The 72,089-nt window shown below is 41.9% G+C and overlaps 1 protein-coding gene across 4 annotated transcripts; it reads left to right on the forward strand.

The window, feature by feature from the left end:
- The first annotated feature begins 24,269 nt into the window (after window positions 1-24,269).
- On the forward strand, window positions 24,270-44,031 carry CUNH21orf91 (chromosome unknown C21orf91 homolog). 4 transcript variants are annotated; one of them, XM_029961448.1, is made up of 5 exons: window positions 24,270-24,293; window positions 24,953-25,082; window positions 38,200-38,715; window positions 41,910-41,972; window positions 43,003-44,031. In XM_029961448.1, exons 2-5 carry the CDS (start codon window positions 24,959-24,961, stop codon window positions 43,161-43,163), a joined length of 864 nt encoding a protein of 287 aa, XP_029817308.1. In that variant the 5' UTR covers window positions 24,270-24,293; window positions 24,953-24,958; the 3' UTR covers window positions 43,164-44,031. The 4 variants fall into 4 exon arrangements, with proteins under 4 accessions (XP_029817308.1, XP_029817307.1, XP_029817306.1 ...); XM_029961447.1 differs by lacking the exon at window positions 24,270-24,293 and adding an exon at window positions 24,507-24,551; XM_029961446.1 differs by lacking the exon at window positions 24,270-24,293 and adding an exon at window positions 24,566-24,586.
- Window positions 44,032-72,089: the final 28,058 nt, after the last annotated feature.

The following is a 72,089-nucleotide window of genomic DNA, read 5'->3' on the forward strand; positions in this document are numbered from 1 at the left end:
CATTTGGTGTACAGTGTAAAGCATCTGACCTAATCATTCTCTCCCTGAAAAAAAGTAATGAAGCGTCTCGATCAAGTTTGCTGTAATTCTCTATATTTTTTACTTTGAATATTTCATTTGCTCTTTTTCTTTGGATTTTGAAAATGCAACTAGAAGTCATAAGACTACTTGGGATGGCTTTAGCAGAAATTATAAAGCCCATGGATCTATACATAGAGCTAACCTGCAGATGGAGATAAATTTTATAATTTAGCTGTTCTGAAAGAAGAAAAGGCCTAGTCTGTCTTCACTGCTGCTCTTATTCTTGTTCCTCAAATTGATTGCCATTCTTTCTTACTCTCTAGTCCTCATTCTTTCTGCTTTAGAGATAAATTCTCAACCCTATTAAAACCAAGGGAATTTTGCAATTCAGCAGAGCCAGTATTTGACACTTCAGCTGAGGATGCTGAAGAAAGTGGAACATCAATTGTGACTCAAGCAGGTATGTTGACACCTAAGAGAAATATTACATACAAATAAAATTTACATTCTCTGCTTAGTAGCCTTTTGAAGCACCAGGGTACTCGATTCCAAAGGTGCCTAAACCATACCAGCTGAGAGCCACAAAGATGATGAGGGGTCTGGAGCATTTCTCTTATGAGCAGACACTGCAGGAGCTGGGCCTGTTTAGTCTCAAGAAGAGAAAACTGAGAGGGAATCTCAGTAATGCACATAAATATCTCAAAGATGGGTACCAAGAGTTGGTGTCAGACTGTTTTCAGTGGTGCCCAGTGACAGGATGAGGAGTAATGTCCATAAACCAGAATACAAGAAGTTCCTCCTCAACATGAGGAAGAACTTCTTTACACTGAGGGTGGCAGAGCCCTGGATCTGCCCAGGGAGGGTGTGGAGTCTCCCTCTTTGGAGACATTCCAAACCCACCTGGACAATTCCTGTGACACCTGCTCCAGGTGACCCTGCCTTGGCAAGGGGGTTGGACTGGATGATCTCCAGAGGTCCCTTCCAACTCTAACAATTCTATGATACTGTGATGTGGTTTTCCACTCCTCCCCTCAGCTACCAAATGCAAAGTGATGATCTCACAGCATACAGATCACATCAGCTTCAGGCACAGTTCATTTACAATTTATATGGTTTATATCAAAGAGGCATCACACAGAATATCGAAGGACAGAAATTCAGGTATTTTCTTCCATGCAGAAAAGTGTTCTGAAACTGTCCCCTTCTATTGGGATAAATACATTTGTTATAATTTCCTACATTTGTTCTATTTTCCTGCAAATTGAAGCCTTTTCAAGGAGAGGCAGGAAGGGTCCTCTATTCTAAACTGATCTGATTGTTAAATGGTTTGCAAGAGGTGAAAGTTACAAATCTACATCCTCTCAGGCAGAGGAAGAAAATTATTCTTTTTTTTTTGTTAACTTGATGAAAACTTTAAATATTGAGCTACTAAATAAAAGAAACTTAACTGTATTGATCTCCTTACATGCACTTTATATAATAGTCTCTTCATAGAGACCTTAGAGAGAGCTTAAAGAGGAAGAATCAGACCCATGAAACACAGAATAAGTGGTTTAAGGCCAAGACAAGAGCAGACCTGCTTATTTTCCAGTGTTTTCTGTGTCCATTTCCTGCTCTGCACACAATGGTACCATCCTGTGTATCTAATTCTTCTCATGCATCACAGAGGAAGCCTAAGATCCCAGCTCTGGATTGTGATTTTTCTGGGAGAGACCAGGTGCTCTCAAGGTTACATGTTGTGCTACATGTTGTACAATCAGATGCCCTTTTATGTTTCTACTTTTTAACTTCTTTGAAGTAATAATAATAATAATAATAATAATAATAATAATAATAATAATGACACAAAGAAGAAGCCATGTTTTATCAGATGTACTGATATGGCTAGGGAAAAAAAAGGCCTAAATCCCACACCTATAAGCTCTCCAAGTCTAATGTATTCCTTTTCCTTATAAATCTTGACCAATATACTCTTGGAATAGTGCATTCTCACCAGGATATTTCAAATGGATCTAAAAAAAGAGATTTATCATTCTTTTTTAAGCAAATTGGGCACAGACAGGTTCTCCCTTAGCATGTAGCTTTATCACAGCTCTTGGCCATTCCTGGATGCTGTAACATATTCCCTCTTATGAGGTATGATACTGGGGAAAGAGCACTTTGCTTTTGCTGTCAGCTATACCACAGTTAATCCTTTTTACAGAGGTCTTGCATTTCTCTCCAGACTAATCACAGCTGCAATATACTGGAAGGTAACTCACAGTGCAGAAATAATGTACCTGAATGGCCAAAATGTAATTTAGTTATGTCAACAGCAAGTGAGCAATGTTCAGCCCCAAGAGCAGTAATGCTCCAAATGTACTGCACAGTCCAAAACAATCCTATGGATAGTTTGGATCAAGCTCTCCTTGCATTTGCATCATTTTTGCTATGGTGACATCCTTGCATGAGAACAAGTCAGAACAGATTCATGTATCTTCTGCTAGATGATTAGTAATAAACTAATGAGGGCCGTGTGTGCATCGCTGTGCCTTCATTCATCGAATGCCTATGAAGGAACATTTGCATTCAAGCCAAGATCTTTGCTTGAATGAAAAATTATCCCCACTGGAATCAAACGAGGCTATTTGACATAGGCACAAAAATCAGTTTAGTATCTCTCTCTGCCAAGGGACTCTGGGCCTAGGCCTGCTGCTGTTGAACTCATCGGATAGATAGGGCTCATTATCCTGTCCTTGTAGGAGATTAAGGACTACTCCTACAGTCCTGCAGAAGGCTTCTCATTGGCACTAAGACCTAAATTCCTGATAAGTGACTTTCATTTCTGCACAGGCATAATATTGCAAACACTTCTAATGGTATTTTCAATGCCAGAGCAAAATCCTGCCCTCAGACTTTTGGGTTATGGGATCATGCTGCGGCTGTGTGAAGAGAGTTTATCCTCAAAATGAAATTTTTTCTCTTCCCACTGTTTTAGTGAGGAGAAATTGCAATTAATCTACTTGAATTTCAAAAGAGGAAAAAAGTAATTACAAAAATTACAGTAATTGAGGCATTCAGCTACACTTCAAAGGATATCCTTTTTTTTAGCATCCTTGCTGAAATGTACTTTCAGGTTTCCTAAGGAAATGCCCTCCTCCCATTATTAGTCTTCTCAAAAAATGAATCCTAAACAATATTATGGCATGAGTATGAAGTCACTGAAATCAAAGGATACAAGTCAATGACTGTTATATTCAGAAGTTCTTCATCTTAAGAAAAAAACAGCAAGGTTACATAAAATAAAATCCATATAGTTGATGTAAATAAAGTATCTTTGAGCTTCCTTCAAATCCAGGGCCTGAACTGAAATTTCACTGAAATTACAGGAAATTTTTCTTAAGTTAAATAACTTAATGTGGTGTAAGGTAATATCCAAAAGTTTCATGAGAATAGTGCTTCCATGACCAAGAGAACTTCCAAGCCAAGTTTTCTACAGAAATATGTCTTTTTTCTTTGGGTAATCCCTCCTTACTATTACAGCCCCGATGTCTCTCCCATTTCTTTCCAGTTCCCTGTGCCAGTCCACGTGTGCTGCAGCAGTGCACCGATTGCTGTCAAAAGAAACAGATAACACCTCTGTTCTCTTATATTTTCCTCAGTGGGAGAATTAAGGTCTCCCTTCTGCTTGAGCACTGGTTTTCACCAAGCATCATGTATTTGAGACTTCAACACTATTCTTCATTTTAGTCTCAGTTAGTAGTTACTTGATGATGATAATAATAATGTAATACAGTTAAAAATGCTATAAACACACTTTTAAAATCTACCTTTTTTTTTCCCCTGCCACTGCTCCTCTGATTCACAAAGTCAGTGGTTTCAGTCTGAGTGGAGGGGTATAGTGAGCCATCAGTATTCTGACTCCTTTCTCAGGAAGTTTGATGTTGATGGTGTCTTTTTCTTCCCCTTAGGATCAGCTGAGGGTCATTTTTATATGTTTGCTAACACTTTCAAACTTGATTTTTCTTCATTGATCTGCAGCTCATGACACATTTCAATTTACTATATATGCTGTGATTTACATAGTTTTTCCTTTGTGCTTATCACTATCTTAAAACCAGTTTAGTTTAGCTGCAGGTCTGCTGGGTGAGATGTGCATAGTCTTGGGGTCTCCACGGCCACCCTGTGCCACAACTCTGACCATCCCACGCTTGTGCAGCTTCAAGCAGTGTCCTCTTCTCCACTTCTCAAGGCCTCTGCTGTTCTATCATTTCTTTCTGTTAGTCTTAAATACCTTGTTTTGTGCAGAATAACTTCTTTTGACTACTATCTAAGTAAAATTACAGTCAAACCATACAAAGATAATCAAGGACAAAAAGCATGGGCATAGCTGCCTGGTCATGAGAAAGATTGCTTCTACGTTTAAAACACATAAAGACAAAGTTCCAGGCAAGCCAAGACAAGTTTAATCAAAATCTGACAAACTTTCATCCTGAGTCTTGCAAAATCAGTACAAATCCTGTTGCTGCAGCCAGTTACTAGTAACAGTGTTTTTACAAAGCTACTGCACTGGGTTACAGTCACTGAAATCTTTTGTCTTTAGAACACAAGGTAACATGGAGAAAGAGAATTTCATTTCCTTTGTGAGTTGCCTGTAAGTGAATTTCTGTGGAGGAAAAAAAAAAAGGCATTTAAAAGGCTGGCACAATTAGGAAGCCAGCCTGAGTTTCAAACAGAAAGCAAAGTCTAACAGAGGTCTCAGAGGCATGGAAATGAGACATAGAACAGCAAGAAAAGTCACTGCAGCCCTTCTCCTCACATTTCCTTACATTTAGTGTTTGCAGGTTCCCAGTCAGCCACACTCTTCTGTTTCACCTGCAGGTGCTGCTCCCTGGTTTCACAGAGGTGCCACACAACATCAGAGATTTCCCCTGGGAACTGCAGAACTTACTGGACCACCTGCACTCACTTCACTCAGACTGACTTCCTAGATACACAGGAGGAGCAGCTGAGGGCACTTGGTCTCTTCAGTCCAGCAGAGACTGAGGGGAGACCTCATCACAGTTACAACTTTCTCATGAAGGGAAGTGGATGGGCAGGTACCAATCTCTTTCTCTGGTGACCAGTGACAGAACCCAAGGGAATGGCCTGAAGCTGTGTCAGGAGAGGTTCAGGTAGGATATCAGAAAGATGTTCTTCACCCAGAGGGTGTTTGGCTGCTGGAACAGGCTCCCCAGGGAAGTGATCACAGCACCAAGTGTGTCAGAGTTCAAGAAGCCTTTGGATGATGCTCTCAGGCACTGGCGACTCTTGAGGATGGTCCCGTGCAGGGCCGGGAGTTGGACTCAGTGACTCTTGTGAGTCCCTTCCAACTCAGGATATTCTGTGATTCCATGGTTCTGTTTTTTCACATGTTTGGTTATATCCCAGACCACACAGGTCAGGTCTGAGCCTGACTAAGGGCCTAAAGTACAAAGGGATGTAAGATGCCCAGGGAAGAAACAGCAGCAAAAGCCTTGAGCTGTCCCCAGACTGCTTTAGGACTGCAGGCAGGCTACTGAAGCCCAGAAAAGGCTCTGGAGGCTCAGGTGTGGCCAGAGGTGTTTTGAAGCACAGGGAAGTATTCCAGTATATAAGAGCTTGTGTATCCAATATGATCACACTCTAAGGAGTTAATGGAAACAAGCAACTGTTCTTCCTCTCCCAGTGCTCCTGTACCAGTAACCTCCTCTGCATCAGCCCAGCCAGCAAGCCTGTCTTTTTTTCACACCCAGACACCTAAGGCTCACCTCCCATAAGCTCAACCTCCCATTGCCTGAGCTGCTTTTAGCAGTTCTATGGCTGACTCACTGCACTCATTGGTTGTTTGCTGCTCCGTATCAGGCAGTGGGATCTTCTCTTTGACACACAGAATCCTAGAATGGCCTGGGTTGGAAGGCACATTAAAGCTCAACTAGTTACAACCCCACTGCCATGTAAAAGGAACACCCTCCACTAGACCAGGTTGCTCAGGACTCCATCCAACCCGGCCTTGAATACTTCCAGGGATGGGACATCCACAACTTCTCTGGATAACCTATTCCAGTGCCTCACAGTAAAGAATTTTTCCCTAGTATCTAATCTAACACTCTCTTCCAGTTTGAAGCCATTCCCCCTTGTCCTGTCTCTACATGACCTTGTAAAAAGTCCTTTTCCATGTCATGGCACAGCACCTCGGGTACTGCCAGGTGGGTATTCCAAAGGGAGGCACCACCAAGCATCAGCCTCCTGGGGAAGAGCCATGAGCAAAAAGCTCACAAAAGGCTCCGCCCTTCAAGAGACTTCTGAATCAGGAGGGCATTGCAACTGCATCCTACTGATCCCATTTCCATAATTGAAAGACAGATCTGTTGTCCCTTAATACGGATTTTTATGCTAATCCTTTGCAGAGACTAAGGCAGCTGTACAAACACTTTAGGAAGACGAGGGCAAAGGAACTGGTCTGGGAGAGATCCCTGGTAGAAAAAAAGCTGAGCGTTTCCTTGGAATTTAATTTTCTACCTGGAATGTACTTAAGGACTAAGAGGAAATAAATGTAATTATGGGAAGGAGCAGTTGACTGTGAAACTGTTTAAAAGTAATAGACATTTCTTTTCATGGCCTTTTGTGAGATGTGAGTAACATGTTGAGTCTTCCCATATCCTCAGAAGGTCCATTTAGACTAAGAGTGAGCTCCCTGCGGTTTTATGGGCTCTAAAACTTCATCTCCAAAACTAGTGAATTACCAATTAAAAGCAGTAATGGCAGCTGCAGCAAAGAAGCCATGACAGGTAGTAATAAGATCTTTCCTGTTTAAAAAAGGAAATTAAAAGCACATTTGATTTCAAGAAATGGTGATCCCTGTAAGACATTAAGAATAGCTCACCTCAAGCTCGGTGTGGAGCAGATGGAAAGAAAAATAATACTTCAGCTTTGGGAATGAGCCCCCTGTGGGGCTGTTCTGATGGCAAGATCTATTTCATTATCTGTGGAAATGTAAATGTTATGTCACCACTACAGGGCAAAAAAATTGAGTGAACCTCTGTTTTAAAAGACAGAGCCTCTCATTTTTTTTAATTTAGCTGCAGTAAAATTAGCTGCAGACTTAATTCCCTCTTACAAAGGGGTGCTCAAAAATCTAAGCTTTTATCTAAAACAGATTAGGTTTCTGCACCTCTGCTGTGAAGAAAGTTGTCAAAATGTCACCTTGGTCTAAACCAATAGAATAACACTCCTCTTAAGCAGCAAATACGATTTGAAAAAGCAGACCCGATTTTCAGTTTTACTGATTTTTTTTCACACTGCTGAGGTGGTGTAAAGGTTCCTCAGAGGGCAAGGACAGTGGCCCGTGCACAGAAGATTTCCTGTTTTGAGCTCTGCTAACTGTTTTCTGCTGCCTTTCCCTCCATCACCTGTGTCTGATGCAGAACTAAAGTACGTTGCACAACAACAAAGCTGCTTCCAAGGGGTCCACAAGAATTTCTTTTGCAAACAGGTATCACCAACCACATCAGTGTTAACGTTTCCTGTACACAAAACGTTAATTGAAAAAAGATTTGCAGGTTCCTGTCTCCTGCTGCAGTTCTTTGCCCCAAAATCATTTACCACTGTCTGCACTTCACCAGCTTCAGAAAAAAATACAGTTGTGTTGGTCTATCTACTCTTGTAACTTACACTACCAATTAACTGGACAGTTAACTGGAAGTTAATGACCAATTTTGAAATGCAACAATCGCTTCTGTATTCTTAATTTCATTCCCTGCACCATGTAGAAAATCTGCCTTGCTGAATTTTTACATCACTTTCTCATGCAATTTGATGTAAATTTATCACTTTAAAATAGAATAATAAATAAATTCATAAATAAAATGTAATGTTATATTAAAATTCGTCTGAAAGTTTCCTGATGCCATAATCATTAACTTTAACTTTCCTTCACAATAAGCTTTTGTTTGTTTGTTTGTTTAATTCCATGTGATGCTGTTTAGGCAATTAATTTTCATTTCACCCAGAAGGCCATACTCATAAAAGGATGTTTATTATGCCCCCATCCTGGTGTCATGCAGAATTGGAGGAAGACAGTGTGAGTGACAATTGCAGTGTTATGCTCACAGGAAAACACTATAAATAGAGCAGCTAAACTTAGGGACACACCTGCTGTGCTCTCAGAATTTAATCCTCATACAAGGTGCTGAGTACCATGAAGCAGAAAGCTTATAGAAATCACTAAGCAGTAAGATGATCCAAACCCCATTGCAGGGTGAGGAATGGGTGAGGGTAATGCCAGTGTTGCTGCAAAACCCCTGTAAATTTTTTTATTTCAAATCATACTGAAACATTGTGTGCCGAACTCCATGCACGGAATACAGTGCTTCCTTCTCCATGCTAAAAAATGGAGAAGATGACTAGTGAACCACACCACCACCTCCAGTGCAATGTGAGAGGTGCATAAATGTGAATTTCTCACATAGTGTTTCCAAAAGCACCAGCCCTTCCCCAGAGTAAGCTCCTTTTGGTAACTGCCAGAGCAGAAATTCCCCCAAAACCAATATTTTAAGCCACTACGTAGATCTTCAGAGAAAAATCCCCATCTAGGTACGGTCAAAAGTTCTTTTTTTTTTTTCTTGCCTGTCAGTTTTCCAACTAGTGAAGTGCACTCATGCCCTTCATTAGGATTTTGTGAGTCTGCCCTTTGGCTGAAAGAAAAAACAATGTCACATACATCCCAGGAACTGAGAATTAAATAAAAATGTCAGGTGGTGTGAGAAAAGTGAGGCTGAAATGTGAAAATGCAAAATTGGTGAAAGGGAAACATGTATTGCCTGCACTGTAGCTTCATCTCCATTTTTGTGTTTTATGTATGTATGACACGATCATAGACTCACAGAATGGCCTGGGTTGGGAAGGGACCTGAGAGATCATCTCATTCCAACCCCCCTGCCATGGGCCAGGACACCTTCCACCAGACCAGGTTGCTCAAAGTCCCATCCAACCTGGCCTTGAATGCTTCCAGGGGTGGGACATCCACAACTTCTCTGGGCAACCTGTGCCAGTGCCTCACCACCCTCATAGGGAAGAATTTTTTCCTAATATCAAATCTAAACCTACTCTCAGTTTGAAGCCATTCCCCCTCGTCCTGTCACCACATGCTCTTGTAAAAAGTCTCTCTCCCTCTTTCCTGTTAGGTTCCTTTCAGGTATGGAAAGGCCACAATTAGGTCACCCCAAAGCGTTCTCTTTTTCAGGCTGAACAATCCCAATTCTCTCAGCCTTTCCTCAAAGGAGAGGTGCTCCCTCCCTCAAATCAACTTGGTGGCCCTCCTTTGAACTCACTGCAATAGATTTATATCCTTCCATGGTGACGTTAAGGACAAACGACATCAGAAATAAGACAAGAATGGAAAACTTCAGTCACTGAATCCAACACTCTGCTCTAACAGGTATTTACATCATGTCTTCCATAAACTTGAGAAACTCTCATCTGAAAGCTGTCTAGGTTTCTCATCACACTGCTTTAAGTAACATTTTTTTCTGATTATTAGAACTTTATACTAGGTTTCAACCTGAAATGTACTGTGCTAGTTTATAGACTTTTGTTTTTACATTGCCACTGTTCTTCAGTGTTTGAGGTTTTTCCCTTGCATTCATCTGTTCAGCGTACTAAAAATGGGCAATCATATCCCCTCAGGCCTTGCTGCTGCAACCTGAACAGAACAAAAACTTGCCTTCATGCTTTCAGAGAAAGGACAGCATAATTAATAGGAAGAGAGACATAAAGGGAAAAATCCTAGTTCTGCCTGGAATAATTGCCAAAATATTGTGTATTTATCCATCACAGCCAGACAGGAGGTCCATAAAACACTTACAGGTCAAATAATCAAAGAGGGACAAACCAGAAGGATTGTTAAATGCAGAGTAACATGTTAACCTTACTGTGAAGTTGTGTTTAGTCATTTCTAGGTGTATGAAATGGGAAGTGGAACCAGGACTTCTCTGCTAAGTTAGAGGCTAAAACTTTTATGAACCATACGAGATGAGGGAGCTGTGAATGCCTTCTGTTAGTTTTTTCCCATGATGGAAGTAAGATTGGGACCTTTCATTCTCAAAAGAAGATGAAGGACGGGTACAGGTGGCACTGTATGGAGAATTCTGTGCATGTGTGGGGCACACAACAACCACTTCAGTCTTAAGTTCTGCTCACACAATGTAAAATGCACCAAATTCATCACTGTATGAGCAAATTTGCTGTATTTTCTGTTGTTTTTATTTAAAAAGCACAGAATTTTCAGCACCTTGTACTTTTTGATTTGCAAAAAAAGAACAGCTGGAAAACACGTCTTGAGTCTCCCATATGCAGAGGTTGGCATGTTCCAAATAGTAAATTATGGCATGCAAATATTCCATAAATAACAATGACAGCTTTCCAAATCTAGTTTTCACTTCTTACAGTTCCTCTGGCCTTTATTGCAGTAATGGAGATTGTCACTAGGAACTGTAAATTCACTCAGGAGCTAAAGAGTGTCTGAGAGTTTTGCAGTATTGATTAGAGGCATGTTCTGTGGCAATCACTAGTATATCAAGCCAAACAGCTATTATGCCTTCCATGAGCCCCATGAAACCTACCTGGAAGTTTATGGAGTTCTCATTTCCTAGAATGGAAGAAAATGCATTATGAAGAAAACCACAAGGGACTTGCAAACTCGAGGAAATAGCACAAGTCAGACAGTTAAGAAATAAAGCAGGAAAAGGTGGCCATAAATAAAATGCTGCTGGCAGAGCTGGGTGCTATAGTGCTTCATTGACAGTTTCCCAGGGAGAGATAATTTTGCACAGCAGGTCAGAGTTGAAGGAGGAAGAGAAGACAGGTTGCTCTGACTGTCATCCCATGAGTACCCATGTGTCATCTCGATTTAAAATTAACATCATTTGGGGAGATTAACTTGTAAGTTACACAGTGCTTTATACTAATCAAAATATGTGAAGAAAATTAACACAAAGTCTTTAGTTCTCCTCAAGGGAGACACTTTCTAGCATTGTTTCCAGTTGATTTAGCTTTTAAATGAGTATGGTTATAATTGGTAATTAAGCTGGTTGCATTTTGGGCATACAAATGAAGATGAAAAGTGGAGTTGCAGCTTCTGAGGGGGAAATGAGAGTAAGCATATGGGAAGCAAATGAGGCTAATATGACACGATTCACAGCTTCATTAACATCAGCATGCTAGTCAGGCAGGATACCCTTGATGTTAACACTTCCCTTGCTGAACTTCATCCTCAGGTGACAAGTTCTGTAACAAGCCTAAAGAAAGTAAAGAGGTAAAGCATAGTTATGAGATGAGAAAGTGACAAAAAATAAAATACTCACAAGCCTCACTCATGCTCTGAAACGTAAAGATAAGCCAAAGTCACACTACTGAGATGTGGAAGATCTGGAACTCTCCATAGCTTAGATGACATATGAATCAGTGTTGTGTCTGCTACAGCTATAAAGCAGCTTTGGTTACCACTATTCATTGCGTTTTGTACGATAAACCATCTCAGTTTTGTGGATTTGTTCCAATTTTCTGGTTGAGCAGCCAGGTGAGCATTAACACACTGGTTGAGCAGCCAGACGATTTGCAGTAGGAAAACAGGAAGTTTCCACACATGCATGTGAGAGAGCATACAGAAAACTGAGAAAGGTAACAACCAAATGGACTGCTATCCTTTGGGTCAAAACCCATTGAAATTAGTAGGAATCTTCCCACTGAATTAATGAACTTTTATGTGAGTGGGATGTATGACTATATGGTAGCACCAAAATTTGGGATATTCATGATAGAAGTCAATTCCCAGTAGTGGACTGTGATTTTCACTTTCTTCCAGCTATATCTTACTAGTCCTTCCTACTAATTTCTAATAATTTTGGTTCCTCCTACCTCCATTCAGTCAGGTAGTTCCCCCTAAATTTTGGCATTATTTTCTCTTGGGTGCTTTTCCCAGTGTGAGCAGTCAGGAATAGCTGCGTTCAGGATCCTGTTACGTGCAAAACATGCTACTTGGCCTCTCCTACGCTCAGCAATAATTTAATTCTACTTATGAAATAGATTTCTAAATGCTTAAGATCCAGAAAATCTCAAGGTCAACAATCTTTTTCTGCTAGGATTTTTATAGCCGGTACAAAAATGTGCCCTAGATAAATATATCGTTGAAGGAGTGAAATAGATTTTTTTTAAAAAGCACTAACCAGAAATATTAAAAGCTGACAGAGCATCTGGCAGACTTCTGAAATGTTAGATCTGAATCCTATATATCTTGTGAATATAAACAGGATCTAAGTAAACCTGCACTGAAAGGGAAGTTTCATTCAGACTTTTTTCACGGTCCTCAAGATTTCATCAAGACAGTTATTACCTCTCCCTTCAAAAAACGAATAGCAGTGCTATTTGACACACCACTAGTTTACTTTGCCAAGAAACATCCTAAGGAATAAACTTCAAATAGTTTCTAAAAGTAAGACCATTCCTTTTGGCCAGAATATATCATTCCACTTTTTTTTTTTTAACTTCCCAATAAAGCTATGCCTTAAGGGTTTTTTCTGTGTGGGCTGGTGGGAGAGATAAAGAGTAGCAAAGAGAAATGGTAGGTAGAGTCAGGGAGTCAGAGGAAAAAATAATGAAAATATCTTCCCCTCTGCACACATTTGTGTCTGATTTTTGCAGCCAGTGCCCTTGGCTGGCACAAAATTGACTTTCAATTAGTAGGCATTGCATCACTGTGATGTAAGAGGTGGCCTTGTGGGCTGCAGATAAAGTCAGAAGTTAATAACTGCATTGCCAAAAGATATGCCTGGTCATTTAATGTTTTAAATTGCATTCTGATCTGGGAGGTCACATACTGTTTTACTGAAATAGAGTCAGAGCTGCATGCCAGTCACTGCACAGCTTGCTCAAGTAGGTCAGCACTACTGTGCTGCTCTGCTCCGTGGAGCATAGCTTTTGTTTACTGAAATACAACTTTAGGTGTGACATATATTTACAGGTAGAAATCTCCCACAGTTCCAGCCACCTTTAAGTCTTCTGATAATCACAACACAGCATTTGCAAACTTTTAGTCTTTTCTCAATGCTATAATGTATATCATAGTGACATGGAGGATTGTTATGTTTCTGATTCCTCCATCTGACACACTTTGCCTTTTAAGCTGTTGCATGAAAGAAGGAAGAATCAAACTACATGGAAAACTAGTAAGGATTTGGGATGATGATAAATATCTTTATGCAAGCCACTGATCCCGAGATGCAAAGTCTTAAATGCATAAAAAATGTAAGAATGGGTCTGCTGACAATTATGTGGTGAAGCAGCTGAATGCACCAGCCTTATTTAACTGATATTTACTGTCACAAGTTTCCTATTCATGACATCAGGTCTTATTAGGACATCATGTATTTTGCAAATACGCTACTGCAAATATTTTGCTATTGAGGGGACACTTTTGGTTGCTTGTAAACATGAACAGGCTGCCCTGGTTTGAAATCTAAACAAATAAACCAAGCGAGGATGATGAGGATGTCTAGGGCTGAAGAGGAAGTTGAACAAATTATTACTGCCTTACACAGACAACTGTATAAGTAGGTAACAATTTTTTAATTAATTCTCTACCCATTTTAACGTATTCTATTTTATTTTAACATATTTCTAGACATCATCTAAGATAAAGACATTTTGAAAAATAAGGATATTTTTTTCCCAGGAATTATGAAGCAGACAGAAAACTAATAACAATATAGTAGATGCTGAGAGAATAAGCAGTACTAGGATGATAGCTGATGTCCACATAGAATAATACAATTTACATAAATATATTTTTATTTCCCCTAATATTATTATATAGCTACTAGACCAGTGTCAAGCTATATCGATAATCAATACAATTGGATAACAAATTCTTCATTATCCTGGACTCTGTGAGAGTATTGGTATCAAGGGATGTAAACATTACTAAATTAAAATGGTACATGACACACTCACTCATTCTGCTCACATGGCCTTTGGCAGAGAGTAATGAAAAATGCCCCACCTCAACCACTGTCAATAGTTTTTAGACCTTTCTCCAATTTCAGCCTTATTTGGCAGGAGACAGAAGTCCCAACATTTTTTTTTGCAAATTTAATGAAAGTGGGCATTTAGGGTGAAGAGCCCTTGACAGTGCCTCTACACAGGAAAAAAGTGCAATGTGAAAGTATAAAATATTTATTAAGTACTAGAAATGTGTAAGAAGAGAGATATTTTTAATGTCTCAGCCCTAAGACAATCTTCCATTACTTTATTACTTCCTACAAACCAGAGTTTACTCACAAGGTACAAATCTGTAGGAAATTTCATTAGTAGCAATGCTCAAAAACTCTGCTAATTCAATTTCCTGGATATTTCCGTATTAATGAAGTTCAGCATGTGGTTTGGCAGCAAAAATGGTAGTTAGCAATCCATTTTTGGTACTGTTACAGAAGCAAGCACCTTATCAGAATAGATAAAAACTATAATAATTAAAAAAAAAAAAAGAATGCTGTTACATGTATGAAGATATTTTAGGGTTAAAAAAGAAACAGACATAATGCTCATTAAATGGAACCAGCAGGCATCTGATTTGAAATGGGATTAGTTCCCCAATCCTGCTGTGCTGTTTTCATGTACATGGATGGATTAACAAAACAGGTTGGGTTTGAGCTTTTTTTCTTTTCCCCTCATTTCAGTTCAGGACTATCAGCCACTACTTTTTCCTGACTTTGTGGACTAAAACTTTTAATGACTCCATCAATGGAAACTAGGCCACTGTCAATAATGAACCTAATACTAACTGACACTCTTTGTAGATTAAGGGTCAGCCAGCACATACAGTGATGTGTCATTTTAATTTTAATTAAGTAAAAAGACACAACTAAACACAGCCTTTGCTTTCCCTTAAGTTTACTACAGACAACATGTATTTTGGGCAGCTGCATGGGGCACCACCTGTATTTTTCAGAGGCTGATAAATCAAATCTATAAGACAGTCAGAAGTCTAGCATGTTCAGGGATGGATTTTGGAAACCCAACAACCATCTGGAATTGAGTATGGTGAGGGATGTGAAAGGCAACAAGCAGAGCTCCTACAGGTACATCATCAGCAAAAAGAAGACCAGGGAAAATGTGGGTCCATTACTTAACGAGGAAAGGGATCTGGTGACCCAGGACATGGAAAAGGCCGTGGTATGTAATGCCTTTGATCACCAGTAAAAACCAGTCTGCAGGAATCCCAGGCCCAGGAGACTAGTGGGAAAGTTTGGAGCAAGGAGGGCTTAACCCTCCATGGAGGAGAGTGTCAAGTTAGGGAGCATATAAACAACCTGGACATACCCAAGGGCCTGTAACCTGCTGGGATCCATCCATGACTGCTGATGGAGCTGGATAATGTCACTGTGAGGCCACTCCCAATCATCTTTGAAAGACTGTGACAATCAGGAGGGTCTTCTGAGAACTGGAAGACAGCAAATGTCACTCCCATCTTCAAGAAGGGCCACAAGGAGCATGAAGAAAACTAAAGGCTGGTCAATCTCACCTTGATCCCTGGGAAGATGATGGCGTAAATGATCCTGGAAATCATTTCCAAACACATGAAGGACAAGAAGGTGACTGGGTCCAGTAAGGATTTATGAAGGAAAAATCAAGCCTTCTTCAATAAAATAACTAGTTCAGTGGATGAGGGACAGGTAGAGATGTTCTTTATGTTGACTTCAACAAGGTTTTCAACACTGTCTCTGAAAACATCCCCATAGGGAAACTAATGAAATATGGACCAGATAAAAGTATGTGAGGTGGACTGAAAACTGATGGAACTGAGATCAAAAAATTGTGATCAGCAGCTGTTCATCTGGAAACCAATCCCTAATGGTGCACCCCAGGGGGGGCTGATGCAGAGCCAAGACCATTTAACATCTTCAGCTGGATGATGGGACAGTGTATCTTCAGCCAGTTTGCTGTTGGCACAAAACTGGGAGGGGTGTACTGCCCTTCAGATGGCCCTTGACAGGCTGGAGAAACCAGCTGATGGGAACCTCACAAAGTTCAACTGAGAAGTGCAAAGTCCTGCACCCCAGGAGGAATCACCCCATGCACCAGTACAATAATGGAACCAACTGGCTGACCCGCTCTGGGCAGGTTTTAGACCAGGTGATCTCCTGAGGTAACTTCCTGACTTGGCTAGTCCCTGACTCTGTGTGTGATTACAACTGTTGCAGAGTGTGCCATGCCCAGATGATTCTAAAATTGACAGCCCACATCCTACAATGGGGTTTTGGTCCCTCATTTTCCATTTGCTCCAATGTTCAGGCATCCAGGCTGAATTAGTAAGGGTCTTTTCTAACACCGAGGTATGGCACTAACTCTTCTCCCTGCTGATGTAGGCAGTTTCTGGATGCAGTTAGTGCAAATACACTAAAACATACCCATCAGAGCTGGAAAGCAGGGCTAAGCCAACAACCTGGACAAAGGGATCCTGACAGCCATGCTGCAGTAAAACTGTCTCATATACATGGACAAAAAGCCTTCATACTGCTGCACAGTGCTGCTTGTTTTTGCAAGGGCATTCCCTCTGATGCTCTATTTTTTTCATTGAAGCACTTTTAAATATATGTGTGTGTATAAACACATAAACAGTGACAGCAACAAAAGGCATAAGTAGCAGCAGTGTTACTGGATAGATGAGTTTCCAAAGGGGATGATTCTGCTGCAGCAATAATTGGAATTAGTGTTGCAGTGCACTATTCAGGCACTTCAAGCAGGTATGTGTTTCTTGAGGCAAACATTACCATCACAGAGGACTCCTACCACTTGGAGAATTATTGTCATTCAAATACAGAGTAGGGTAGAGAAGACATAATTCAAACAATGTCATTCAAAGGAGAAGGTGATACTCATTTTTGACAAACTTCACTAAAGGATTTTAGCTTGTGTAATTTTACACAGGCAGTTGATTTTTACTTTTTTTTTTTTTAATCTATTGAATTTTTACTCTAGGTAATGAATGGGGAAAGGGACCACTTAATGGATCAGCCCCCTTCTGTGTTAAAGAACAGTTTAGAATTAAAAAAATTGGGAAGACAGTAGTATGAGGATGCTGCTGTCCTTGCATTTGCTGCTACAGAAGACTGTAGTAATAGAACAGTGTACTCTGTATTCTGATAGCACAACTGATGCTATTGGTTCTCTAGGTAAGTATAGAGCATTTGCTAAGATATTGAAACACCAACGTACTTCAGAAGTACACCTTAATCTATAAAGTAGATAGTGATGTGTATCTCTCTGCTCTCTCAGACAGGTAACTACCTCATTGTGTACTATTCAAGTTGATATTTCAACATGTAGAAAGCCAATAAAGATCATAGAACTTTCATAATGCTGCAGGTTTCATAATGCTGTGTTGATGTTGTTACAACATATTATCACAAAGATTCTCCTTATCAAAAATCAGGACTTTCTGTGGCACTCAATGGCCCTCACATTTGAGGAGCCAGCAGCACTGCAGCTCTTCCCAAAATTTCTCACGTAATATTATATACCAATTGGCCAAAATTTTCACAAAACTTTTACTCAAGCAACATGAGACTGCAAGCTCCTTGAGATGGTTTACAGAAGAATACAGTTTGGCAGCCATAAGGGTTGTTAACAACTCCATAAGTATTTGTATAATAAAAGGAAGACTGGAGCTTTTAAGCCGCAAAAATACAAGGAGTAGAACAACTGGATAAACAGTGTTGGTGAAGAGAATGGAGGGTACAGAGCACAATGACTGCACTTTACATGTTCAGCTCTGAGCAACAGCTCCAGGCAACAATGCAGAAATAAGTCTTAACAGCGCAGCAGGTTAACAGCACAAACTAATTCTTTTAAAGTTTGTGAGGAACTTCCAGCAAAGGAGGAGGCCCTTTGTAAAAAGGCCAAAGGTGATTGTGTGAGAAATACACTAATGAGACAGTGAAGACCAGTGTTACCGACAGAGTACGTGGGGGCTGGTGCCCAACGCGACAATAAAGCTGAGTCAGTGCAGAGCCAATTGATCAGAACCTTTGAAGAGGACAATGAGTTTGCCTTTCATGCTGATGAACCGGAAAGCCAGAAGGGAGGCATAGACATTGTGTCAGCAAGGAAGATAATCCTCACAGTGCAGCTCTAAATGAGCTTTCGGAGAACACCATGGAAGTCGCAGGAGACGCAGAGAGAAGTTGGTAGTAGCTGAGGTGTGAAGTGACAGGGGCGCTGACACAGGCAACGAGGCTGGATTTCTCCATTGACATGTAGGAAGAAACAAGATACTATAGGCACATTCTTCATCTATAACTCCAGAGAGACTGCAAGAAGTATTCAATTTAAAGACCTAAATGACTGGAGGGGCAGTGCGGCATTTACAGGAAAAAAAGGGAGAAAGAGAGGATTGTGACAGAAGAAAAACAGGACCTGAATGGGCTGTGCCAAGTATAAGCTGTGGTAGCTGCCCTCAGGGAGGTGGGGAAAAGGTACTGATTTTAACTGGGTGTTAAAAGACAGCCCAGTAATAGAGATGGAGAGTTGTGAATCACCAGAATAAGATATGAGTCAACGCCAAGCACATGGATAAGAGAACTAGAGACAAGGCTCACAGGTATGAAGACTTTGGGGGACTTATTACAGATCCTGATTAAAAGCTGATTAACAAGAATCAGCTGCTTTAAGAAATATAGCCAAGAATTAGAAGGCATGTTGGACAAAACACAAAAGCCAGTGTGAAATCCTGATTTTGGAAATGATGGAATGACTTGCACTGTCAGACGACACGAAGAAGTCAAGGGAGATTAAGGTGGATTAGGAGGGCTAAAATTTGGGCAGGAGGAAGGCATGCTCAGCTTGGGACAGCACTTTGTGTGACACGTAGGCATCCACAACTTTGTAGTTTGCTGTGATGATCAAGAAAGAAAATGAGGCTGTGCCAGAAACAAGGCTGTGGCAGCAGACAACGCATTCTGTTAGCCTTGAAAGAAGAAGTGTAAAGAGCTTTAAAGAGCATTGTTGATCATTAAAGGAGCAAGAGGCATTGTAAAGAATATTTAAATCTATGGATGAAAAGGGAATGCATAAACACTGCTTAGAAATTAAGTGTTATTTCATCATTACAATTAATCAATGAGATCTTGGTAGGATTAAGAAATCTTGTGTGTGTTTTGGATTAGGAAATCTTGTGTGCATTCTTCTGAATAGAAAATCAGGATAAACCACTTACTAGAAAGTCTTTCACCAGAATATGAAGGCAGAGAAGTCACTGCCTTCCTCTGTCTCCCATTCATGACTTGTTTGAACACCCACATTCTGATCTATCACGTCTCTGATCCACTGTAGCCAGCAACCTGCTATAAGCCTTTGTTTATAAGACACAAATTGTTGATGCTCCACCCTTGTATGCTGTGATTCAGGAGTAATTTTAGGTTGGCTCAGCTTCCTTCATTTTGTGGCCTATTAGATTTGTTTTTCTAACCTGAAAAAATACACGACATGACTTTGCAAAGAATATTTTTTCACACTAGCTCAGTATTTAATTTCAGGGGCCAATCATGAAGCCAAAAAACAATGAGTAACCCATCCTTTTCTAGCTGCTTTACTGAAATTACATCTGTGAATTAGACCAGTGGTTAGCTTTTAGAATTTTCCTTAGCAGTGTCTGTTCAACTCTGGTGCTGAGTTTACTGAGTGTGAGGAACAGCCCTACACCTCCTGTCACTGATAAATGAACAAAACTAAACTTCCACAGAAGAAGATCTCAGTTTAATGAAGGCATACAATTCAGTGAGTGTGAGAAGAAAAAGAAGGTAGAAGAGCTAAAGTCTGGTGGTGTGCCACAGCACAGACAGGACTGCTCAGAAAGGTGCAGTGGAGAAACTGTGTGGTTTCATATGGCACAACAGGAGGGACATACAGGACAGGGACAGGAGAAAAACAGTCACCAGAGGAAGAAGAGAAAAACAGAAGAAGGTAGGAGAGGAAAGGCTAGGACTGTCTTTACCCATGTATTCATGCAGTTGGCTTAAATTGGTTCTTGACACTGCTCTCTTGAAGGTGTGGGCAATCATGCAGTGAACTGGACAGACATTTGACCGATGCTGGTTACTTTTCAGCACATAGTCCAACAAAAATAAAAAACAAAGCAAGGGTGGAAAATGGATAGAAGCAGGGAATATTCCAGTTGGCACCTCTGCCAAAAAGAGAATCATTGGATCAGAGCCTGGAGGGAAGATACAGCAAAGGGACTGGATAAAGGAACAGGACTAGGGGTAAGAGATAAAACTGGTGGGTGTGTGAAGTCTGATGCAATTTCAGACTGCTGGAAGGTCACTCCCACCCCAAAAACCCTTGCACCAAATCCCACAATGATGTAGCTGAACATACAGACATTTCAACAAGCTGATTAAGAAAAGTTTCAATTTTTCTTTTTAATTTTGTTTTCTTTTCTTTTGTATCACCTCAGTGACTCATTTCACCTTGCAGCAGCCATAGGATCACCAGATCCAACAGAAGGGAAATGGCAGGGAGAGAGGAAGTGGAACTACTTCTTTTCAATTAGGTTTTATACCACATGCTAAGGGCACTAAGACTACTCAATAAAGATTTCAAACAGTACATTATAGCAAATGCTGCCTACTGAGTGAAGCTGAAAGACAACTGGGAGAGTAAGAAGAGATAACAGGTCACAAAATAGAGGAGGGGGTATAGGATAGGGGATACAGCAAATTATTCCTGTCTATACCTGTCTTTCAGGGGTGAAAGACAAAATAAACCAGGAAAGGTTAGAGAATGCAGGAGCAAAAACTCTGTTTAAAAAAGAAAGACAGCAACAAGTAAAAGAAACTAGGAAAGAAACCATCATAATACAAAAAAACACAGAAGAGTTGGAGAAAATACGCGTGTTTATTGGCTGCAGACAGAGGAACATGAAGATCTGCCAGACTGCCAAGAAAAGCCCCAGTCATCTGACCTACCGAGGGGAAAAATATCCCCAAGCCCAGGAGAGAGAAAGAGGAAGAGAGTAGAGAGGGAAGAGAAAGAAGCCAGGCTTCAATATGTTACCTTTTAGACGTTTTCATGGTGGCAGACCTACTTCACCTAGACTGAGTTTCAAATTCAAAATTTTTACAAACTTCTCTCATTTCCTGGGTTTCCTTTAACACATGCATGAAAACCTACACAGATTTCAGCAGCGTCAATACTGTTTGTGATCTCCACTGGGGATCTCCACTGCAGTATTTTTGAAAATGCCCAAGAAACCCCACCTCTCCCTGCACTCCTGTTTAACACTGTATTTGTCAGTAAAAATGCCTTTTACCTTTAGAACCCCTAAATGTTTTCCTCAGGAAACTGGAATTAAGTATGCCCGTAAAACACTGCCACAAGCTTTCATTTCTAACATTTAGGTATTTGGAGTGAAGATCCTGATGAAGCTCCAGCCATGATTTTATGATACAGGGTCCAGAGTACTCATTTCCCTCTATGCATTACCCCTTCACTTGCCTTCCCACCAGTGCCTATAGGGCTGCAGTGTGAAGTAGTGTGAATTGATCTGAGGTAGAATTAACACTCTTTCTTTAAAACAGTGATCCAGTCCCTTGTGTCACCTAACAAACACTGAAACACAGAAAAAACAGCGTGGGAACATGATCAAGCAGCTGGGGGAAGGTGAAGCAGTGTGAATTACTGAAACACGACCACTGCCAAAGCCTCCCTATAAAAAAAAAATGCAAACTCAGTAGGGAAGAAGAAACACAGATTTGTTTGCTACTAAAATAATTTTCCAGTGTAAGTAAACTGTTAGCTAGAATAACATGCACTGATGAACCAAGGGCCTTGGGAGGAAATGTCTATGTATGTCTAAATATAAACTACACCATAGGCAGCAGTTAAGATTCTAAAATCTTTATCTCAGTATTTGCCAGGATTTTTCATAAATTTGAGCCTGAGATATTAGTTCTCTTTCACTATTTTCACTGCAATGACTTCTATATTTTAGAGCAATATTTGACAAGAAAAGAAGCTCAGTTACAGAGAGCCATACTGTCTCCCACATGTAATTTATTAACAAGATTCACGACTTTTTTGCCCTTGGATTTCACAGCATCTGCTGCTGCACTTTGGCAATAGGCTCTTGAGACTCAATAGAAATCAGATTCTGGAGGGGAAAATACTTCAATAATTATAGATTTTATAAATCCCTACCATCATTTGTCCAGTCTCTCCTTTCTGTTTTTAAATCTTCCACCCCAGGCTGACATCTCTTTTTCTGTTTTAATACTGCATCTGCAATGAAGTCAAGGTGCTGCTCTTTTGCTACCCTACATATATATCAAAAGAGCAGATGATGAGGGGACAAGGACATGCAACCCCTCTGACAAATCCCATTCTCACCCTGTGGTAGAAACAGTTTGAGGAAGATTTCAAGGAGCTCTGGGATTAAATACACTCCATCATCCCCAACAGAAGCAAATCTAAAGTCGACTCACTACCGAAGAGCTGTGAAGGATGGCTCTCTAGTACAGTCTGGGATTTCTTTTTTCTTAGAATTGTTGAATGGTTTGGGTTGGAGGGGATCTCAAAGATCATCTCATTCCAACTCCCCTGCCATGGACAGGGATACCTTCCACTAGACCAGGTTGCTCAGAGCTCCATCCAACCTGACCTTGAACACTGCCAGGGATGGGGTATCCACAGCTTCTCTGGGAAACCTGTTCCAGTGCCTCACCACTGTCACAGTAAAGAATTTCCTCCTAAGATCTAATCTAAATCTACTCTCTGTCAGTTTGAAGCCATTTTCCCCTGTCCTGTCACTACACGCTCTTGTAAATAGTTTCTCTCTACCTTTTCTGTAGGCTCCCTTCAGGTACTGGAAGGCTGCAATTAAGTTACCACAAAGCCTTCTCTTTTCCAGGCTGAACAATCCCAATTCTCTCAGCCTTTCCTCATAGCAAAGATGCTCCACCCCTCTGATCATCTTGGTGGCCTCCTCTGGACTCACTCCAACAGGTCCATGTCCTTCCTGTGCTGGGGACCCCAGAGCTGGAGGCAGCACTGCAGGTGGGGTCTCAGCAGAGCAGAGCAGAGGGGCAGAATCCCCTCCTTCCCCTGCTGCCCACACTGCTTTGGGTGCAGCCCAGGACACGGGGGGTTTCTGGGCTCCCAGTGCACATGGCTGGGTCATGTCCAGCCTCTCACCCACCAACACCCCCAAGTCCTTCTCAGCAGGGCTGCTCTCAGTCTGTTCACCCTCCCCCACACCTGGATTGGTACCTGGGTTGCTCCGACCCAGATGCAGCACCTTGCACTTGATCTTTTTAAACCTCATGAGATTCCCATGGTCCCACTTCTCAAGCTTGTCCAGGTCCCTCTGGATGGCATTCCATCCTTTTCTTTTTGACAAAATTCAAGAAAACACCCCAAGAAAACACAACGAAAGAAACAATCAAAACAGCAGAGGCACGTTTTGACCAAGGAGGTTCTGGAAGATTACTTAGGTCTCCCATAAATAACGCCACTTTGACATGTAGGAATGTGCTGCACGTAATTTCCGTCAGTTGTGGAAATTCTCCAGATGATACAATCGGTCTCTTCCCAGTGGTGCCAACCAACAGGACAAAAGGCAACGGGCAGAAACTGATACACAGGAAGTTCCACCTAAACACGAGGAAGAACTTTACTGTGCAGTCACTATGCACTGGAACCGATTGCCCAGATAGGGTGTGGAGTCTCCCTCACTGGAGATTTTCCATAACCCTCTGGACACAACCCTGTGCTGTGTGCTCTGGGACGACCCTGCTGGAGCAGGGAGGATGGACAGGTGACCCACTGTGGTTCGTTCCAGCCAGACCCACTCTGTGATTCTGTGACCAGCTGTGGCTTTATCTGCGAGGCGCAAGCAGAGACCTGGCTGGGTTTGGCTTTCCATTCCCGAATGGAATTGATATTCCGTCACTCTGCGCTGTTTTGTTTTGGGGTTTTTTTTGGCACTCCTAACAAAACCTAACCACTCGGGATCTCAGGGATCGTCTGCCTTATACACGACCAGCTAATTAAGTGTACATATACGCCGAGGAACCCGCAGCAGACAACCACGGTCGCGACAGGAGCAGCGCCGCAACAGCGCCCGCCCGCCCACCTTCCCCTCGAACACGCCCCGCCCACGCGGGAGAGCCAAGTACTGCGGAGGGGAGCGCCGGAAACCGCCTTGCGCTGTTGTGCCCGCCTGGAGGGTAAGGCAAAGCCAGATCCCCTCGCTGCCTCCCGCCTCGCCGCCCTGCTCCGCCCGCTTCGGGGCGATCCTGGCCGGCCAAGGAAGCAGCGGAGCGCGGCCGCGCCGCGGGGACTTTGCGAGGGGGGGGGGGGGGGGGGGCCCCCCGCTTCCGCCGGGGCCGTGGTGGTGGCCTGGAAGCGGCGGGCGGTGCCGGCGCCCGGAGCGGCGGCGGCGGCGGCGCGGGCGGACAAAGCGGAGCGCGGCCGGGGCGGGGGCGGTGAGCGGGCACGGATGGCGGGGGTCGGGAGAGGGGTAGGATGGGGAGGTAGGTTCCGGGACAGGGATACAGGTACAGGGTACAACCAGGGCTGCGCGGGGCTGGCCGTACGGTGGCGTCCGCGCCGCGGAGGGAGGGACGGAGGTGGGCAGCGATGTGGAAGCTGATGGTGGAACTGCGTGGGAGCGGGACGGGACGGGACGGGACGGGACGGGGCAGTCCCCGGGGGAAGGGGGGGAGAAGTCTCGGTCCGTGCTGTGCGGCCTGGCCTCAGTTTCTCCGAAGGGAAAACTTTCCCGGGACGCTCCCGCCCTCGCTCCGCCCGGGGGGGTCCGGCGGGGGCTGATCCCCGGGGGGAGCTCCCGGGATAACGATGCCGTCCCTTGCCGCCCCCTCCGCAGGGCACTATGAACGAGGAGCAGTTCGTGAGCATCGACCTGGACGATGACAACGTGTGCAGTGTGTGCAAGCTGGGCACCGAGAAGGAGACGCTCTCCTTCTGCCACGTCTGCTTCGAGCTCAACATCGAAGGTGAGGAGTTAAAGGGGGTCCCCCTGTGCCATTCCCGGGCGCGGGGCTGAGCGCCGGCGGAGCTCAAAGGAAAGCTCTCGTCGAGTCTTAGCTCTGAAAACGCGTACCTGTAGAAAGTTTTCCTGCTGGCCAAACTAGTTTGTTTTCTCGCTCGTCTCCTCTAAAGGTGGGTGCCCTGCCTGCTCTCTGGTGTCTGCTCCTCCTGATGTGGAGATGAGCACCCCTTCCCAGAGCCTCTGAAATGCCCTGGTGTTAGTGTCATCATCTGGCATTAGATCTCAGATGTTAAATTTCCGACCTTTATTCAGGGGGTTTGTTCAGTGGTTAGAGGGTGTCTACCTATAAAACTAGCTTAAGCTGCAAATTTTAAAGCATAATAGTTTGGAAGCAGATCAGTGTTTCACTTTCATTAGAAGTACTCAGAGTATTATTTCCTTTCGCTTTCGTAAGATTTGTAATAATATGTGTAATATGATAGAACCGGATTCATTGTCAAAGCTTCTTCAAGTCTGCAAATTGTAAAGTAGGAATTTTGTCTGTGTTTTAAAAGACTAATCATATAAAACCATTTTGGTTTTAGATTAGTATTTTTAGAATTTGAAACCTTGTTTTGCTAAAGAATTTACCCATTGTGTTGCTCTTCATGCATGAATGAACAGTAGATTACCTATTTCCCTTTTTTTAAATCAAATAAGAATTTAAGTTGGGGCAACAAAGTAATTGGTTCCAGTTACATAGAGTGATCTTTGCCAATTGTATGTGGATGTGACTACCTAAAGTGATTTATGTGGGTGTGGGGCAATTGAATATGAAGATCTCAACAGTATCATGTGATTAGTCCCATTTCTTGATGACAATAGATTTTTGTTGCTAGAAGAGGCAGTGTATTTTAATCTGAACAATACTTTGGTACTTCAGTAATAATTGGAATGCTTTCTGGTTTTGTTTAGAAGAGACATGCTTGTGTATTTGCACTTTCTGTGAAAACTCAAGAGCAGCTGTCCTAACCTAACACAACCTGTCAGTCTGAGTTTTCTTACTGCTTTAAAATGTTAGGTTTAGAGTGCTCAGTATGGAGTGAAGATGTTTCTCTCTGTAGGCTTTAAAAACATATTGACACAATGAGAATTAGGTACTTCCACTACATTCTGAAGCTTTGAAAAGTGCTGAAAGAGATAAAACAGAACACATTAAAAAAATTGCTGGATGGTTCCTGTGCTCTGTTGTTTGAGATAAGCTGTGGATTTGTTGAAGTTACTTATTATGACTGTGACTTTACAAAATTATCATGTGTTTTAGGGGGAACAGCTCTTTTTTTTCGCCTTTAAATAGCCTTGAAATAGGAAAGAATTAATCTGTGCAGCAGACTACTTTACATAATCTTCTACATTTTCAGTTAATTTTGAAAGGACACTACTTGAACAGAATGTTGATGAAAGCTCCCCTGAAATTACTCCCCTGGACCACTATATTCCTAATCTTTTATTTTGCTTAGTGAAAGAAAAGTATACGTATTTTTGATCATTGTAACATCAAAATATCTCAATTTCTGATAATCTGTCTCCTGTGTGCCACTTTAAAAAGATGTACTGTCACTGCTTATAGGAACAGGAGGCTTAAAGGTGACAGAGACTGTGTCAGTGACTTTATGAAGAATCATTATAAGACTTTGTAGCTGAACTACTGCATGAGCCCACTATTTACCATACCTACAGTCACATTTTCCTACTTTTGACATATCTCTGCATTCCTGTGTTTTCTTGTGACAAAGGCTGATTTTGATACATCTAAACTAACAGTCTTTTGGCATTTTAACTAACAGCCCTGGGTACAGCATGAGATGGATAATTCACTAATGCAGAATGCTGTGCTGGATGTTTTCATAGTGACCTCCTGCTTGTGTTTTAATGAAGTTCAGATGCATTATAACATAGCTCCCGTTGAACAGAATCAGCTGTATGTTGCATCAGCTCTGTAGATGTGTTATCCCACACTTACAAATGTCATTGTCACTAATAGCTTGCCTTTTTATTTAACATCATATTTAAAAATCTAAGCAATTAAAACCTGTACATATATAGTTAAGTAATTCAGGAAGCGAAGTAGGCTATTCTAAAAAGATATTCGTGCAGCAGCTAGGACAGGCTTGCTCATTTTTGGTGTGGATGTCCATGTGGAACTGCTCCCTCGGAGAAGCAGGAAATAGCAGAGCAGGCAGGCTATTAGTCACAGCTCATCATCTTGCAGGATGCTTGAGCACTCCCACTGTTTGCAGCACCCTGTTAACTTCCATGTGTTAAGTGCTGTCTGATTTAATGGGGATGTATAGCACCTCTTCCATCTTCCCTGACCATGCAGTCAGCACTAGGAGGTGGGTCAGGATAGGAGGGAGCACTAGAGGTGTGTAATGCAAGGGCAAGCAGTGGGCTTAGGCAGTGTTAGGTTTCCAGTTGGACTCAGTGATCCTAAAGGTCTTCTCCAACCTAAATAATTCTGATTCATGAGTCTGCGTATAGAGGTTTCCCAATTTCCTTTTTTAGAAGGGCATCATATTCTAGTGCTCTAGCAAAAGTGATGAGAACAGTTCTGTTTCCCTTCATGTCAGCATCTGATTGCTTAAAGCTGGATACAGCAAATCCATGTGCTCAGAACTGATCCAGCCCAGGGCTGAACCCCCTCTGAAGCGGTCTTTGACAAATTTATGTGAAAAAACACAACAAAAATGTTATTTACTTAGCTGCACTTAATTACAGTGTCGTTTAGTGCTGGTGGGTCTTTGTGTCTTCTGGCATCCGTGGGTTCAACAGCTGTGCAGGTTTGCTTGTGTCTCAGTGGTGATGTTGTTGATTGTCTTGGGTCAGTAAGGGGAGTAATTAGAAGTGAGTGACTTGGAGACCATCCCCATCTGTAATAATGACTCAACAGACTTCTTCCTGTGTTAGTGTTGTGACGTGGCTCAGCCTTTACCTTCCTGACATTGGGGTGTTCCTTTGTAACCTTTATTATGTTTATTAGCTTTGTAATGGTATATAATTGGGGGGAAAAAAATCAAGTTGCTCTTCTAGTCCTTTATAGAGAATACTGCTGTACAGGAAGCCTAATCTGTGGTCTGTCTTAACTGAGTAACTGCTGAGTTTCTGAATGAGGAAGTCAGTTACTGTGTAATAAAACCTTTATATTTTTATCAGATATCAGGTCTTCAACATGAGTTTTTTAGTATTAGATTTTTAGTCTTTTACTGAATTAAAATGATAGCTTAGCCTAACCTGTGATTATACTTCCTACTAAGTTGACGTAATTCACAGAAACTGCTGGTTTGAGAGCAATTTGGAGATAAGCTGTGGTGTCTGTCCCAGAATTTATTCAGGAGGGATGTATAAGGATTATAGGATCTGTTTCTCTAAAGCTGACAGAAAGAGTGGTAGCAAAGGGAGAAGAAAAAGGAATGTGGGCATAAGGAATAAGTAAAGCCAAGATGCAGATTTAAACTTTCCTCTTTTATATGTCATCAACCTTCCTTGAACAAGGAAAGAACAACATTCTCAGGAGAGTTCAGGAGTGCTGATTTTCAGTCTAAAAGAGGTGGGGGAAGTGTTTTCTCTGGAAAGGACAGTATTTTTAACCTGTTGCACTGGCTTATCCAGCTCACTGAATTTGAGGATTCATGCTCGGGGAAGCCAAGTGGACTAAGCCACACATAAATACTTCTATTGCCAAAGTAGCTTTTGTGTCTGGAGGATCATTGTCAGGTGATTTAACACAGCAGAATACGAATGTGCTTCTTAAAGTTTAAAATATGCAAAGTACTTACATGTGAAATTCTAAACATTTTGAGAAGTGGAGCTGATTCTGGTTTCTTTAAATTTCCAGAGGGGGCTTAGAATATCCTGTGGTGTGGATCTGCTGGAGTTTGAGGTTGGCTTTTGCTTGTCTTGTGCAGGTGAAGTGAACACCAGAGATTCTGTATTGTTTGTTTTTACAAGTAGGTGTAGTAATACAGTAGTAATCAGTGGATTGAAACAGGAAATGTTTTGAATTCATTTGTAACTAGTTTGCATAAGCCAGGAAATCATGTGTTGTGTGTTAGGTGGGACAAAGTTCTTCATTTTAATTTCATTAGAATATGAGAAAATTATTAACTGAACTCTGGTAGAGACAGAATACTAAAAACAGGTCTGCAGTTGTATCTGGAGAGTAGGGGGGGAATACATGGACACTCAAAAATATATGCGTGTGTATGTATAAGAACTGTCTGTAAATGGATATATCAACAAATCAAAATCCTCTGCCTCAATATGGTGCCCCTACAAGCTGCTATGAAACTCCAGTTTTCCGAGAGGGTTGGTCTTTAAGGTCCCTTCCAACCCAAACCATTCCGTGATTCTGCATGACTGTCTGTCCCGTGTCTCACGGCGCACACAGAGGCAGCAGTTGTGCTGCCCGTGGTGCTGCTTAGAGGTGTTCAGGTTTCTGTCATAATGGGTCTGTCTAAACTGGGTTTATACTGGTATTTCTTAATCCAGAATTACTTAAAAATCCGAGTTTCCTCACATTCGAGGGCTGTAACAGAGACAGACTGTAACAGAAGTGGAAAACATGATTGTTTGAGCTGGTTTTCGCTCTTTTGCTTATCTGGTGCTGCTAACTACAATAACATCTTGGGGAATGCTGGCTGACAGGCAAACTGGCTTGCTTCCATCTCTGTTTAGAGTTAAACAGCTGAATAGCAAATGACAGTTCCTCTCACAGGTCTTGTAATATAACATGTAGTGTTAGTACTGGGCGTCTATTCCCCTGGTTTATGTTGAGACAGTCACATTTCCATGGTCCTTTAAAGTTCTGATAGACTCAGCATTTGAGGCAAATTCAGCCTGGTTGCATCCCAGTTGCATCCCAGTCTCCAGGCTGAGCCAGAGATGTTATAAACAAATCTGTCTTATGACATGGCTTTTTTTTGAGATATATAAAATCTTGTGTAATATCCTCATTCTGTGTTCTCTGTGTTCATCTGAAAAAAAAGAAAAGGTTAGGAGGGGGGAGCTTAATTGTTAAGAGCTGTAAACACTCAAATTTCACTTTTTTCCTCTTTACACCCTACAGAAGAATATCTCACTGAAATAACATGGATTGCAAGGTGTAGTTGAAAGAATTGGAAAATGCTATTTTCATTTCTGTTCCAGAATATTACACAGCCTTATTTTTTCAGTGTTAATTAAATGATAACCAGTAAAGTAGATTATCCTGGCAATAAAACATGAAAAATTCCAGCGTTGTCCTTTAGACTAGACAGATGAGAACTTGTTTCAAGGTAGTGTTTGCAGCCCAGGGATATGACTCATTTCTACAAACTTGAATGGACATGTGAAGCTAGCTACAGTTTCCAGTAAAGCTCTTAACTACGAATTCAAGTCCAAACATGGTTGGAGATGCTATTCTTAGTCTTTCAAGTGCTGTGCAAGTACCACTGAGTAATATGGAGCTGTGTGGCTAGTTCTAAAAGTACATTTTTGCATTTTTTTATGTGTAAATCTGGGAGGTTTGTCCATGCAAATGAGATAATTGAGCAGTTATGTTAGTTACCTGGCATCATCCAGAATATAGAAATACTGGCTCACGATTACACTCTCTTCTAGGTCAGTTTAATTGATTTTTATTACAAAGTGTGGGATAGCTTTAACATGTTCTGTAATCAGAATGTATTGTTTTTTCTAATATGGAAGAAAACTCTCAGATAGCAAAGTAATTTATAAGGAACATGATTTTTGAAAACACGTTTAGAGGGCCAACTGGTTCTCTGTTCTGTCTTATATAGAATGTCTTTGCTATGTGCTAAAATACAAATGAGCTGATAGAAATGAAGTGGGAGATTTGTGTGCACACTTGATGTATGAAATGTACTGGCTTTGTCATGTGAGAGCAAGGAGAGAACTTTAATTTATGAACGAGATAATATCTAGTCTTTATAAGGTGTCTGGCTTTGGAAGTTAATGAATGGCATTGGCATTTGCCTTCTAGCCAGTCTAATAAGTCATAAGATTTAACTCTCAAATGAAATTGTGTATATACACTTAAAAATAGCAGTTGGCTTTAAATCTTGTCAAGCAGATGTATTGGAGATATGTCTCTAATGATGCTGTTTTTCAATGTTGGCAGAATTGTACAACTGATGAGTATCAGTTTTCCCTACTCCTTGTCATTTAGATGTGTGGATGACTTACTGTCTCAGGTCATCTTGGGCTGCTTTTTGTTTAATGTATCTTGAACAGGTCTTGGAATCTGCTTTTCTAAGAACCCCCCTCTTCCATCACTCTTGCTGAGCAGACTAATATGCAGCAGTGGCTTAAGATAGACAAACGTGAACATTTAATGTCTTCTGCAGCAGACAGGGAAATGCTTCACGTCTTGGCCCCGCACACAAGGTGAACCAAACTTGAGCTCATCTGATTTTTGTGTTTCTAGTGGACACTAGCAGATGTTCAGGAGCTGTTCCACGGGCTGGCTGAACATCCCTGTTTACAGAGGGACGCTGAGGTGGACAGCTGAGGGGAGCAGCAGCTGCAGCATTTCGCAACATGTAGTGAAAGCTGGGGCTCAAAGCGGGCAGCCACAGACAAGCGCTTCACAAGGGCTCTTCCCTACTTATGGGATTAAAGGCAAAAAGCATCAGTGTCTGTCACAAATCTTTCTGTAGTTAACTGTTTAGGATGAGGAGAATTGTGCCTGAGAAGCATTTCTTCACTGGCTATACGGGCAAGTCTCCACAAGTAGGAGATATGCCTAAACTGTAGGCGTATCTTTTCTAAGTGTTCTGACTTAAACAGGTAATTTCCCCCGTGTTGCTGGTGCTGTACAAAGCTGTGTTATGAAGTGCAGCCACTCCCCTTTGTCTGTCCTTATTAACCACATGTACTTTACACATTTATGGAGCTGTGTGCATAGTGGGCACCAGCATTATACTGAGAAGGCAGCTTTGCTTTTCCTTTCTCTATGGTCAGGTGTAAATCTTACCCATAAAGTATTTGTAAATTCTTTAAAGGGCCTGCAATTAATTAATGTTGTAGTACAAACTTGTAATTGACTATTCATGTGTCTAGAAGTGTTCTTTTTAATTTTAGTTCACTCCATCTTAAATTCAGGGGTTTTTTTCCACTTCAGCTGCTCAAGCTAAGGTTATTCACCATTGCAAAAACAATTAGTTTCCAGCATTACATTAGAAATTGCTACGAAGGGAATGCAGGCCTTCTTTAATGTTGTTTCCAACTGATGGAGCTGAAAGACCAAATAAGAAGGTTTTTTTTTAAAAAGAGAATAGCAAACAAATGAAAAAAACCCCAGTGTTGTAGATAAACAAGCACGCTAATGATCACTGATTTATTTTTTCTATGGAAACATTTGTGTAGGGATGTGAAGTAATCTTAGTATTCAAGAACAGTCTTTTTGAATTGGACTTGATTATTATTATAATCTCCAAATAAGATGACTGTTCTAACCAGTTTTATATAAATGTGAGCAAACATTTCAGTTTAGCTCTATATCTTTATCGTGAAGAACAGTTATAGAGGGTTGTTAGTGAATCAGTTGCATAGGCAGAAAGAAAGCCTTTGTAGGTTTCTTCCCCTCAAGAAAAAGAAAATCCAAAACTCAAAAAAATTTTATTATGATGAAAACTCATTTACTTTCATCTACAAATGCTTCAAAGCAGGGTAGAAGTTATTGAGACGTCCTTGCACAGCTGGTTATATCGTAAATATTCTCCCTGCTCTCTGCTACTTTACATTTATGAATAACTAGAACTTTAAAAATGTGTACTAAATTGCCTGATTGCTGGTCATTCATTTACAAAATTACTTCACAGGAGTGGATTAGGACACATGTTGACTTTCTACCTTTCAAAGCTTAGAAATTGAAATTGTTATTTTTTTTTTTTCTAAATATTAGGTACTTAAGTAGGAAGTGCTGTTCTGTACAAGTCAACATACAAAAATATTGATAAGTGAAGTGATATATTCTTATTTCATCTAGGACAAATGGGTTACTAGAATCAGAAGCAAATAATGGATAGTAAGCACTTATATTGTTTTATGATTTGTCTGGAGGTTTGGCATCAGCCTGTGAATCTCGTTCATTTGAGGAGTGATATCTGGCATGAGCTTGTTTCCTCATAGCATTTGCTGTCTTAAGTTAGTTAGATATGGTCTTCTAGATGTTAGTGAATTTTGCTGGATTTTTTTTTTCCCCTGTAGATTAAGCTTTTCTACTGTGGACGGTTGTGGGCTTTTTGTTGCTTTTTGAGTGTTGGGGTTTTTTTTCCTTCTCTGAAAAAATAAGTATGAAGGGTAGGACATACTTGGACTTAATAGTCTGCAATCCTGCTCTTGGAAAGTAAGACAAGGAGCAAATGTAGACATACCTGTAAATATGGGGGGGAAATGCTATTGTTTGTATGATTGTGGACTTGAAGAACCAGACAAAAAAATAAGAAGGTCTGAGATATTGGCAAACAGGAATGTTGAGATGGAACTGAAACCCTCTGAAAGTGCCTGGAACTGACAGTAGCTGTTTATCAAAATTATAGTATTGCTTCTTGTATTGTACCAGAAGTCTTACTGTGCTTTATTCATCTCTCTGTGTATAGTGTTGAATAAAATAATGAGTGTTCTAAAACTGCATGGTCTTTATACATCGCTTGATCCACACCACTTTACCAGCTGGAGGCTTTTTCTGCAGTTGTGATGAAGGGAAAGATATGAAGTAATCTGAGTGGAGTATGAAATCTTACCAAAAAGAAATGGACATCTTTTCTGCCTCATAAAGCTGATGGTATTGCCCACAACAGAAGGATTTGTTTTGAAGGATCCTGCCCTTACTTGCTTTAATACTGGTACGTGACTGCTGTTTGTGCTGGCACAGCAGCTGCTCTTGATGCTCAGCTCTTCCAGAACGTTATGGCTGATGTTATTTGTGTTCTCTGGGTAGGAAAGCACTAATTGTCACCTTAGGACAAAAGAGAGATTGACTGTTGGTTTGAGGGGGGGGGGGTTCTGTGTATTTGTTACAATAGAAATCCAAACCAGTTATGTGAAAGATGACGCAGATCTGTTAACAGTTCTCTACAAAAGTGGTTTGGTTTTGCACATTTTCAGTTCCTTACTGTATTGAAGAGTATTTAGATAAGACCCTTCTGGGGTTTTTTCGGTGGAATAAGAGAAGGGGAAGGGCATAAATTCTGGTCAGAAGGGTTGTGTGTGTGTTCTTGTATACTGGAAGTGTTTTGCAATAACCTTCTCTGTGTTAAGAAATAGGGACATTATGGCCAATATGTGGTATATAAATGCAAAGATTAGACTCTTGAAGTATCGTGTTCTTTTTCTTCTGTAATAATTGCTAATCTCAGGCACTCAGTATTACTAAGTTCTGATAATATAGATTTCTTTGAGCAGCATGCCTCTAGAGTGGGAAAGTTAGCCATGTTCAGAACTCTTAAAAGATAAATTTGTCAGAAGGAAAGACTTGAGTAACCTTGAGCTTATGACTTGGACATAAAATTCAGATGGGGCTTCATAAAGTCATTCTGCACTTGTTCTTTGTGTAACAAATGGTATGTTGGCTGTTTTTTGTTGTTTCACCCTCTGGTCCTATTGAACATGTAGCATTTGTTCTCATTGAAATAATGAAGCAGCCTCAAAGGAATTTCTGGGGTTTAAGTGATACTGCAGTATTTTGTCATTTGTTGTGCAGGTGTTTCTTTCGTGATTGCCCCAGAAGTAATGCTGTGTGCATATGGATGTGTGGCCTGACCTGCTTCCTCAGGTGTTCCAGGCTGAGCTCCTGACTGTGAGAGCCTAGGCCTCTGGAACCAGCTCTAGAAGCACTTCATTAAACTTTTAATTAATTTTTTTTTCCTGTTTTTAATAGAAACAGGGCAGTGGTCCTTTCCCTAGTTTCAAGGAAGGAGGGGGTGCAGGAGAAAATAAGGAAGTAAAAACTTGGTGGGTATGTTTGACTTTTGAGTTGGGAGAAAGGTGGTTTCCCGAGAGCAGACCAAGATGTTGGTACCTCTTGGCATCTGTGAACTAGAAACTGGTTGTGCAGAACTGCCTTTGGCCGTGATTTACTAACTGTGCTGTCTGCAGTTCTCTTGCCTCTTCTTCCCCAAATCTTCAAATACTTGCTTCAGGCAGGATTACTCTGTCCTGTGATCAGAAGACATTGGGTTCATTCATTCTTCTTACAGTCAAATGTTTGGGTGGATTCCTGAGCATTACTGAATAGAAAGTTTGTGCAAAATGTGCTTTTCAGCCAATCTGATGTTTTTCTGTAAGTAAAAGAAAACACTATGAGCGGCAGCAGCAGTGAAGAATGTTGAAGAATCACTTGGGTAAAGCAAATAACAAATCACCCTGGATCTGTAGGGTTTGCAGTGTCCTGAATATATTTGCCTTATAACTTCTCTTGGCAGTGTTTGCTCTCCCCTGATGTCTTAAAGATTTAATGTTTCCATCATGCTACTTGGGTTACTCTATTTAACTTGGGTTACTCTACTTGGGATACTCTATTTAAATAGTGCTGATAAGTCATGAAAACAAATTACTTGTCTTTCCTTGTTTTCACTAGAAATGTTTATTTGGGGTTTTTTAAGCCTCTGTAAATATAGAGAGGGAACATAGCATTGCAAGTAGGCACTAGATCATGCAGAGCTTGAGAAAAGTTAGTGAATGTCTGCTGAAAGAGGTTGAAGACTATTTTGAGGTACAGAGTGAGAATCTTGACTGAGCCTGGTGAAGGCATCCTCTGTCTCTGTACTTTGCTTCAGAACTTCCTCCTTAAAAGATGCCTCTGGTTAATATATGGGGTTTTTTTCTTCTAATAGTTATCTCATGAACTGAAGGAACATCTTTTTTCATGACCTTTTTTCCCCTGCTACCAAGAACAAAATAAATTTCACTGCTGTTCTCTTTCGTTTTCCACTCTTTTAGACATTTTGCCCCATAAACTGTGTATGCTCTTAGAAACTCAACCGGAACAATAATGCACTTGAGTTTCAGAGCTGCCCAAGCAGTGGAAAATCAGCAATTTATAATGGCTGATCCCAGTGTTTGAGCTCCCCAACTTCAAGCACCAGTTACCAGAGAAATGATCAAAATGAAGTGCTTGGATTTGTTTTCATTAGTTTTGTGTTAAGATGTTTACCTTGGTAGCTTAGTTTTGAGAGTAGTTTGGGATTCTGTGCCATTTGATAACTTAAAAAGGCGGTGTGTCATTTGTTAGTCATTTAGGATCAGAGGCTTAAAGTGTACTTCGAGAATTTCAGAGGGTAAGTCAGATATAACTAAGAATTGTAACAAGCAGCTTTCTGTTAATTGCTCATTAGTGTCTCGGTTATCAGCTTTTGTTACCTGTTGCATTTCATGGTTTTTAATTTAATAGTTTTTATGTGCTAAAAGGTAAAATGGCTGCAGCTTAGTTGATGTTGCCTAATTTCAACGATCAAATTACATTATCATATTTTGGTTTAAATACTCTGGCATTGAACAGTTTCAAGCAGTGGTTCACATGTGTATTATTGTAATTTGCAATGAGGTCCTTGTTTGACAGAATTGGTTTTCAGTATATTGGTAAACTCCCAAGTAGCATACTGGGTATTGGGATAAATGTCAAACTGCTCAATACTCTGGACATGGATTCTGAATCTACTGTGTAGGTGAATCTGAAGAAAAATAAATATCCACTGAAGTTGCAGAAAGTAATTTTGTACTGGGATACTATTAACTTTCTGAAATAGTTATTTCTCATACCATCTGTGTTCACTCACCAACTGTACATCTTCACAGATTGTGTTCCTTTTTAAAAGTGTCAATCATTATCAGTTACTTTGAGGTTTAAGTTACCTGCTGTAGCTATTTGAATAGTCCTTGAAGGAGGACAAGCAAAGAGGAGAATAAACATCCATCTTAGATGATGTGGTTCAACCCCAGCCAGCAAATTGGCCTCACACAGCTGCTCATTCACTTCCTCCCCCCCCTCCCGGTGGGATGGGGGAGAGAATCTCAACTCGTGGGTTGAGGTAAAGACGGTTTCAAAGGGAAAGCAAAAGCTGCTCACACAAGCAAAGCAGAAATAGAAATTCATTCACTGCTTCCCATGGGCAGGCAGGTGTTCAGCCATCCCCAGGAGAGCAGGGCCCCATCACGCGTGACGGTGACTTGGGAAGACAAATGCCATCACTCCAAACAGTCCTCCCTTCCTCCTCCTTCCCCCTGCTTTATATGCTGAGCATGACACCATATGGTGTAGATTGTCCCTTGGGTCAGTTGGGATCAGCTGTCCCAGCTGTGTCCCTCCCCAACTCCTTGTGTACCCCCATCCCACTCAGGGTGATGTGAGAGGCAAAAAAGGCCTTGACTCTGTGTAAGCCCTGCTCAGCAATAATGAAAACATTGTTTTCAGCAGAAATCCAAAGCACAGTCCCATACTAGACTGTGATGAAAATTAACTCTATCCCAGCCCAAACAAGTACACATGAAATGAATTTGAGGACAGTTTAACATTGGCAAGTGTCGACAGTAGTAGAACTTGCTTCTCTAGCCAGGCTGCAGGCTTGTACCAGTGCAAAATAATAAACTGTAACTGAAATCTGAATTATGTTTGGCCACTTGGATGGAGACAAGCCTGCACCCTGCAGTATTATTTGAGCAGATGGCTCATAACGTTATGCATAGAGGATGGGAGCATGTATGAGTGCTGTCAAAATGCTCTTCAGTATCATTCTGTAGAACTTGCTGATACACAGTTGGGTTTATTCTGCTTCTACAGCTTCTACACTTGTGGGTAGGGGTGATGCAATGTGAGTTAGCAGTTTGCTTCATCTGTGTTACCACCCAAGAGGCACATGCTGAAGTCCTGCACCGGAGATTATGGTGTGCAAAACACTTTGTGTGCCAGGGACTGCAGACTGAGTGGAACTTCAAAAATTTTAAACTATGAGATAACCTTGTTTGCCTCAGTGATAAGACTGTTAGTAGGGAAGCATCACTTAAGTTTTTGTTTTCTTGGTTGCTTGTGAGTAAAGATTTTAAAAAGTGAGCTGAGTACACAGTATTTTGTTGTGTCTTTACAGGAGTACCAAAGTCGGATCTTCTGCATACAAGATCTTTAAGGGGGCACAGAGACTGCTTTGAAAAATTCCACTTAATAGCAAATCAGGACTGTCCACGATCAAAGCTCTCTAAAAGTCCATATGCAGAAGTAAAAAATATCTTGAGCAAAAAGATTAACTGGATCATACAGTATGCACAAAACAAGGATATAGACTCTGATTCTGAAAGCTCAAAAACCTCCCAACACCAGCTTTTTAGCTTCAGACATCAGACTGATAGAAAATTACTGCCACAGTTTGACTCCCCAGTACCTAGATACTCTGCAAAATGGATAGATGGGAAATCTGGAGGCATCTCAAGCTGCTCACAAACTCTTCTGGAACAAAGGGAATCCCCTGATTTCAGACTCGGTGCTACCTTCTGCTGCAGCAGCGTTTTGTGGTCTAAACACAACCAAGTCCAGAAAACTGAAAAAGCTGAAGGTGATTCACTCGCCAGTGTTCGTAGGAGGCATCCTCAATACAGCAAGGAAGAACGTGAGTATTTATCTATTTACACCCAGCCTGGCAAGCAAGGGCATTCTTTGTGACCACTTAATGTCCCCACAGGGCATTGATTCTCATCCTGGAATCCAGGAGGTAAAATCTGTGAAGAAAAAGGCTATATGGCTAAGCGAATACTGTGGAGGGTTTGGTTGTTGTTTTAATTTCCCTCTTAGCTCTTCTTGTCATGCAGGACATGTCTAATTTATGCAAAAAAAAAAAAAGCAAAAGTCACTTCAGTATGTCTTTCCTGGGAGTTGCACAGCTCTGCCTGTGGAGGTTACTCAGCTCCTACGAATCTCTCTCTTATTAAATGTGTGGTGCCCTGAGATACATTTTAGAGAGAACTGCCCTAAGCAACAGGGAAATTAGAGATTAGGTAGCAGAGCAAACCTGTGAAACAACATAAAAAGTGAAGCATTCTTAATAGTAGCAGACTTTCCTTGTGCATTTTACTGGAATCTTTTTTTCTTCTATCTATTGAGCACAAGAAAATGAGAAGGTTCTCGTGCCACCATGTCCTGTTAAGGGCTGTAGCAGTAGACCTGAGCAATCTTCTGATGACTGTGGTGATATTTAAAATAACAGAAAATAAGTTTTCCTGTTAGTTAGGAAGATCACTAGAAGAAATGAGCCAAATGGGAAAATTTGGATATTCTAGTGTTTCTGGAATCAGCCTGCATGAAATGTGTTAGGACTAGAATCCTACACATATCTGCAGGTACCATCCTTATTTTAGAACAGTATTTGGTCCTAAACTGGAGTGCATCCATTCTTACTTTTGTAGATGAGGAAAGTAATTGGAGAGGGTTTCTGAATTTCAAAAGACCTGAGAATGAAAACAGAAACACTAGTAAAATATTCTGTTGAAAAACAAGATAATAATGGAATTTGGAATGTCATAAGACAGAATGAGAACAGGTACTGTAAAAAGTTGGAATTAGCTTCTTTAGGCTCCCATCTTTTTAACAAACTGACAAATCTGTCCTTGCAAAGTTGAGTCATTTCTCATTCTTTATAAAAGGAACTTACTTAACTGCTGTATGGTGTGTCATGTTGCATTTGTAGTGAATGAATAACCTTAAAGCCATAAATCAAAGCAGATACACTGGGCTGTTTGACCACCTGTCCACTGGAGTCATAAATTGGGATTGCATAAATCAGGACAGCAGTTAACAGAGGAATTATGAAAGCTTGACCTGGTTTATGGGGTTGTCTGACTGAAGTTAGTGACTTGGAATTTATCTCTCCAATTTTTGATTTTGGGACGGGGGATATAAAGCTGCTTTGAGCACAATAACAGGGTTTTTTTCTTCTGTTATGACTGCATAATGAACTTTACCTTCAAAAGATGTCCATTTGGAGACTCTATGATTATATAAAATTTATATGTTAAAGGAAAACTTAGTCATACTGCCAGAATGAGGTACCCTCTTACTGCAGTACTTCCACTGTAATGACATAGTTGTCTACTAGAAAAAAAAAAAAGATTAATGTAACTGTAAATAGCTTGGCCAGTATTTCTTAGATTTGCCCAAGCTATGGGCTAGAATAAAGTTTTATTTATTATTAAGTGGTCTGTTCCTTTTCCCTTTCCCTTATGTGTCAGAATAATGTGACGTGAAACAGTGTGTGTCCCAAAACACACACATAAAATGTGTGAACTAGCCTGTCTGCTAGCTGATAAAGTGTTGATGAAAATAATGAAGAAATGGGAAGTAACATCCTACTACTGGGTGTAAAAAGGAGGGAAAAAACCAGTGAAATTTTTAGCTGTCAATTAGTATAGCAAATTCTGTCAGGGTTTTCATGGAGTTGAAAGGGTAGTAAGATGTGAGAAAGGACTTTTCAGTTGCATTGATAGCTGAAGAAGCACCACTGTACCTGGCTGATGGAGGGGAAAGGGGAATCTGTTTCACTCTGAGCTGGAATTATGTCTTGAGTACCAAGGCTGTTCTATTGCCAGCTTCTTTGGTTTGGCAGTACTGTCAGCAAGTTAACATCCCACAGCTGCAAGCTGTGAGAAAGTTTGAAAAAGAAGGCTTAGGATAATCGAATAATCCTGTGGGTAGGTTAAAACCCATCTTTTTCAGAACTTTAAGCTTTAAATTTGCCACATAGAAACCTTTTGCACTGGGAAATCTCTGGGGAAAAAAAAAAGCTGCAGTATAGGTTTTTCTCAAGTATACAGTGAGAGCTTTGCTAAGCTGCAGCAGAAACAGCTCAGCTGAAGTATAAAACCAGTATTTTAAAATTACAAGGTCTTAAAGCCTGTTTGAGTGCCCTGTAAACCCCTGTGGTGTTCAGGATTGTTGCTTTCCACTGTGCTGCCAGGGCATCTCAGCAGCAGGCGTGGCACCACGTGTGCCCACCACTGCAGGGTTGAGGGAGTTCTAGGAAATAGGCCAGTCCTCCCCTGCTTGCTGTTGTTGATCAAGGGCAGTGTAGAATACTTTCACAGTTCCCTCCTTTGAGGCTTAGTATGTATTTTCTATGAGGATGATCAATGCACACAACCTGAGATGCAGAAGAGCTTTTGAATGATGCAGAGGATCTTTTAGTTCTCACCAGGGGCACAGAAGGAAACCTCTATTTTTATATGATTTTTATTTTGATGTCAAACCAGGATTTTTCTTCATTTGTCACTGAGGTACTCAGTGGAAACTGTATATGTTATTCCTGTGTGCATAAAGCACAAAACTTGGCAACTAAACCAGATATCCATGTGCTGAAAATTCTGTCGGCGAGCTGCTTCCTGCAGGCTTGCAAACATAGCAGGAGTGACCTTGGAATTGTCCACTTGCCCACAGTTAAACAGATGTGTTTGCAGGGGTTCCACTGGGGAAATCCTGTATTGTGGTCTGAGGAAGGTGAAGCATTTAAATGTGTTAAGCAATTCTGGTAGTGGATCCAATTGTGGACACTACTCTTCTGAGAGCTTGAATTGCCACCTTTTTGACATTGAAGAGGGGACTTTCCTATGGATTAAATCCTTGTCTATGTCAACATTAAAAAGAGAATTTTCAGACTTTCCACAAATAACAGATAAATAATGTTGCCTCTTGACTTACTGCCACACATCTGATGATTATTAGGATGCCAATAGGAGAAAATCTGAGAAATTTGGAGGCTGCTTAGGAATGCTGATGTGACTCTGGTAGTTGTAATAACAGATTTTATTGTTACAGTGACTACAATGACTCCAGGAGAGTTAAAGCAACTTAATGAAAAACTGCTCAAGCAAATCCAGGGTGAGAATTTTTCAGTACTTTTTGGTTTGAGTTTGTGATGCGTTGTAATAAAAAAAGTCTGGTTTAAAAAAAGAAATTCTGCTTGCTTTCCTATCAGTTAAGCTTTGTTTCACGTGGAAATGTGAAAAATAGAGATCTCTAGGTGCTTTTAGTTTGTAACCTGCTTTGGTGTTGCAAACTGGCATGGTATTTTCTTTAAGATTTTGACTGGAATCACAGAATCATTAAGGTTGGGAAAGACCCTTAAGATCGAGTCCAACCATTAACCCAGCACTGCCAAGTCCTCCACTAAACTGTGTCCCTCAGTGCCACATCTGTGTCTTTACGTCTGGGGATGGTGACTCCACCACTGCCCTGGGCAGCCTGTTCCAGTGCTAGACAACCTTTCCATTGAGGAATGTTTCTTAATATCCGGTCTAAACTTTCCCTCGTGTAACATGAGGTTGTTTCCCCTTGTCCTGTCACTTGTTACCTGGGAGAAGAGGTTGACTCTCACCTGGCTAAACCCTCCTTTCAGGTGGTTGTAGAGAGAAAAAAGGTCCCACTTGAGCCTCCTTTTCTCCAGGCTAAACACCCACAGCTCCCTCAGCTGCTCCTCATAGGACTTGGAGCTCCAGATCCTCCCCAGCTCTGTTGCCCTTCTCTGGACATGCCCCAGCACCTCAATGTCTTTCTTGGAGTGCAGGGCCCAAAAGTGGACACAGGATTTGAGGTGCAGCCTCACCAGTGCTGAACACAGAGGGACATTCATTGCCCTGGTCCTCCTGGCCACACTATTGCTGATACAGCCAGAGTCAGCTTTGGTTTGAGCTATAAACTCATCCACCTTGGCTGAGGTTGCCTCAAACTGGAACCTAGTGATCCTGTTCGGTTTCCAATCCATACAAAGCTGTGCTGGAAGCAGAAAAAGCAATGTCCTTGTTCATCAGCCCACTAAAATGTCTGTGCCTCTTTCCTAGTGTTGTCTGTCACTCCTTACCTCTGTGACAGTAGAGGGACCAGGTGCATTAACATGATGATGTTGTTGCAGATGTGTTCGAAGAGCTGACGAAGCAAGTCCAAGAGAAGGACTCTCTGGCCTCTGAGCTCAACGTGCGTCACATCGCGATCGAGCAGCTGCTCAAGAACTGCTCCAAGCTGCCGTGTCTGCAGATGGGCCGAGCGGGGATGAAATCCAACGTCCCCATATAAAGGGATGCAGCTTCTATCCCCCTGCAGAGCCCACTGTCCCTTACCACCTTCGGTAACCATTAAGTACGGCTGCACAGGTATTTAGAAGCTTTTGAGCAAACTTGGGCAGCCTTCTCTTTGCATTCATAATCCATGAGAAGTCTTATTCCACTTTGTTTTTTAACAAAAAAGGGCAAATATTTTAGGTATTAAAATCCACTGTAATAAGGTTTATTCACACTTGGGGATTATTTTTTTTTTTCCCATAACTACGCATGAGCCTTGAAATGAATTCTGTGTTTTGTTCGTAATAAAATTGTTTCCAGCAAAGAATGACCTGAAGCTTGTAAACCTGCCTCCTTCATACAGAGGAAAAAATAAAAATTTGAGTTTTGATCAGGTCTGATCATGTTACATCCAAGAGAGCTTTAAGGGGAGAACAGTATTAATGAAACTCATGTTTTCTTATTTATTATGAGCAATATTTTATTATTGAAATTTTATACTAAATAAATATCACTATTTTAGGTACTTTTCCAGATCTCTTTATAAAATGTCTGACTTACTCTGTGTAATGTTTATGCCTTGTGTATGATTGTTTATCCTTTTTCAGGTCTGTATCTTTCATGATACAATTTTAAAAAGTATTGTTTCCCAAAGAGATGAATTTCACATGTTAAAAAAAACTCTAGTGGTGTATCACTTATTTTTACCAGCTTTATAACTGAAGAATTTGGTTCATGAGATGTTTTAAAAAAAAAGCACAGCACTTCCTTTAAATTTAAAAAAAAACCCCATACTTTGGTTTTAATGCATTGAAGTTGTTTTATATGTGTGAAATTTTCAATGCTGAAAAATTACTTTGACAAAAATCAATAAATTTGTAATATTACACTGCCTTATGATTTCTTTATTAAGTTGGATCAGACTGTGATAAAATGTTTTAATTTTGAAATGCAAGTAGTAATGATACATTATAAAACAGAACAGCCTCTGCTTTTTTTAACTTCTATCAGTCTGCTATGACAGGAAATCTTACTCTTTACCAAAAATTGTGCAGAGCTGCATTTGAGTAACTGAACGTGTCTGAGTTGCACTGGAAAAGTCAAGGGGAGGGGAGGAGGGTGGAAAATACACATATACACACACACAAAAGTTAAAATCTTTATGCTTTTAGCTCTGTAAGGGAAAACAGGTTGTAACTTACATAGCTGAGCTGAAGGAGTGACTAGCATGAAGAAGGAGTAGGTCTGATTTTAAAATCAAGCTGAGAAGGTCAGAGTAGGTTTATGGATTGCCCTATATATAGTGATATCTGGGCAACATACAACAGGTTCTTTCTATTTATGTTTTTATGGAGGGTTTTATTGTTTTATTGGAGCTGTTCCAAACTCCCTCCAAAAGTTCATGAGTTAGGGACTTGAACTTGCCTGGGTATTTTGTGATTCAGGAGGGGAAAAAATCTGCAGCATCATTGTTTGTGTATGCAGTTGGGTCTATGAGTAAATGTGCACTAGCAAATCCCTAATTCCAGTTGTTGGAAGATGTTGCACGTGTCCATGTGCAAGTCTGTCTGTGAACCTTACTGAGGCAGTGCCAAGGTCAGGGTCAGGTGAGAAAAGTACTGTTGAGAAGGACCTGGGGATTCTGGCAGACAACAAATTGTCCATGAGCCAGCACTGTGCCTTGGGGCCAAGAGGTGCATTAGGAAGAGCACTGTCAGCAGATCAGGGAGGTGATTCTGCTCCTCAGCCCTGGTGAGGCACATCTGGAGTGCTGGGTCTGATTCTGGGCTCCTCAGGACAAGAGACACATGGAGCTCCTGGATTGGGTCCAATGGAGGGCAGTGAAGATGATTAAAGGACTGGAGCATCTCTTACAAGGGAAGGCTGAGGGAGCTGGGCCTGTTCAGCCTCGAGAAGAGACGACTGAGAGGGGACCTCATCAAGGTTTACAGCTATCTGCAGGGAGGGGTCAGGGCATGGCCCAGGCTCTGCTCGGTGGTGCTGAGCAATGGGACAAGAGGCAACGGGCAGGAACTGATGCTCAGGAAGTTCCACTTGAACATGAGGAAGAACTTTACTGTGCAGTGACTCTGCAGTGAACAGGTTGTCCAGAGAGGGTGTGGAGTCTCCCTCACTGGAGATATTCCAGAACTGTCTGGATGCAATCCTGTGGCATGTGCTCTGGGATGACCCTGCTTGAGCAGGGAGGTTGGACCCTTCCAATTGGATGTTGGTCCTTTCCAGTCTTAGCCACTCTGAGATTCTGTTACTCTTGTGAAAGTGGCCGTCATCCATCTGAGGGAGGCTGGATCTGGATTCCCCAAGTGCCTGATCAGACTGATGAGGGTCAATTTGAGTTCAACTGGATCGTGAGGAGAATTGAGTTCTACTCAACACTTCTGCTGTTTGCTTTTGTGTGAATTAAAAGCATAACATCTACACTTTGAAGTCCTTCCTACTACATTTTTAAGTTTTATTTTTGTTATATAAGTAGGAATGATGACTTTGGGAGCATGTAAACCATGGTGAAAACAATTTTTTTGTGCTTTGCCATCAATATGATTGTGACTTGGGGGAAAGGAAAGCATACACCTAATACATCTGCTTAAAAGAAAATTAATTATATAAATTTTTTTCAAGCTCAAGTTGCAGAGGGGGTCAGCATGTACCCCAGCTGTCTGGCACCTCTGAACTGGAGTTCCTGCTGCACATCTCTGCAGCCCAGAGGCTTTTAAGAGGACAGACATGGCTATCAGAAAACAGCCTGCCATCACATGCACAGGGATCCTTTCCTGACTTTCACTGTGTTTGGTGTAAATATCGAGTTGAATTTGAGCTGTTTCTGTAGGTCTTGCCTTAAATTTGAGTGGTTTCTGTATAGGAAGTGTTGGTTCTTAAAGCCTTCAGATCTGAGTCGCACATGTTTTGAGTAAGTGCTGAACAGGCACTTTGCATTTGCAAAAGTGGTATTTGAGGCCATGAACACCTATCAAATTGACCTGTTGAAGCGAGTCCAGAGGAGGCCACCAAGTTGATTCGAGGGATGGAGCACCTCTCTTGCGAGGAAAGGCTGAGAGAATTGGGATTGTTCATCCTGGAAAAGAGAAGGCTTTGGGGTGACCTTATTGCAGCCTTCCAGTACCTGAAAGAGGCCTACAGGAAATATGGGGAGATTATTTACAAGAGCCTGTAGTGACAGGGCAAGGGGGAATGGCTTCACACTGAGAGTAGGTTTGGATTAGATATATAGAAGAAATTCTTCCCTATGAGAGTAGTGAAGCTCTGGCACAGGTTTCCCAGAGAAGTTGTGGCTGCCTCATCCCTGGAAGTGTTCAAGGCCAGGTTGGATGAAACTCTGAGCAACCTGGTCTAGTGCAAGTTGTCCCTGGCCATGGCAGGGGGAGGTCGGAACGAGATGAGCTTTAAGGTCCCTTGCAACACAAACCATTCGATGATCTATGATTCTAAGATTCAAATAAAATCCAGTTTGAGAGACTAACAGCTTAAAGCTTACCAGTTTACATATGCATTATAAGCTATTGCTTATTTAAAATAGTAACAAGAACTGGCCAGAAACTGGCACACTTAACAGAAGGATCTTAATTAAATGCTCTCTGAAAACCTGTAGAATTGCTACAGTTTGGCGGTTGTTTGTTCTGGGTTTTTTTGCAATTGCTAGTGGTAAAGGGTAGAAACTGAATTATTTTCTTTTAACAAAGGAATATATTACAAATAAAAACATTCACTGAAACTGAATCCTGAAACCTTTTGTTACTTTATTTGTATTGCAGTGCCTGGAGACCCCAACAGTGAGAACGCAGCTGCATCTAAGGCTGTATTAGGCAGTAATTAAATTCACAAAGAGGCATCTTGATCAAAATGAGATCCACGTGATAGAGCATACCACAGTTAGATCCATTTAAGAGCTTAATCTATTATATATTTTCATGCAGAATCTTCCTTTTTTCAGGAGCAACTGCATTAGAAAAACATTGCTCTCCCTGTTTTCTAATTTGGGATCTCATGTTGGGCAGGTGTAATGTGTTAGCCCCACCCATGGATAATGCCTGTGCTGGTTTCCATGCCAACCAGCCATGTTCAGAAAGTGGGAAGGGGGCTTGGGGCTTGTTGCTGCTTTTTAATTAATCAAACCCTTGGAACAGAATTGATTTTTTTGTTTAGGTGGTTGGTTTTTTGTTTTTTTTATTACAAATAGTTCTGACACATAAAACAGCAGGTTTAGATTAGATATTAGGAAAAAATTCTTTATTGTGAGGGTGGTGAGGCACTGGAGAGTTGCCCAGAGAAGTTGTGGATGTCCCACCCTTGGAAGTGTTTAAGGCCAGGTGGGATGGAGCTCCGAGCAACCTGGCCTAGTGAAAGGTGTCCCTGCCCATGGCATGGAGGTTGGAAATAGGTGATCTTCGAGGTTCCTTCTAATACAAATTTTTCCATGATTCTATAACACTGTCTAGATAATGCAACTGTTTCTGTCAAAATGAGAAATGCTAATTACATGTGACAAACATATAATAGATTGCACAGGCAGTTGAATTTGTTTTGCAGTTATGAGATTTAGATTGACTTATACATATTTAAATACTGGATTTAATTTTGAAGGAAATGTAATAAAGCAATCTGTTACTTTCTTTTTTTTTCAGATTAGCAGATTGCTTATTTGATTAATTTTTTCCCTTTGGTTCTAAGAATGAATAAAATGTTGTTTCTGGTTTTTACTGGATATAAAATTGGTGATATATAACGGAAACTACTTTAAAGAAGCTGTGTCTGTAGAAATAGCATTGAGGTTATTAAAGTTGATTGAGTTTTATGTTAAGAAAACTTCCACACAATAGCCGTGGTTCTAAAACATCTCAAAATCATGATGCTTCCAGCTAAAGAAAGTCAGAGTTTAAATTCACAATGTCTGCAAGTAAGTCTGGCTTTTTAAAAGTCCTTTTTTTATTGTGCTGTGTGAAGCAGCCCTCTGTTCGCTTTTGTTTCACAATGATTAAATGTGTTAGCCTCTCTTGGCTTCAAGTTTTAAAAAAAATGGTTTCATAAGGATGGTATGTTAAGACAGTGTGTTGGAAGGAAGTAGGAATGCCAGTGGCCATAGCTCTCAAAGTAGATTAAATTCTGCAGTAGAGTGGAAAAAACAAAGATGCTACTAAATTACTATTGTTTGGTAGTGTAATAATAACACAAGTCAGTGGTGGATCCTGTGGTGAAATGAAAAACAGAACTTTATTGAGTTTTTCACCGCCCTTTAATTTGTATCCCATACGGTTCCCATTGCCATAAAGCCCTTAAACCTGCAGGAATGTCTTACAATCACTGGTTTATCTGCCATCTGCTTGAATGTTTATTTAAAGGACTGTTTTCCTCCGTTACTGAGAAGAAATTAATTTGCCTACTGAACATGTAGTTATGTACTTAATTCTTTTCTGTTGGCCCTTCCTAAGGTAGCCATATCAGACACCTCCCAGTCCTTCTCTGCACGAGCATCTTCCTCTGCTCACTGTCACCTCCACCCCGACTCAGCAGGAACAGTGTGAGAAATGCCATCACTCTTCTGTTGGTATTAACAACAAAAAGAAATCATAGTTCCTTCCTCAGTACTTTTAATACCTGAAAATTTGCTCTCTTCCCCTCTGACATTCAGTTTACGCTCTTGGTAACCCACCAGTACCTTCCCCGCTCACCTCCTCACCTTCCTCGGGTCCCGGGCCACAGGTGTTTAACCCCTAGTTGGGTGTCAGAAAAGGTGCTGCAACATGAGACAGCACCATGAAAATGAGAAGAGGTAAAACTACAGGCTGAAGTAGGATCGCTGGCAGAGCAATTTATTGGTAACTCAAGGATTCCAGAGTAAAGCATGGACGTGAAAAGGTAGGAAATTGGGAAGAAACTGGGTGTCAATTTGGCAACGTAATTTTTGAGCATTTAGAGTTAGTAAAACAGTAAGAACAGGAGCAGTGACTACAGGTCCTCAGGCCTGGGCAGCTGTGAGCTCCCACCCAGCTCAGTGTGATGAGTCTTATCTCTGAGCTGGCAGAAAAAGGGCTTACCTGCATACTAAAAAAAAAGTTCAAAATATGTTATTTTGAGGAAGATATTACTTAGCACTGTTGAAAAATGTGCATGATTCCTAATAATCACCCAATGTCTAACAAGGGAGCACTTATGCAGATCTGTGTGCCTCTGTGCTGTTCTCTTCATCCACCTCAGTAACTCAGAAATCTGCTAATTTTGCCCAGACTTTAATAGACATTTGATGGAAAGCTAAAATAAAATCTCAAAACCTTTAGAAGATAATGTGGCTCAAGATTTTCTGAACCCCCCTACAGGTATTCCACTTATGAGGAAAGAACGCCTGCAGGACAAGGGTCAAAACAGAGGCAGAGGGAGAGCGATGGGGGGAGGTGTGTTTGGGAATGTTTGGGTGTGTTTGGGAATTCCCCAGCCACAAGGAAAGCTTTGCTTAGGAATAAGGAGGAGTCAAGAGGCTAAAAAAGGGCTTCACTCTCCTACCACTGCAACCGTACTGATGCTTTGAGGTGGTCCAGTGCTGGTAACAGCTGAGATCACCACGCTGGTTTCCGATTGATTTTTTGCTGTGGGTTGAGGTGGCATCAGAGCAGCTCCTGCTGGGTTACTGGGGCAACCCCATGATGTCATCCTCTCAGAAAGCATTGGATCTATAGGTCACCATGCCATCAGAGGGAGGCATTACACCAACTAGTGGTGCTTCACCTCAGAGCAGCAGCAGTGTCAGTGTTGAACTTGGACAGGGGCACTTGACCAACTGCATGGAATGACAGAGAAACGCCAGCTCACCAGCATTTACATTTAGCTGCAAGCTTCTTAAAATTACTAATGTTGCACACAAGAAACAAGGTTAACAAGAAGAGTGCTTAATAAATCTGATGCAAGCCCACCAGTAATCTTTGGAATCCTTTTGTATAATTGTAACTTTCAGCAGGCCTAAAATCTAAACGGTGCCTTTTCCAGTTCTTTAAAATGTAATCTGTGTATTAGGCTAGCATTAAAAAAAAAAAAAAGTCCTCATTGCAGCAGCTAGTTTTACTCCCAACAACAAAATAAGTAATGCAACTAGCCTGTTTCCTGAGGCACTGTATTGACTGTACATCAAACTGCCTCTGAGCAAAATCCTCAGTGGTAATAAAAGGGCTCCCAAGACTGGTCCTGGAGCAACTCATTATGTGAACCCTCATTACAACAACTTCAAGACCTTCATCTTTATTTCAAAAGTAGATTGCAGTGCTGACAGACTAAGCAGAAATAGGTTATGGGACAGAGGTAGCCTTTGCAGTCTAAGTCGTGTGGTGCATCTATGTGCCTATATTCATAAAATTGATGAGATACATTCATATCTATCTATAATGACAACTTGGGTAAGAATTTTTTTTGCTTCTTGTTTGAACATTTATTGTGCTTTTCTGTGTATTTTGAATACATACAAGTCAGTGTGTTGGTTCTGTGGTCAATCACATAGCAGCCTTCGTTGACTGCTGTTAAGGATAGAGAATACCTCTGTATATAGCATATATATATAACAGTGGGTGTTAAAAAGCATGGATTATTATATCCCATAAGTGAAGAAACATGGCTAAAGACTGGATTTCTTAACCAAGGGTAGTCTAACTTCTTTTTTGTCTAATAGCACCGGTTTGGTACAGGGTCCTGAGCAGAACAGTTCCAGTAATTCCTTTTTAAAATACTTTTTCTTCCTGATATAGCAGAAAAAATAACTACTCAGTGAAGCTAAATGCCACAAATGCCAGCTTTAAATGACAGGACTTCTTTAATCCGCCTAAAGAAAAATGAAATTATCAAAAAATAGTTTTGAGGTTTTCACCTTTTCAATGATATTTGCTAATCTGCTGAAGAAAAAAATACTGTGGGAAGTCAGTTTAGGGGATTGGGGGAGGAGATGTAGTGGTTTTGTGGCTTCCAGTAGGTAAAGTAATTAGAATTCAAAATCCAAGGCAGCCAGACTTCAAAGTGAAAAGATCATAGAGTGCAAATTATTCTGTTTAGAGCTGTGCATTGAAAGAAACAAAAATGGTCATCTCTCCCAAGATAGCTTTAAAAGGTGATTCTGAATAGATGTTTATGTAGGGTGCACTTTTGAAAATCAGTTTTGCTCCTGTCTAGAGGTTTGTTTGAAGTGCTGTCACTTGAACTTCTTTGTGTAGTTAATCTTGAATAAGGTCTTTGTACAGGTGACTGTATTTAAGGATAGTTGGTGGAGATAGAAGAAGGGATAATACAGTGTGAATTTGCAAATAGCTTTGGAACATGCAATATTTCTGCTCCCTCAGCTCGACAGAGGCTTCAAAGAGTTGGATGAGCAACAGCACCCTCCATAACTGCATCCAAAGCAGTGTGGGCAGCAGGGGAGGGAGGGGATTCTGCCCCTCTGCTCTGCTCTGGTGAGACCCCACCTGCAGTGCTGCCTCCAGCTCTGGGGTCCCCAGCACAGTAAGGACATGGACCTGTTGGAGCGAGTCCAGAGGAGGCCACCAAGATGATCAGAGGGATGGAGCATGTCTCCTATGAGGAAAGGCTGAGAGAATTGGGATTGTTCAGCCTGGAAAAGAGAAGGCTGACCTAAATGTCATCTTTTAGTACCTGAACAGAGCCTACAGGAAAGATGGAGAGAGACTATTTACAAGGGCACATAATGACAGGACAAGGGGGAATGGCTTCAAAGTGAAAGAGAGTAGGCTTAGATTAGATATTAGGAAAAAATTCTTTCCTGTGAGGGTGGTAAGGGACTGGCACAGGTTTCTCAGAGAAATTGTGGATGTTCCGCCCCTGGCAGTGTTCAAGGCCAGGTTGGATGGAGCTCTGGGGAGAGGGAGAGGACAAAACTTTAAAAAGTGCTGAATCCAAGCATGGGAAAGATGCACTCACCTACACCCCTAACAAGCACACAGGTCAAACTCATCTCCATTAGCCTGAAATCCTCCTGTATATATTTTTTCTCAGCAGCAAATGAGCACTTATTTTTTTTCATTACTGTATGTACTTAGGAAGCTTTCCTTTACAGCAGTTCCATCCAAACTGCTTTCTCAAGAATTGTATTTTTTCTTCATAATCAACTCTTGAGAAGGGAAGGAGGTTAATTTTTGAGGGCATTATAGTGCTGATGCTTTATATTGACAGGCAAAGGAACAGGAAGGAAAAGGCATGGCCTTTTTTTTCTTTTGCTTCGCTTTGTACAAAAGATAACAAGATCTCTCACAGCAGTAACTAACAAGTGATCATGGCCCCGGAGGAGGCAAGCAGCATACGTCCCCATGAGGCATAGTCTGGCTAGGCTGGTCTTCAGTGAGCTTCTGTAAACATCAGCTACCTCTAACACTTCATCCTGAGATGAGGGAGATGAGGAGGGGTGGAAGGAAGTCGAGTCTTTTCCAGCGTCGCCCCACTCCCCTCCAAACTAAGCTGTAATTCTGTGGTTTTAGATAGCTCCATCAGGAAAACAAGAGCTGGGTTTGTGAGCAGCAGGCGTGGGACTGGCTCCCTCCAGCCTCTGCTCCCAGTAGGGCAGGGCTGACAGTGGCCTTGTTCTTGTGCTGTCCCACAGCACCCACCGCCTGCCCCGGGGCTCGCCAGGGATGGGGCTGGGGGGGGAGAACAGCCCGTACTGAGGGCGTGTGTCTGCTGGGTCACAGTGACCCACAGCAGAGCTGGCAGAAGGCCTTCAGCCCGGCCACAGAGACAAGCCCTCCCTGTTGCTCGTGAACAATTGCCATTGTTTTCTTTCAGTGTGACAAATGGCCAAGGTCCTTGGCTTGCGCTTGTTTTTGTACTTGTTAAAATAACACAGCACTTAAAGAGGAATTCGAGTTTTGGCATATGAGTCAAAGAAAGACACGGATCCAACGGGAAAAGCAGACCAGCTATTGCTGCCAGTAATGTGACAGTGTCCTTCAGTGCCAGAAAAACAGAACCAGTAGCCAGATGCTTTAATCCGTGGCCTTATTTCTGCACCATCCTATTCAACCACAACAAATCTGTTAATTAACTGCATTGATCAAAATTAAGTGCCTAATGTTTAAAATCATCATTTTAGTGTTCGGTGCTGCATCATGATTAATGTAATCTCCTTGCTAGCTCTGGTTTTGTACTGCGTGTTGCTTAACAGAGAGGTTTTTCCACATAGGAAAAGTCATATGACAAAAATATTCTCTTAAAGGCAGATAATTTATGCTCAGTGATAGTTAGCACTTGTATGTCTGTGAATCTTAATCACAAGTATATTCATTGTTCTATCTGGCCAGAATGCTTTAAAACAATTCCAGCAGTGACAGTGAGGCACCTAGTTCAGTGTCCTGGAATCACAAAATGGGTTGAGTTGCAAGGGACCTTGAAGCTCATCTCGTTCCAATGCTCCTGCCTTGGGCAGGGACAGCTTCCACTAGGCAAGGTCACTCAGGGCCCCATTCAGACCTGACTTTGAATGTATCCAGGGATGGGGCATCTGCCACCTCTCTGGACAACCAGTTCCAATGCCTCACCACCCTCACTGTAAAAAATGTCTTCCTTATATCAAATCTAAATAGAGCCTCTATTCAGTTTAAAACCATTTCTCATTGTCCTATCGCAACAGGCACAGCTAAAGGTTGTCCCCACAGTTTGTCATCTTCAACAAGACCTGAGCAGGTCCTGCTAAGGAAGTGACCGTGGGGATGTGTTACTTCATGGTGAAGGTCAGCTTTGCCAATGTAGCTTTTATATTCTTCGTGTTGTTATCAGAGAGGCAGATCCTACACACTGCCTAGCTAAATGTGAAATGCAGCTTTTCGCCCTGCTAAAAGCACACAGCTTAGTCATCATTTATATTATTTCTACTTCGGTGCATCAATTCTTCAGCACACACTGTCATTTTCTATAGGGCTTTGTGAACATTTCGGTTTTGTTTGCTGGTCACAGACTTTTTTTAAGGTGTGACTGAAGCAAGACTAATCTTATTTAAAACCTGCATATTCTTTCTTGAAAAAAAATACACATTTTAAAAGCTGATATAAGCAGGGAAAATAGCACTGCCCAGCACTGCAGTTTCCAGACTGCTCTGATCACAGCATGTTCCCTCAGGTGCTAGTTTGTCTGCTTCTGGTGTACACTCCTCAAGACGAGGTGTCTGCTTCAGAGGCTGTCCTTTCTCACTGCCGGTGGCTGCGGCTCTGATGACCTCCTGTGCATATGCACGTTACCATGAAGTCGTGGAACCATCCCTGGAAGGATGCCTTCTCCTACTCCTGAGAGTCTGTGCCCAAAGCTGTCCAACCCACATACCTCTGAGATTCCGCTTGTGCTGCACTGAAGAGGTTGCCCCTCTAAGCATGGCTGGCAGGGCTGTCTGTACCAGGCTGAGTCCCCTGTGCTGTGGGGTTTAACTGGCCGTGGAGGTTGGCTCCACCTGCTGCAAAGGAACCTTCTGCCCACGCAGGCCTTTGGCCACTAAGGGGGCAGGTGAGGGACGTCTGTTCCCATCCCATTCACAGCTGTCCACAACAGAAACAACCACCACCATAATTAAATTAAGTCAAAATTAACCTGGCTCATGTAGAAAGAAAGTGAGTCAGAGGACAGCTGAGGTGAGTTGCTGCCCTGCAAACCCGAGGAGGCTGCAAGGGCCTTACAGTGCTGGAGATGGACTGGGACCAACAGCTGCCTCTTGCTGCTCTGGTAAAGCCCCCCCCATACCTGCTGTCATGTCAATGTGCTTCCATCTTTGAAGCACTTGTAGACCACCAGCTGACACCACTGGGTAGGGGGAGCCCTTGGAGATGGTTCTCCTGAGGACACAGCCAAAGTTCCAGCTTCCATGAGATGCTCACACTGGAAAAACCCTTCCCCTGAGCAGCCAAGTGCGGTGAACACTGAACTCGGACTAGAGGGAGACACCACAGTTGGGAATTACCCCAAAACAGGGTTGGAAGCTGGTCAGGATGAACAGAGCCTGCTGGCGCATTCTGGCCCCCTGAGTAGTCCATGTTGTTTTTCATACAGGAGCAGACAGACCAGTCAAACACTGAGTAAGGTTAAAAGACAGTATCTCTGGTAGCTCGTTCAGTTAGTTCTATCTATTGTGGGAATGAGGGGGAGGAGGAGGAAAGCATAGGAAAAAACCATATGTGATGGTCTGAGCAAAGACTATCTCATCATGACTAACCACAAAGGCACAAACCACACTGTGCTGCTAACTTTAACTCTGGCATGGCAAACCAGAATGCTTCATTTTGCAAACTTAGTTCTACATGCTGTATTTTCTACAGTGCCTTTTTGCCAGTTTTAAGACACCTTTCAAAATTTTGAGCTAAACCAGGAAAAACTAAAGATATTCCTTTCTTGCGTCATATTCAGATGCAAGATCAGATCTATCCAGAAACATGTAGCATGTTGAAACCTTTGCTTACACTTGTGGGAACGGTAATTTCATGGTGCTCTGACAGAGCCCTCATTCCCAAGCCTTTCTTGAAGCTCCCCCAGTAAACAGGGACTAAATGACAACCTCAAACGAGGAGCATGCACTGACTGTGGGTCACTGAGCAGCTCTTGCACTCACTGTTGTTCTCTCACTTGTTGTTCTCTCACTCACACACTCACCATCAGGGATCAGCTGAGGCAGGAATGCATCTCTGGAGATCTCCTGGTCCAAACCCTGCCCAGAGCAGGAACAGCTAGAGCAGTTGCTCAGGGACATGTCCAAATGGGTTTTTAATATCTCAAAGGTTGGAGACTCCACAGCTTCTCTGAGTATTCTCTTCCAGAAGTTTCCATTACAGAAGACAATTGTTTTCTTACATTAAATGGAATTTCCTGTATTTCAGTATCTGCCCACTGCCTCCCATCATCCCGTCACTGAGCACCACTGACAAGAGCCTGTCTGCCTCTTTACTTTCCTCATCAGGTAAATGATTCTATGATTTGTACACATGGTTCAGATCCCCTTGAACCTTCTCAGTCCCAGCTCTCTCAGCCTCTCCTCATAGAATGGATGCTCCAGTCCCTTAATCACCCTTGGGGCAATTGACTCTCCAGAACATCTCGTGTGCTGGGGAGCCCAGCAGTGGATTCTCAGGCTAAAGCTCCTTCAAAGTAATAAAGCCACTTCCTGACTACTGACCTTCATCAGTCTGCCAGCAGGCTAAGGACACACTCAAGTTTTCACCTCCTGTCATGGTTGCACCACCTTTCATTGTTCTTTGGCTCATTGTAGCCAAACCTAGTCAGAGCAAGGCAGTGAAGTTGTCTTCACCTATAGTCTCTCTTTCTACCCATGTTACTGAATTTTTTGGGGGGGGACCATGTGCAAATCCATTACCAGTAAACTATCTGTACTTGCTTCTTCAACTACAAAATGTGGGAATACTGAATTAGATTGCAAAGCTTGATCTGTTTATGTCTGAGAGCAGGTACAGCTGATAATATAGAGCATGAGTGGTAAGTAAGTGTGGTGCTTTGTCACCCATAACAGGATGGCTTTTTCGCTGCCTCGGAGAGGTAAATCTGCTTGTGTTGCTCTGTAGCTCGAAGGTGATGATAACTACCCTCTCCCTCCACCACAACAGCTGCATGCAATTAGTTGTAAATATTCCTATTATTTTCCCTTTGATATGAGTCAGCTGTTTTATATCACAAGTCTGTACACCACCTCCATTTGGAACTGCTGCTCCTTGGAGCCAGTTTGTACCTCATAGTATGTCTTGTGCTAAGAAATACACTGAAATTGGAAGCCCTGGGCTAAAACACTGATAAAAGAGGAAGAAAAGTAATATTTCAGTCTCCTGCTTCAAAAATCCAGTATAAACTCTCAGCCAACACTGGCATTTATGAAAACAGTGCAGAGCAACTTGTCTGTTGTGTCACTTTCCCTTTATAAACTCTGAAAGGTACAGTTGGGAAGGACAGAGGAGTCATTTGCAGGGAAAAGTTGAGATCTATCAAGATAGATCAGGCACACTGGCAGATGACAGTGTAATTAAAAAGACATCCTGAACACTGGAGTACCTGTTGTTTTCAGGACTTTTCTTCCCCATTATCAAGTGGAGGATGCTTGACCTCACCTGCAGTGCTGCATCAAGCTCTGGGGTCCTCAGCACAAGAAAGACATGGACCCCAAGAGGGATGGAGCCCCACTCCTATGAGGAAAGGCTGAGAGAATTGGGGGTGTTCAGCCTGGAGAAGAGAATCTTTGGGGTGATCTAATTGAGGCCTTCCAGTACCTGAAGGGAACCAACAGGAAATATGAAGAGAGACTTTTTACAAGTACCTGTAGTGACAGGACAAGGGGAAATGGCTTCAAACTGAAAGAGAGTAGGTTTAGGTTAGATATTAGGAGGAAATTCTTTCCTGTGAGGGTAGTGAGGCACTGGAACAGGTTTCCCAGACGAGCAGTGGCTGCCCCATTCCTGGAGGTGTCCAAGGTCAGGTTGAACGGAGCTCTGAGCAACCTGGTCTAGTGGAAGGTGTCCCAGTCCATGGCAGGGGGGTTGGAAGAAGATGATCTTTAAGGTCTCTTCCAATGCAGGCCATTCTATGATTCTGATCCAGGTCCAGAAGCCTTCAGTCAGCAGTGATGCAACTCCACCGAAATCCACTCTCTTGGCAAACCAAGAGCCTCCAGGTGCAGCAGCTTTTGAAGTGGGCTGCTTTGTGCTGGTATGGTGCTTTCCCAGCCAGCTGTGCCAAGCAAAGTCATTCCCACCACCCCATCTCCCCTCCTTCAGTACTTGAGTGCCCTGTCTCCCCACTGCTACCACCAAGCCAGCCCTGGCCTTTTCCAGACCCTTCTGGGATCTGCTCCTTAAAGAGGCAGAAAGCCAGCTGCAGCCTTTGCTGTGTCCTCCTGGCTCACAGAGAAGCACCCAAGCCTGGGTAGGGCAGAGGGAGGTCGGGCAGACAGCAGGAGTGAGCTGGCATGTTGGTGCAGCCGGTCGGCCGACGCTCCATGTCTGCCCGGGGCATAAGGCAGGATGAGGGGGGTGTGCTGCCAGCTCACACCCTGCTTACCCCATAGGAGATAAAAAGCTGTAGTGTTGTTCATACTGCACATTGTAACCAGCAGGCCCAAATGTTCTCGATAGCTTTCTATCTTCCCAGGCTTCTGTGTTTTGCCCTTATGCTGAGCCCTTCTTGCAATCCTCATAAAGAGTGCAGAACACTGCAGAAACAGACTGAGGAGTAAAGATTTATTTTATCATCGTTAACTCTGAAGGATGAAGGTGGCTAAGAGGAGAATTTCACATATTATCAAAGGTGCTCAATGTCTTGCAGGGTCAAATCCTGTATTATTTAGGACAACTTTTCACGTTTTCTCTAAAGCACAGTCTTGAATTGTAACAACTATAAAATCATCACTTGGAGCTTATGAATTCTTAATATGATCAGCCCTGATTACATACCTGGTCAATCAAGTGGTGCAGCAATGTTTGTCTTCATTTATGTCAAGACCTGGAAATAGCAAGCAGCTAGTGCAATGATCACAAATAAAGAGCTCACTCTGGGGTGAAAATTAGGGTGGAATAAATTTAGGAGGCCCATTTCTGTTAAAATAAATTTTTGAAAGCTGCATTGGAGTACATCTACTGTCACAATGGTGTTTTTGAACACACAAAACAACTAGCCTGCTTCTGTATTAGGATACTTGAGTATAGCCACTCATTCCTAGGAAGAACTGCTGAGGTTTGAAGCCTTGTTTATATACATCCCAAACCAAAACTAATAACTTAGTTTTTTTAAGGACTTCACAAAAGTTGTTGGCTGACAGTGTTGTTATTTATTTAGTGACACACACATAAAATAAACCCCCAGAACACAGCATTAAAGACAACCTATAATTAAGTTGGCTTGATGCAACATGCCAGAATAATCCAAGGGACCTGTAGTACGGCCATTTTCTTCAGGGCTTCTTGGATGTCTACGTATACATACAATTAGATTGTGTGGAGCTCTGACATGTTTGGCTCACTTAGAGGATATGTGTTGCTTTGGTGGCTATTAAAATGCTATTTGATCCCTTTCCACCAAAAAAAAAATATTGAGTACACTGGGACATTGCAATGAGAAGTATTTAAAACGCACTAAGAAAGTCCTAGGTCAGGCATTCCTAGGACTAGATGGTTTCTGGAAGAGTACAGAGGCAGCTGTAATTATTCTCCCTGCAGTGAGAAGTGCTTATTCACAGGCCTGAACATGCCTCTTCCCCAGCAGTCCCTGAAGTTTTAGTGTGGGAAGGACCAGTGTGAGCCATTAACTGAAAGAACCGAACGATAACAATCGTCTTCCTAATGAGAACAAGGGACATCATTGTCTCAGTGAAGGTTTCCATCCATTTCCACATAGGTCTCACTCACAGGAGGCTCATGTGATGATGGTGTCATTCACCTTTGAAACTGCACATACATTTCTGCAATAGAAGTGTAGAAGGGATATTGGAGGCGGGGAGGGCAGAGAGGGGGATGCTTCATCTGTAACCACAAGGCTGGTGTAAATGCTGGGTCACAGTTATGGTCCTGGTATCCTCTCTGCAACACTTAATGCCCAGGAAAGAAGCTGAGAAGTCTGCAAACATGTCATGACACTTCCCAGAAATAGTTTCAGAGCTTTGACCCACCTGATGTTGTTTCTGATCCAATGCCAGTGCTTTGCCACAAACAATATGAGACGTCAGATAAAATACATTCCAAGCTCTAGCACCCAGACGAAGAGTAAAACAAAAGTTTCTGTGAAGTTGTGTCCATTTCAAGGAAGCTGGTTTTTTTCCACTTAAGAAATCCAGAATGATCCAAAAAAGTATTTCAAATCTTAATGAAGATGTGATTGCACACATTTGAGAAATATATTGCAATTGTGTGACATGTCAGTGGTGAAAACCAAAAGCAATATTCATAGAGCAAAATTATGCCTGAGATTATTTGGTCAAAGGTTGGACTCAATGATCTTGGAAGATTTTTCCAACCTAAATGATTGTATGATTTCATGGCAAAGAAGAGATGTGCAGTGCAGGTCCCCACTCAGCCAGCTCAACTTCAAGGGCAGTTCCACCCTTCCCAAGGTGTCCCATGCTCTCTAGACCATATATTGTGAAACCAAGCCAAAATCAGAGGAACCAGTGTCAGACCAGGACCTCTGTAGGTGTGAGTCGTTCAGTTCAAACCAGCTCTCCCCAGGCTGACAGACATCAGCTCCCCCAGCTGTCCTGATTGCTGTCACAGGACCAAGTGTACTATTAAAATGACTTGCACTTGTGCACACACGCAGAGCATTTACATTTCCTAACAGTGCTGCGAATCTCGATTCTTACTCTCCTCCTGATACCTACAGAGGAACAATTTAACACCTGGAAAAACTTCCGCTGGGAGCCAAGAGCTGCAGTACAGCTGCCTGCAGTGTCCCTAAGAACGTCAGCAGGACAAAAGCTCTCTCTAGTGGTACATTTCAGTAGTTGCGCTTTTCCTTTCCGCCCCTTCCAGGCACGCTGAGCAGCCCAGTGCTGTCACTCCCTTACCTGAGGAACCCACCCCAAGGTGCACCACCATCAGTGACAGAGCTGGAGGAAACAGAGCATGAGGCATCGTCCTGTTTGAACAAACCAGCACGCACCTGGGATAAGACAGAGTGTAGATGGTGAACAGGAAACTGTATCTAAAGCTGTGAGGTCAGAAAATTCCCATGTATTGGCATTTATGAGTGCTTCATACATATCACTAAGCTCAAACACATCCAGGAGCTCAGGAAACAGAAACTACCCCAGGTTTTAATGATTTACTTGTTCTCACAGGAACAATTTCTTACCACAGCAAAATATAAGCTGGTTGCCTTTTGAGCCACAGGGGAAAGCTTGGAACAAACATACTTATGTTCAAATCCAATTTGTATACATTGCCCTGGCTGCTGAGCAGCTATCACTCTAAATTCACTTGCCACTTCCAAAGTGTAAACATGACAAGTAAGTTAATGCCCTGGGAAGTAAGGGGGACAGAGATAGCCACAGCTTGTACAAACTGCTGCTGATTTCCTTGAGTACAGTTCACATCAGTAGAAGATTTATCTTTAATAAGAATGGTGTTAGTGCAGCTAGCAATAAATTATAAGACAATGTTTTCCTGTCCTTTTACATAATATCATTATGCATCTTCTTTTAGGGAATATGTTTTAAAAAAATCTTCTACAAGACCAAAAATACACAAAACCGAGGAATACTTCAGCCTTTAAGTCAAAAGCTAAGCTACTAACTGTGTTGTTTCTGCACATGCTCATAATATTCAATTGCTGTAGCTGCCAGCTACAGCCCAGTTACATTTGAACACTGGGAAAAAATTCAGATGTCACACAGAGAGTCACATTATGGCTGTCTCCTCATTAGCATTTATCTGTATTCAGCACAGGTTTGCCATTCACCATATCGTGTGACCGAGGGATTTCACAGAATTGCCTTTGCATTCCAATGACCTTTTTGTACCTTTTAGTGCACACTAGGAGAGACTGGAGCCAAAAATATCTAGATAAGGCTCAAAAGTTCATCTGATTGCTAGTAGGTTGTTATATAAATCACTGTCTTTTGTACATATATATATATGTATGTATATATATGTACATATACATATGTATACATAGACTGGATTTTTGCTTTCTGCATAATGAACTAACATATGACTGGGAAAATCACATGCAGAATTTCAGACACATGACTTCAGTAGAACTGTTCATAGGTACAAACGAAACAGAGTTCAAGAAGAATTTGGATGATACTCTCAGGTGCAGGGTGTGACTCTTGGGGATGGTCCTGCGCAGGGCTAAGGGTTGGACCCTGTGGGTCCCCTCCATCTCAACACATTCTGTGATTCTGTGAAACATTTGCTTAGGCACTTGGTTAGGGTTAAGGTCAGGGTAAGGGTTATACTGATACCCAGGCATCTTGGAATGATGTGCAGGGACAGGAAGATTTTATAAGTAAATTTATTTACTTCATAACAAATGCCAAGATTAAGGTGCCTTTAGCACCTTGTCATGTCTTAGAGGAATTTTAAGACAAACAAATATATTTGATAAAAATCTGGTGTCGGTTCTGTCTCTGTCATGGACACATATACAGGTTGGCAGTTTGTCACAAAAGGGAAACTCATTAAATCTTATTTGTTAGTCTTCTAAACTTTGCCATTCCTGTTCAGTAACAATGAATTCTAAATACAGGTGGGTTTGCAACACTCCTAAAGCAACCAAGGAGCTTTTCTTCATTAAAAGCACAGATTCTGATGTTTGCTTTACAGCAGAGGATAGTGGGTGTGCTCAAGGAGCAGCATGCTGTAGATGAATGAGAGCATACAGAACTGTGTCACAATATACATAAAAGACAATAGATATTTATGCTGCTTCTTGCAGAAACATACCTGAACATCTTTGTCACAGAGTGGTGGATAAAGAGGCTTTCAGGGGCAGGGTAGAACCTATATCTGGCGTGGCCAGCAAGGGCTGTCTTTTAAAGGAGGATTTCTCCAGCTGATGTAATGCACTTTGCCAAACTTGACCTCATTCCATCCCAGCAGTTTAGAGGTGTAAGTCTCCCTGTCACTTTTCATATTACTTTGTTCATGGCTGAAACTGGTGCCTCACCTAGGACAGTGGGCACAAGGGAAACAACCTTTTCGCCCATTTCAAAGAAGCTTTAAAGAGCGACTGTGTTATTTTTGTCTTCTCACTTACTTCTAGCCTGCTGCAGAGTCCAAAGGAGAGAGCAAGCTGCTGATATGGGGGAGAAAACCTCTGACAGAACAACCTGTTTGGGATCAAATCAGAAGCAACCGGCTGACCTTTGTCTGGAGCAGGGACCAAGCTTCTCAGTGCTTGTTCAGGTTTGCTATGAACACAGAAACAATGGTGCATACTCAGTCTTCACCAGTGACTCCTGAAATTTTAGCTTCCTCACACCTCTCCCCGGTGTGTCAAGGGGTGGGAGCAGAGTTGGGACTATGGTCTGGAGCTGTTACTGCCCAAACAGAGGAGACAATAGTGCTGCTGGATCTGGACCTGCCTCAATATAAAGCTGCTTGGATCTCGACCTTTAGCATGTGTTTATTTCCATTGTCACAGTAAGAGCTGGCTACTTTTGCTCTTCTTCCCCGGGGATTTTATATTGCTCAGGAAATTTGAGCTTTCTCTGAAAGACTGCTTTCCCTGGATACTGAAACAGATACCATTTCACACCCAGAATATGCACAATTTGTCTCCTTTTAGTGCATGATGTCCAAGTGAGTTCTTGTTATTCAATCTTCTTCGAATCCCTTTACGGCTCCCAGAGACTGGTTCTGGATAGATGGTGCTTCTTAAGCCAGCAAGCCAATGTTTTAAGGTGAGAAATGTAGCCAATAATGGTTTTATCTCTAATAATAAATAGCCAGAACCCAGGTCCACAGGGAGGCAGCAAACCAATTTATTGTGCACAATAGTGACCTCACAGCTACAGGCATGATAGAGTAAAACATTAAACTGAAGAAACAGGACACTGCTGTTTATAAATGGGTAAGTGGTGTTTCTAATCATGTTGTTACTTATAACAGTCCTACTGAACTGAAAAGCAGATTAATTTAGCAATGTACACTATCAGTAAAATGGTATTAAAGCTCTTCTTTGAGAGCAGCCCTTGAGGGTGTTGGTGGGTGAGAGGCTGGACATGACCCAGCCATGTCCACTGGAAGCCCAGAAACCCCCCGTGTCCTGGGCTGCATCCAAAGCAGTGTGGGCAGCAGGGGAGGGAGGGGATTCTGCCCCTCTGCTCTGCTGAGACCCCACCTGCAGTGCTGCCTCCAGCTCTGGGGTCCCCAGCACAGGAAGGACATGGACCTGTTGGAGCGAGTCCAGAGGAGGCACCAAGTTGATTAAAGGGGTGGAGCACCTCTTCCATGAGGAAAGGCTGAGAAAACTGTTTAGCCTGGAAAAGAGAAGGCCTGGGGATGACATATTTGCAACCTTCCAGTACCTGAAGGGAGCCTACCAGGAACATGGAGAAGGACTTTTTGCAAGGGCCTGTAGTGACAGGACAAGGGGGAACGGCTTCACACTGAGAGTAGGTTTAGATTAGATATACAGAAGAAATTCTTTCCTGTGACGGTGGTGAGGCACTAGAACAGGTTTGCCAGAGGAATTGTGCCTGCCCCATCCCTGTAAGTGTTCAAGGCCAGGTTGGATGGAGCTCTGAGCAACCTGGTCTAGTGGAAGCTGTCCTTGCCCATGGCAGGGAGGTTGGAGCGAGATGATCTTAAAGGTCCCTTTCAACCCAGGCCATTCTGTGATTCTGTGATTCAAGCATCACTAAAACATGACAAACTAGAGAAGCAGTGGGACTGAACTGTGGCCAGACAGCACTATCTTCTCCCTGTCTCACAAATCAAGCTGTAAACTGAAATGGACATTCAAGACAGAATCTTCAAAGTAGGGTTTAAATCTTCATGTACCTGCTCTCAACCAAAATGCAGCTTGGGCTGCTTCCTACCACATCTCCTCCCTCTCCTGAGAGTCTGGCCTTTAATTTTCAGTTGTTTAGTAGTATGTCACATAATCTGTCTTCTAGACACAAACGCTGCCAAAATACTCTTAATTAGTGTATGAGAATCCACTTGATAAACTAATGTTCATTAAAGAAAAAAAAAACAAATCACAAAACAAGCAAAGAGTTGGCTCACATTGGAGCTGTCTGCTGCATTGTACAAAGTGCCTGCTTCACTGGACAACTAATCCAAAGTAATCCTCTTTTGAGATCACCGATTCACCATCTGATTTGTACTCTGATTTGCACTGGGAATGCCTGCTGCTGCAAATTATTCCAAAGTGGCAGATTAGATTATTTTTCACTGCCCACACTTTGATCTCCGGAAACTGAGAGACAGCACAGCCTTTCCAACAGCTGATGAAATAAAACTAAAAGAATAAGATCCACACATTTTTATAAAGACTCCTACTGGGAATAAACCTAAAATAAACATCCTATTTTGGCAGTCATACCTCAACTATCTATGAAGGGAAGGTTCACAGATTAAAAGCTTTGCTTTTAGCTTTTCCATTATCCTATCCTCCAGCTTCCCATTTCCTCTTTTTACCTAATGACTCACAATTCTGTCAGCCTCTTCAACTAATGCCTAGGTATACTTTCTCTTCTTTTACTCCTACAGCTCTTGTTGCTGGAAGAATGCTAACCTGCTGAATGCACTGGACTTTGATACAGGAAACCTGGTTTGGGTTTATCTTTCAGTTGCAGGGCAGCTCTTCGATCTGTAGTGTCTCACTTAACCAGTTTCTGGCTTGGTTCCCCCTCTGTAAAACAAAGATAACAATCTGGCCACTCCTTCATCTCTCAACATTTTGTTGTATTTATTATTTAGACTACAGGGTCTATATGGTAGGACAGGTTTCTTGCTGTTTTCCTGTACATGTGAATATGTGTGTGTGGTAGGTTTGGTATATAAAATGATGTGGGTTGGGTTTTTTCACTTTTTATACTTGCTTCGTATTCTTAATGAAATATTTCCCCTCCAAAACTGTCCTTTCATTAAATAATTCCAGCAGTTAGAGACTAAGGTGAAAAAAATATCAAGTATCATGAGTTAAAATAAGATTGCAGATTCTAGGACCTTCTTCATAGTTGTATGTGCCATTTCAAAATCAAGAACCTATAACACCAAAATAAGTCACTGGGGAAGGAAGTTTTGCCATGTGTTTTTTTTTTTTTTTCATCAGTTACATAGATTAAGAAGTTAACATTAACTGAGTCCATAAGATAAATCAAGACTACAACCTGGGAACAGAGGAGTACCAGGGACATAAAAGAGCAGAAATATTTTCAGATTTCAGAAAGTTTTGGATTCAGGGCCATGACACTTTGCCATATCTACTGAATACACAGAGTGCTGGTCCCCACTTGCATTTCTGGTTGATGTACAGCAATAATATCAACAGTCATTTGAAAAACATTGGCATTACTAATTAGCTGGAGGCTGATTTTATGAAGGCTGTCAGATTTCTTAGATAGCTGTATGATATATCCAGCAGAACTGATAATTGGCAAGAGGCTATTAACAACATTTCTCTCTTCCATGCCTGCCAAAATAGATTGTAACTTCCAAACAGCAAGGGTTCCAATGCATATAAACAAAAGCAAACCCACTTCCCATCACAAGCCTAGCTGCTTCTGCAGTGAACCTGACTGAAATGGATGTTTTCATAATGCACCCAGGTTTGATCGACACAGATTTCCACAGGCAACCACAGAACATCCCTTGCGTTGCTTTTAATGAAGCTGCAGTTTTCATTCTTAGCTACATCTTGTTGCCTGAGCAACAATGGCTTGGATTTGGCTTTCTTTGTTTTTCAATTCTACCCAAATTAAAAGGGGAAGGGGAGGGAATCAGCATGGAAGTCAGCAAAAAGTGCTGTGATTTTCTAGCCCCATCTCCCTTAGATTCACTGCCTACCCAAAATGTGCCCCAACACAAATCAGTAAGAAATTAAATGGTACTTCCTGCACAATTTTAAAGGCACAGGGTTTCATCTGCAGCATCCATAACTTATGGCATATGTTGGTTCTAACAGTAAAGATACTTGCCTGGGAAAATTGAAAAAATTCAAAAGTTGAGCTGAGAAATCGAAAAAAAATAAGAAAGGCAGGAAGGTAAAGAAGGGGAAAGTGGCCAGCAGGGAGGCCTGGGAGGCTCTCTACCATGCAGCAGTTGGCTATGACGAAGCCAGCGATGCGTTTTTGTCATACTCTGCCTTTAGTTCTAAATCCCAGTTCTTACTGGCCCAGCACTCGTCACAGTCACATTGATGGATCTGCAGTGGCTGGAAGAAGGGGCCCCTCTGGTGATGTTACCTGGCCAGTGGGAACCGAAATGAGTGGCATAAACAAGCTTCACGCAGATTCCCAAGCAGTTCTCCAGTGGCAGGAGCCTTTCATCCGCTTAGACAGGAGTCGAACTGACAGGCTAAAGACAGCCACAGTCTGCGCTGTGGTTTTGCTTTGTAAATCTTATTTTTCAGGGCTTGTATACCAGAACCACGTTGTCATGCCTGGGTTGTTCACAACGAAGACAGGAGCTGAAATCTGAGCAGAAGAACTGTTTCTTTTTTTTCTTTTTCTAGAGGAGAGAGTTCAAATGCAGATTTTCTGAAAGTGTCTGTTTAACATAACATGCTGTTTGGAAATTGGGCACTTATACCCCAGTGAAAATCTTGCAGAGAAAGCTTTCTCCTGAGAAACATGTTAAGCTTCATGTTCTCTTTCCCATCAGAATAAATTCATTGTACAGAAAATCAGCCACACTCAAGTGCACGGCTTGTTATATCCTATGAATTTCCACTGTGCCTTAAAAACAAGTAACAAACCTAAAGTGCATTTCCTACAGTGCTCATTGCTGGATAGAATTCATGCCAATTACAGGGTTATGTTAACATCTCTGGGAAAGCATCAGTGTTGAAAGTTGAGAAATGCTTTCATTTTGCTAAATATTAGCTCACATCTTTCACACTTTAGATAAAGGAAATAACAGTTTGACATCTAGTTTCTGTTACATTAACCTTATCCAGTCCTATTCTAGTATTATATATGTCTTGACGTGGTACTAAAGCAAAATCATGTAACAAAATTGGAAAAAACATCTCAAGAAGTGCATATTGTAAAAATATATACAAATAAAATATCTAATATATGTCAATATTATATAATATCTAAAAATCAAAGAACAAGCTATATCTAAAAGCATTTTAAAACTAGAATGAAGAACAGCAACTTTAGCAGACATGGTCAGACAAGCAATGACTGCTTAAGATTTCAACTTTAGTTTAAATTCCTTTTATTAAATACATTTTCCCCTGCTCAGCTATTAGTTTATTGATGATTTTTATTACAAGCCTCTCTTCAGTGATGCACTCTTGAAATCTCACTGCTTCTGAACATGCACATTCCCCATACATGAATCATCTCACAGCAGGACAAGCCTAATCCTTATTCTTCTGCATGAAAGCACAGTGCCAAGCCAGAACATTCGGGGGACACAATGGAAGAGAAGCCACCACCACCATCAGCACACAGTGTATTGTTTATCTTCTTCCATACGTTTTCTTGCTTTAGGCAACTCACTGACATGCCAAAATATGGCTTTATAGCCAAGAATTTACCCGTGCACAAAGCATTTTATGAATAATAATAGTACTGTTTTAGGTCAAGTAACAGTTGTGCTTACTCTCCAACTAAAGGGATCAGTGGAGTTGATCCTGAGTGGATCCTGATCCCTAGGAGTGAGGGAAAATGGCTCTGAAGCCCAATTTCCCCTTGGTCCCCTGGAGCTCCACGCTGTCAGCCACCCTCCTGCTACTAAAAGAAAAAAAAGCACAACACAAGTTTTCCATCTACCACAGTGGTAGCCAGGGAGTCTGGGAAATGTAAGAAACCCTCACCTTTGCAGGAGACTGACACCAGAGGGCATTTCAAACCCTCGAGCCCATGCCATGGGGATACCCCTCCTGGCCCATGTCACTGCTGTCCCTGGCTGTGGGTGGCACAGGAGCCCAGTGCACCTACCTGACGCCTTCCTGCCTCTCCTGGGACCCCCAGAAAGTTCATGATCAACAAGCCAGAAGGAAGATGAGATTGCCAGGTCCCAGGGCTATGTGCAAACTGCTAAGAAAGGGAGGGGAAAGGTCCACTCCCTAGACTGTAGCTTGTCCACCCTGATTCCTTTTTATAGCAGAGTTGTCTTGAAGATACCGGCTGGAGCATTCGAAAGCACACTAGGGAATGAGCTTCACCCCAGCCCCAGGAAATCAGAAACCCAGTGCTTGTTTCTCTTTTCCTTAGAAGTATCTGTATATCCTGGGCTGCATGGGGGAAGCAGCAGCCTCCCTTCCAGTCCCACACTGATTCCTTGTGGATGACCACTTGGCTCCTTTCCACAAGTAGTAAGTAATAATAAGTAATAAGGATGTGCTGCAGGAGACAGGACAGCAGTTTTGGTTGGGTAGCACTCTGGACAGAGTGGGTTTAAGAGCATGTGCAGCCAGGGATATGGGCTGTCCATAAGGGGCTATCTTGCAACAGGACAGAGAGGGTGTGAGTTGATACAGGCTCTCTTAGTCCCCCGTGTGCAGTAAGTACTGCTGCACTCTCAAACAAGGTGCTCAGCTGACCTCAGCCCAGGTGTCCACTCTGCCAGGTCACACAGCACCTAAGTATCTGCCAGAGGTGCAGTCCAGCCACTCAGTTGTGATTAAGCCCTTGACTATGAGCTGCTTGGGACACAAGGGTCAATGGGATTCAGAAACAAGGGGACTGCTGTTGCAAGTACACCTTAAAAAGACCACATTCCTCATCAAATAAACAGGTAAAACCTTATTGAAAGAAACAATCACAGAATCACAGAAGATGCTGATTTGGAAGGAACCCATCAGGATCATCAAGTCCAATTCCTGGCCCTGCACAAGACCATCCCCAAGAATCACACCACGAACCTGAGAGTCTTGTCCAAACACTTCTTGAACACTCTCAGGCTTGGTGCTGTGACCACTGCCCTGGGGAGCCTGTTCAGTGCCCAACCACCCTCTGGGTGAAGAACCTTTTCCTGATATCTAACCTAAGCCTTCCCTGACTCAGCTTCTGCCATTCCCTTGGGACCTATTGCTGCACACCAGACAGAAGTGATCAGTGTCTGCCCCCTCCTCTTCCCCTCTCGAGGAAGTTGTAACTGCAGTGAGTGCCTCCCCTCAGTCTCCTCTTCTCCAGGCTGAACAGACCAAGTGACCTCACCCACTCCTCATATGGCTTCCCATCTAGCCCCTTCACCATCCTCGTGGCCCTCCTTTGGATGCTCTCTAATGGCTTAATGTCTTTTTTTATATTGTGATGCCCAAAACTGCACACACTAATCAAGGTATTTTCTTTCTTACATGTCTCGAAACTTTTACAAATGAAGAATTATTACAATTTCCCTTTATCAGCTATGTAGCAAAGCACATGCAACTCTTCACACTACAAACACAGATTTTTTTTTTTATGTTACCATTTCCATTGCTTATTACCATATAAACTAGGCCAAGAGAGGCTCTGCAGAGCTCTCCACAAGAGTCATTAAAATTTGTCTTGTGACATCAAGTCAGACCCGTTGCTTTATCACACCTTTGTTCTACACAGGTGCTTCCCAAAAGCATCTCCTCTTCTGTATCCAGATGGAGCAGATGAAGATATTACCCACCCACCCTTTTTGCTGCCAGATATTTCTGCTGGCATAGCAGAGGTTGTACACACACACATCAAATTAATTCCAGCAAAAGCCTACCCAAACTAATTTAATCCATTCTCATTAGCTTACTGCAGTGAAGCCAAAGCAGAGGCCCTGGAATGATGAACGGCCATCAGACAGCCTAACACTGGTCAGTGAAATACGACATTGGGAGATGACAAAAGATTCCTCTTTCTTTAAGAAAAGAGAAAAACCCAAAAAACTTGAATAAAACATAGGACACCTGCTGTGTCCTTGGAAAGTAACCACTCCACCTCCCCAGCCTCCTGCAGCACACAGTCCAGGGCAAGAGACCAAGGGCTGAGAACTGTGTGGAAACTCAAACTTCTCATAAAAGACCAAAATTTTTATTTTTTTTTGGAGAGGGGCAAAAGGGCAGAGAAAAGAAGTCCCTCCCTCAGCTCTGGTTTCCAGAGAGCCCAAGAGCTCTCAAACCACCTCACCTTCACCTCTGGGAATAAAACCACCCAGGATGGCAGCCAGCACTGCAAACTCCAGGGCACTGGGTCTGTGGTTTGGCTAATCCAGGGCATGGCTGCTATGGACCAATGCTTTGCATGCACAGGGATTATGACTGGCAATGCTTAAAGACAGTTAGCCTAGTAAAATTTTGCTCTAAGGTTTGAAACTAGCTTAGCTACTTCTAAGCACATTCCTCATAGAAATGTCTAGTTCCCAATTTAAATTATAAAAACATACACAAAAATTTGAAGGTATGAAACTTTTTTGTCTGTCATAGGACAGGTTTTGGTGTGTTAGTACTCCCTTTCCCAGGTTCACCAATTCACTCCTTTGAGGAGTCCAGCAAGGCTTGTATGCACCTTGTTGCTATGTTAGTGCATGGTGTGAGATGTATTAGAATTACCACCTTCTTTTCTGTTAACCTCAGAAGTAGGACTATTGGAGCCTTTGGAAAAGTTTGATTTCTGATAAGAGGACTGCATGGAAAAGGGTTCAAAGCTGAGAAGAACATATGTGAAAGGAACATGATTTTTCTGTGAGGACAGCAAATTCTTGTTGCATAAATGATAATCATGAGGACAGAGAGAAAATGTAGGTGAGCTAAGATACTCAGAGACACTAAAATGCAGAATGACCCAGCATTAATGAAAGAAGCAATAATTCCATTACTATATTTCTGTTTGACAAAACTTTCATGGCTTATTTTGCGATAATCGTAATTAATGTATTAATTATAATTTTGCATATTCAGTGTTGGCTCAGGCTCCTGCTCATGTCTAGCTGCCTCCTGAACATCAATGCAGCCTGCATTGTATTATGTAAGTGATTCAAAATTACTTGAGATTCCTAATGTATCACACTTTCCTGTAAACAATGGAAGTCATACGAGGCATACGAATGAACTGGAATGAACCATACTAAAGCTGCAGCTATGCCACGTTAACAGCCTTGTCAAAATCCAGTGAGCTGGGTCTCCAGTGTGCAGATTTCAGCAAGCCATCTTTGAATGTGGCATCAAATTGTAGTGAAAGGATGCTGTGGTTTCCCTTCAAGTAATGGTTTTCCTCTTTACCTTCCATGTTACTGGAGTTGAGATTGAGGTAAGCTACTCCTCTTTGTTTGTGTTTGACCCATCTGTATTTCATAAGTAACACAGG

This window comes from Manacus vitellinus, unplaced genomic scaffold, assembly GCF_001715985.3.
Source record: "Manacus vitellinus isolate BGI_N305 unplaced genomic scaffold, ASM171598v3 scaffold_34_pilon, whole genome shotgun sequence".
Taxonomy (NCBI): Eukaryota; Metazoa; Chordata; class Aves; order Passeriformes; family Pipridae; genus Manacus; species Manacus vitellinus.

Excerpts from the sequence above, each read along its gene's own strand:
- CUNH21orf91 (XM_029961446.1), top strand. The coding sequence starts at position 24,566 with ATGGCGGGGGTCGGGAGAGGG. Across the intron at positions 25,083-38,199 it reads CTTCGAGCTCAACATCGAAG|GAGTACCAAAGTCGGATCTT; the intron begins GTGAGGAGTTAA and ends GTGTCTTTACAG. Across the intron at positions 41,973-43,002 it reads ACTGCTCAAGCAAATCCAGG|ATGTGTTCGAAGAGCTGACG; the intron begins GTGAGAATTTTT and ends ATGTTGTTGCAG.